The sequence below is a fragment of the Centroberyx gerrardi genome, chromosome 4 (genome assembly GCF_048128805.1).
Source record: "Centroberyx gerrardi isolate f3 chromosome 4, fCenGer3.hap1.cur.20231027, whole genome shotgun sequence".
NCBI lineage: Eukaryota > Metazoa > Chordata > Actinopteri > Beryciformes > Berycidae > Centroberyx > Centroberyx gerrardi.
The window spans coordinates 3,845,284-3,917,372 of record NC_136000.1 but is presented as its reverse complement, the minus strand read 5'-3'; the positions used below and the strand labels follow the sequence as shown (position 1 = coordinate 3,917,372).

The 72,089-nt window shown below is 42.4% G+C and overlaps 2 protein-coding genes across 3 annotated transcripts; both read left to right on the top strand.

Moving 5' to 3' along the window:
• Positions 1–31,516: 31,516 nt before the first annotated feature.
• Positions 31,517–52,703, top strand: rpgrip1l (RPGRIP1 like). Its single transcript, XM_071916296.2, has 25 exons — positions 31,517–31,611; positions 32,451–32,595; positions 32,827–33,140; positions 33,911–34,010; positions 34,491–34,634; positions 35,518–35,623; positions 37,110–37,256; positions 38,072–38,145; positions 38,489–38,628; positions 39,005–39,111; positions 39,428–39,478; positions 39,896–40,075; positions 40,261–40,378; positions 40,903–41,355; positions 42,584–42,726; positions 43,431–43,767; positions 45,161–45,468; positions 46,116–46,211; positions 46,764–46,838; positions 47,187–47,337; positions 48,155–48,255; positions 49,323–49,509; positions 51,010–51,094; positions 51,947–52,083; positions 52,388–52,703. Exons 1-25 carry the CDS (start codon positions 31,527–31,529, stop codon positions 52,522–52,524), a joined length of 3,921 nt encoding a protein of 1,306 aa, XP_071772397.2. The 5' UTR covers positions 31,517–31,526; the 3' UTR covers positions 52,525–52,703.
• Positions 52,704–59,327: 6,624 nt separating this feature from the next.
• nox5 (NADPH oxidase, EF-hand calcium binding domain 5) lies at positions 59,328–69,815 on the top strand. 2 transcript variants are annotated; one of them, XM_078283239.1, is made up of 15 exons: positions 59,328–59,447; positions 60,505–60,655; positions 61,048–61,258; positions 61,944–62,181; positions 62,789–62,942; positions 63,881–64,053; positions 65,014–65,196; positions 65,677–65,809; positions 66,375–66,517; positions 67,149–67,193; positions 67,382–67,506; positions 67,788–67,872; positions 68,168–68,267; positions 68,454–68,620; positions 69,684–69,815. In XM_078283239.1, exons 1-15 carry the CDS (start codon positions 59,328–59,330, stop codon positions 69,813–69,815), a joined length of 2,160 nt encoding a protein of 719 aa, XP_078139365.1. The 2 variants fall into 2 exon arrangements, with proteins under 2 accessions (XP_078139365.1, XP_078139364.1); XM_078283238.1 differs by having other exon boundaries at positions 60,505–60,704; positions 61,031–61,258.
• The last annotated feature ends 2,274 nt before the right edge of the window (positions 69,816–72,089 follow it).

Genomic DNA, 72,089 nt, shown 5'->3' with positions numbered 1-72,089 from the left:
TTTTGGGCTCATTCAATACTCCCACTAATTATTACATCGTGCAAAGTCTTAATCAAATAAAATAAGTGGCTTGAGAGCTAAGCACTTTTCATTTTCATCTGTGAATATAAATTTCATGCCAGCAAATATTTTGTCAGAGCAAGTGTCATGCTTTTGAAATGCTGGACATGTCATTGTGTTAGGAAACTCTTTGTGGATTGCTTATAGTTAAAATGTTTTCCCAGCAATTTTGATTCAGTGCCCAGAAAATAAAGCACCAAATGAAAGTTGAGTCCATAGTCGTCCACAGCTGCTGCCTGCATCGTTTGATGAAATCAGGACCTAAATATCTTTCTGATATCAGTACAAAACAGTTTCCAAAGCTGTTTTAAAGTTGTAATCTGCAACTTTTTCATATAGATAAATGTTAGTTTTGCTCCTCTCTATCTCTGATTGCTCTAACTCAACAGTGATCCAACCTATCTCCACTTCATAAATCTTCTCCTCTGTCTGTTCTGAACAGCCGGTGTCTGGTCGCTCTTTCCTGGGGAAAAAAATCCTCTGCCGGACAGGAAGTGATGCGTTTTACGTTTCCGGTTTGTTTGGAATCAACAGAAGAAGAAGAACTGGGTAGTTAGCATGAGCAGTGATAGCCACCATGGCTGAACAGAGAAAGAAAAGAGAAACTCAAACTGCAGCAACAGAACATCCAAGCTCCGCCCACACTGTTTGATTGACAGGTGATCTGTGGGAAGTGCAGTGCAGAAACACCACAGAGAGGCTGAGGGACAAAGATGGAGACTAAATTTAAAACATGAGAATCTCACAGATCGCCACTTTAATGTGAATTTGAGCAGTGCCATAATATTGAAGTTGCTCCCTCTGTTGAAACTCAGCGACGGTCCGCTCACTCACCATATGTTGGTCCTGCTGAGTACGGGACACAATATGTTTCGCTCATTGGAGTTCTATTCAAAGCATTTTTTTGGAAGTCACTTCTCAGCAGCCCGGCTCCTCTCGGCTGCAGACACGGGGCTTCTGTCCAGGCAGGAGGAGAAGAAAGTGTCCGTCGCTCCGGCCGCCTCAAAAAAGCTTTTTATAGCTGCTTGGATAAACTTTCCCTCCGCCAGGTTTCCCTCCATCACTCAGTCCGGACTTACAAAACTGGACTGCAACAATATGAGCAATGTGAGAAAATAAAAAGACTAATATACAGTAATATAATATACTCTATAATATAAAATAATCAAATTACTTTCCACCTTTCATAACCTGTTACAGTTTAGCTACTGTGTGTGTGTGTGTGTGTGTGTGAGACTGTGTATTTGCATATCTGCTTGTTTGTTTGTCTGTGTGTATGTATGTGTGTGTGTGTGTGTGTGAGAGAGAGAGAGACTACATGCATGTGTGGGTATATTATATTTGCGTGTATATGAGTGTGTATGTGTGTGTCAGACTGTGTACTGCGCATTCATGTCGGTGTATTCTATTTTTGCATGTGTGTGTGTGCATGCGAGATTTTGTGTGTGCATGTCTGTGTATTGTATGTTTGTCTGTGTGTGTGATATTGTGTCTGCTTAATGCATGTTTGTCTGTGTGTGTGTGTGTGTGTGTGTGTGTGTGTGCAGTCTATTACACTACAGTATATGAGCTGTCTCTCACAGCAGAGACAATAGATGAAATCCACCGTGCGATCCTGAAGAATTCCATATCTAATGCTGTTTTCAGGCAGACGCACGCTTCAATTGGAGTGTAATTACTGAAATTAAAAGGCGACTCCAACAAATTCTCTGCTCCTGCATGTTTGTAATTGGTAATCTGTGAGATTCATGTTTTTTTTTTATTTTGCTGTGGTGTTTTTTTTTTATTTTGTCCCCATCTTTGCTTCTGTGGTGTTTCTGCACTGTACTTCCCACAGATCACCTGTCAATCAAACAGTGTGGGGGCGGAGCTTGGATTTTTCTGTTGCTGCAGTTTGAGTTTCTCTTTTCTCTGTCTGTTCAGCCATGGTGGCTATCACTGCTCGTGCTAACTACCCAGTTCTTCTTCTTCTGTTGATTCCAAACAAACCGGAAACGTAAAACGCATCACTTCCTGTGCGGCAGAGGATTTTTCCCAGGAAAGAGCGACCAGACACCGGCTGTTTAGAACAGACAGAGGAGAAGATTTATGAAGTGGAGATAGGTTGGATCACTTTAGTGTTAGAGCAGGCAGAGACAGAAAGCAGCTATGTAGGATCCTGGTGTGATGTCAGAGGAAAGGGCAGACAGGCTGGGTGACAGTTGGTGCTATTTGGATTATCAAGCGGTTTCCTCTGGGTGATATTTCCCAAAGTTTCCCATCATCCACTGCTCTCTGAGAAAACCTCCCAACACAGTTTAAGGTCCTGAAGCACCAGCAGAGAAACACTGATCTGATCGGGATGCTTGGGACTGAAATGATGTGATGGAGATCTACGATGGTGAAGTTTAAAGGTTGGGGAGTAAACTTTTTATGGCTTTTTATTTATAGGAAAATGTCAAGGACTATTACTTTAACAAACTTCAAATTCCCAATAGACTCACAGAACCTTCAATTCGACACAATGTTTGTGTGAAGCGTGACAACAATCTGACACCAAATTAAATCAACATTTGAAATGATTAAATGCTTAATTAAGGATTTTGTTTCGCCGATTTCTGCATCTGTGGAAGCTCTCATGGGACCAAACAGCAAATTCACAGCTGAAAATACGTTTTTTTTCTTGAGGCACCTCTGTCATGCACATTAAGGAGCCTCTCGCTTCCTTAATGTGATGTATTTCCTGTTGAAACAGGATGTTGGGGCGGGACATAACGTATCATCATATAAGCATTCAAAAGTGTAAACCAATGGGAGATCAGTTAGGGGGAGAAAGGCAGTTTGATTTGATGGGAGGGTGGAGGGGCGGGACTGTTAAAAAATCAAAACGTGACGGTTTTACTGGTTGGAGTTTTTATGTCACCACTAAAATTTTTAATTTTATGTACAGTTTGTCGCCACTAGATTTTCTGTTCTCCAGGAAGTTAAAGTAATGAGATTTTGAGATACAAGAAATATATATATTTTTTTTTTTGGCAAATTGTCAGTTGTACCAAACAGGTGTATGGTATGATAGTTAGAATGAGCTAAAAAGGCAAAAGAGTAATTTTTCAATTCAGTGTGACTTTAAAGGATAAGGCTGGTGTTTTTTAATGCATGTCTTACTGTCAACAAATCCTATGAAAATAATAAAATCAGCAATGAATTTGTTTTGCCAACAAGTCTCGTCCATGTAGCCGGTGCCCAATGCAAAGACATAGTTTCAAGTTTTAAAATGTAAACTATGTCTTTGTGAGCTGTATTTAAAGGTTTTTATCTTACAATTGGAGCCAATGACTTCCGGGTTGAAGGCTAAAAACGGAACGTGGGAAGTCAGAAAGTAACGGGAGTAGAGCAAACGCATTGTTGATTTTGTTATTTTCATAGGATTTGTTGACGGTAAGCAATGCATTAAAAAACACCGGCCTTATCCCTTAAGAGACACTTTAACTTCATATTAATGGATTTTGATGGCAAAGAAAGTGGATTTGTTTTCTTTACATTGAGTATCTTGTGGACGAGGATTTCAGGCAGGTAATCATGGATTTAGGAAAGAATTCAAGAGTGTGTCTTGTCTTTTATCCCTCCAGTTGTTCCCTTCCGGGGGAAAAGACCGAATCATCACAGGACCTGTCGACCCAAAACTACGGACACTGAAGCCCGTGGAAGAAAACGATATGGATTCACCTGCGGAGGAAAACATGCTTCAAGACAGCCGGCCTCTCCTGTTGTCTTTCCTCATTTATTCATGTGGTTTGCGAGCAACAGTGTGAAAGTGCGGCGGGGCGGAGAGGAGGCGAGGGTCGTGCAACTGATGAAAAATTCACCCAAACAATAAAGACTCCCAGGACGGGAGCGGGCCGGGAGGAGGAGGAGGAGGAGGAGAACCGGGGGGGGGGGGGGGGGGGGGGTAGAAAGAATTAAAAAGGAGGTTCTGCTTTTTCAGGAAGTCTGAGAGAAAAACAAAAGAAGAAAGAGAAGTGTTTGTTAGTAAATTTTCACCTCAACTAAACCTGCTCACACACAGACAAGATGGACAGGACCAACGGAAAAACAAATTGCTGATAATAAAATATTTGAAGGCTTACATTTTAGATTTTACATGTAAGAGGTGATGCTCTTATCCAGAGTGTGAACAGGTTTTAGTGTCAAGTAGGAATGGGACAATATCGAAATTCAATATATCGCAATACAAAAATGTGACAATACGTATCGTGGGGCAGAAAAATGAATAGAGATATCAGCTCCATGTTATTCTGCTGTAGTAATCACTAATGAGACGCTTGACCATCACAGTTTCACAAGCTCTGCATCCAAATTATATTATTGTCACTTTGTAATGACATTTTTAAATTGTTGTTTACATTCTAGCAGCCAATGGCATCGCTAGAAAGATTTGTGCCTCAGAAATAAACAGAATTCTGCACAGTCAGACTTTGTTGTCATTGAACTTTTATTTATTACATCGTATCGTGGTTTTATCGAATCCTGAACCTCGGATCACGTATCGAATCGTATCGTGAGATCAGCATATCGTCCCATTCCTAGCGTCAAGGAAACTTTAACATGACACATTATTACACAACATTATTGCTATAATATTACATGTTAGCTGTTGTGGGACAGAGTCTGTGACCATTTGTAAACATGTCGTCCCTCATGAATGATGCAGGCGTCCCATGGGCCAATCAGCAACAAGATGCGTCCAATTTTCACTTCAAGTTTCATTAAAATCGCACCAGTGGTTTCTGAGATCTCATGTTTAAAGTCCCCATGAAATGAACTCCTATTACTTTTACTTTCTGGAAAACACAGTATCTTTAATGGTGACCTCATGCTGCACCAGCAGGCGTAAACAGACATTTCTAACCAATAAAACCATCAGATTATTGAATAATCCCGCCCCTCCTGACCCCTCCCATCAAATAAAACCGCCTTTCTCTCCCTGACTCATATTCCATTGGTTTAGACTTTTGAATGATCCCTCACTGCATTATGTCCCGCCCCCAACATCCTGTTTCAACGGGAAATGCATCAAATCAAGGAAGTAAATATGCTATTTCGTGGGGTCTTTAAATTTAAAATTTTGACGTTTTAATTACAGCACCCTCATCAGAACAATCAGTGTATTTTTTTTAACACAGAGCTAAAAGACATCTTCCCTCCAGGTTTTGTCAACATCAGATGTTTGACGGACAGACAGATGGACACAGATCCATAGTCCCGCCCCCTGCCGATTTCATCACATGGGCGACAAAAAGTGACACCTACTCTTATAAAATGATTGACAGAAAAAGATGGAAAAACTTGGTTGACAAAACACTTTACAGACCATCTTTAGTGCAGAGATATGCAAGGCTTAACATTAAGCGATCATTTATTTTTTCTAAATTGGATGAATAACATTTGGTACAAAAAACTCTTCATGTCTTCTAGCAATACGACCATTTGTCATTTTATCAGAATTAGAGATTGAAGCTATAGACTGATGATAAAGATGAAGTAAAACAATTGATCACTAAGAATATTTGTGAAGATCCACCTGATGAACTGGAATGTGTTTTTATGGAACGATGCTGATAGGAGTCTGATTAGCCTGCAGGTGCAGAGAAAGGAAAATATTTGCCTATCAAACCACTGATTGTATTAACCCACAGAGGCTGATGCTATTATCTGCCTGAAGAAAAAGCCACTGTGTTGATCTGAGGCCCATCAGCCGTGTTGGCTGGAGAGCTTGGAGGCTATTTGGTGTCTTTCTTATCAGGTTTCACGCCTTTCATTGGTGTTTTGTTCGTTTTATCGAATCAAGAATCTGACATGTACTCATACAAACCAACCTCTGTCATGCGAATTATGCCGGCGTTGGCAATCATGTCATTTTGATACTTGACAACGCTGCCTGTACTGAGTAACTGGAAGTCTTAATCACGAATACTCTGTCTGTACATCTCCCTGTAAATACGGCCTTGATTTGGCAGGCTGCTCTTTCAACAGCAGATTGACCTCCAGCCTCGTCAGCCGCACCGGTGCGAACACACCGGCCGATACGAGGCGGAAAACGCACCAATTTCCTCCTGATCAATCGCGGCTCGGCGGTCTTCAGATTCCGCTGACAGCCGAATGTGCTTACCAAGGGAATCAAAAAACCTGACATATGTTCCCTTCATTTCTATTCCCTTTGAGGAACTTGTCGAATGAAATTAGCATCTGATGAATAATTGTTGTCAGAGGGAAAACAAATGTTTATCCGACGACGCTGCTTTGAGGCGCGTATGTTCAGGCATTTCTTTGTGATTATACCACAGGCAAAGAATTCTGAACCACAATGTTATTTACAAGCTTAATATGCATCATGATGTTGGGCCGCATCACAGACAACATGAAAGATGCAAGTTAGTTCAGGCTTTGAAAACCTTTGGCACGTCTGTAGAAAAACTTGACAAAGTACTTTCTCAAAGAAAACTCAAGAACTTACTTGAAAATGGCAAAGAAAGTCGAAAACTGCTAAGACGGTCTCTGAACTTACGGGCGAGAGAGGAGCGAGGTTTCTTCACGGCAGGAAACAACATTGCACTGTTTTGCTCTCATCCACAGCGAGCAAGCAGGTCAGTGTATGAAGGGATGGAGGGATGGAGGGATGAAGGGATGGAGGAGAAGAGAGACAGGAAGATCGTCATTTCACACCGAGGAGGAAAACAAAGACGACTTCTCTGCATCTGACACACTTACTCTCTAATGAGGTGAGCGATTCCTCCCTTTGAATTTTCAATGAGTAAAGCAAGCTCAAAGAGACTGCTGGGATTTAATGCAAAAATAAAATGAGAAGAAAAATATGCATATCAGTTTGTAGGTGATGGGCTGACGAAAGAGCCTGCACACTTCTGCTCCAACACGACTTTAATAGATGGACAGCATGCAGACTAGACTAGATGCAACTCGTCACAGCGAGTAATAGCACTAGAGCTGCAACGATTAATCGATTAGTTGTCAACTATTAAATTATTAAGAAAAATAAGTCAAAATTCTCTGATTCCAGCTTCTTAAATGTGAATATTTTCTGGTTTCTTTACTCCTCTATGACAGTAAACTGAATATCTTTGGGTTGTGGACAAAACAAGACATTTGAGGACGTCATCTTGGGCTTTGGGAAACACTGATCGACATTTTTCACCATTTTCTGACATTTTATAGACCAAACAACTAATCGATTAATCGAGAAAATAATCGACAGATTAATCGACAATGAAAATAATCGTTAGTTGCAGCCCTAAATAGCACACAAACATACAAAAACATTGTCAATGGACATCGGAAATGTTGGGGTACAGGATTAGGAGATATTGTGGGATTTTGTGTCATCAGGAGATAATGTGTCCAGTTTGAATATGTTTCCCTTTAGTCTAAAGGTCTTTATTGTTCACTGCCTGTTTATCTCAGAGAGGCTACAGCATGCAGAGTCTCCTTAAGGTGCAGGGCCACTGGGCTTTCAGGGTCTGGATTTCTACTGGTGCTTCTGTGTTCTGCTAGATCCTTCCCAATAAAATTATACATCAGCTTTATGGGACTTTTTTTGTTGCCATAAGCATAGTTTCCATCTGACAGCTGCTGATGCTCTTATCCAGAGCAACTTTCACTAAGTGAGCAGGTAGCAGTTCAGTTTGGAAACTTCAGCAGGACATTCAGCTGCTGATGAACACGCTGGACAACCCAGTCTCACGGCAGTTCGTGAAATAGTCACGAGAATTTAATATATTGATTTGTATACATGGACATGATTTTCCCATTTTTTTCGTGACAATCAGAACGACTTAAAAACAACCTTTTTTTCGTGAAATGAACCTAAAAAACGTGCCTCTGCCACGACCTGAATTACGTTCCTCCACCACAAATTTGAAAACGTAAGTTTAGGCAAATAAAACAACTTGTGTTACGGTTATGGTTAGGCAACTAAAACAACTTGGTTAATGTTAGAGAAATAGTTTGGTCATGGTTAAATAAGAAAAACGTTCGTTAAAAATTTAAATGTGGCTTACGGTTGAAATGTACGTTGAACACACTGGGAATCGAACCCCGGTCGTCGGCATCGAAGGCAAATATACGCCCATCCACCACTGTTTTATTTCAATGTCACACTACTTCCTGAGCCCCGACTGACAGAAAAAAAAACATGCTGCAGGCACGAAAGATACTTCCAATTGAAATACATTAGTTTGAAAGTCGCTCTGAGTGTCACGGAAAAAAATGGGTACATCGTGTCCATGTACACGAATCAATAGATTTCGTGACTATTTCACGAACTGCCGTGGGACCGGGTTGCGCTGGATGTTTCAGGGATCAAACTGGCAGCTTTTGGATTATGGGATGTTTCATCTAACCAATGAGCCAAACTGCCACCCAGTAGTCGAGGTTACATCAACCTTTGTGTTTTGATCAAGTTTTATCCCCCTGCGGCCAGAAGGCATTGATCTTCCATACACCGAACCCCTTCCACCTCCTCTCTGTGTTCACACTGAGAGCAACACGATCAACAAGTCACCAGAGGTCCAGTCGTCTCCTCCAGAGCAGAGCGGCCAGGGAAACTCGGTTGATGTGCGGACGCTCAGAGGCTGAACTTCTCACCTGCCAATGAGTTTTCCGTGCTTCCTCGTTTCCCTCCTGATGTGATTTAGTTTCATAAACAACAGTTCTGCCTGGCCTGTGCAGAACGGAGAAGTTGATTCCAGCCATTCAAGGCGTCTCAGTTCTCTACAACTTTTATTTGAAAGACGACAGGAACACACGTCTCAAAAACCGATGCGACTGCATCCATTGTTTGGGTCGATGGGAAGCTCTGAAGTAAAATTACTGATTTTATTTTTGATTAATGCTGCCTAATAAGTGATTCCTAGCTATATTAACACATAAAAACAGAGAAAAAGACATGATTTTCCTGTTCAAATCTTAGCTTCAAACGTAGCTTCAGACGGCTACAGCGTGAGCTTCTGGCCCCGCCCACAATCAGTCAGAACAGAGCGACACATTAAGTCGCTCGCAGTGTGAATACATGGTGAGTCCCTGGGATAAGACCAAAACAGGACACTTTTGCCCTTTTTCTAAATCTCTCTAAAAGCATTAAATGAGTACAGTGAAACATCGTGCTATTCCTGTTGTCCTGATAACAGATCAGCCTGTGATTTATTCTTTGTCCAGTGGAACTGAATCAAGCAGAGCGCCAGAGGAAAAAACAGTACAAATAATAATAATTATTTTGCTACTGGGCCTTAGAGTGTATTTGCATATTATCTGGACTGGTATCTATGTGAGGGATGCACAGCAGCCTCAGGCTCCATCCTCTGACCCTGGTGAGGCCCAACATAATGTTACACTTTGTCACAGACAGAAGCATTAGAGTAAAACACGCCGCACCCTGCTCTTCCACTGCTGCATATTTTCATGATAATTAGTATGATTTCCCTAATCGCATTCCCTCAGTTTGTAGCGTAGAATGAACATAGCTCAGATTTACTAGTTAACCGCTCCAAAGTGACTCTGCCTCATTGCCCATGAAGTCGCCGGCTCGTGCGACATTATCGTTGCGATAAGAGTATAAATCATACGACGGCTAATTTACCTTGAGAGACACCCAGCGAGAGAATGAGGGGGGGGGGGGGGTGATGAGAGGAGAGGGGAGTCTATCTGGCTGACATGATAATAAGTGGAAAGCAGGGTTCGGACCGCCGTCATAACGTATATCTTTCAAATGTAAATAACACCCTTGCTCTCCGTCGTGCCATACGCTCCCTTCATGGAACATTAGCTGCTGCTCCCTCAGCTCAGCCCCAGTCAGGACTCACCATGGAGCCATTTAGATGTCAACAGACATCTGTGTGCGCTGATAACAAATGGCTATTAACACAGTGAGCATTAAATACGCTTCCCGTGAACCGAGTTGATAGGTCTGACGGATGTATGGGACCACAAACAATAACCCTGCCATATGTGGCGGCAGCCAAAACGCTCCGCCGCCGCTGTAATCGTATGTGATACCTTGGTGCAGGACACAGCTGAAATACAGACGCACTGTGACCACGACCAATGTGTGTGAGCAGCGGCCTGTCAAATGTCCGATCAGCTAATAAATTCATTTGACTGACAATTAGGAGGAAGGGATAAACAATGCAGACAGTATGAAACCAAGGCTGAAAGGCATACTGCAAACAGTGGAGAATGCCCGATCCCAGAGGTTTCAAACAACACAAATATCAAACATACAATAAGCAGCAAGCAGGCTTAAGGACTCAGCAGTGCTGAAAGAAGTCTCCGATGATAAGCCTGTCACCTCTTCCTTCTCTATCAAAGCCGAACCCCATCACGGGCCGTTTATTTCTTTATCTAATAGAAAATAATGACACAGGCTGCGTCTCCTGCCCTCTTTGGCAGGACGAAGAGGCCTCCGGGGGGAAAAACACACAAACACAATAAGCATAAACGCATAAACGCGAGCGCCAGTCTATTTGGCTGAATGATGGCTAGCTTGTTGCTTATCAAAGCGCTATAAATCTCCATGCCTCAGCCAAAGATGGGGAACGGTTATCACAGCGCGGCAGAAGCGATGCGACGGCTGCCTGACAAAGAGGGGCATCTCAGTCAATGATTTATAGATGGAAGTGGGTGAGAGGAGCTATTTAGGGAGACAAGACGTAAGGAAATGGGAAAATAAAAGAATTATAGGAACGGCGTGAATGGGAAAGAGGAGAGGAGGATGTTTTCAGCTCTGGCAGGAAACGTCCGCAGAGGTTTAGGGAAGCTTGAAATGGAAGATGCATGGCAAAGTTTAAAAATGAAGTGTCTATTATACGGCTTAAAAGCAGTTTGATAACCTGAAGAGCCTCACTGTCAGAGGTTAAGCGGCGCTCTGTTCCCGGGACACGTTTGAAAATAAACCAGATGCTATGTGAGGTTCAGGTTCAGGTTCGGGTTCAGCCTGAATGAAAGGAGCCTCATGCTGACACACACGTGCGTAATTACCCGTCTCAACTAAGACGATGTAATGACTGAACACTGAGCGGCGGCGGCGGCGTGAGTTCCTCAGGTCCTGACGCTGATGTTTGTCAGGTGGCTGCTGCTCCGTCGCATCCAGAGGCTCTGAAGCTCCGGCGCGCCGAGTCCAGGCGAGTCGGAGTCAGAGTTGTTAACACGCCGCGTCACGCCGCTCCGCCGCTGTCACCACCTCCGCCGTCTAATTACTCCGCCACCTCTCCCCGGCTCTCCCCCCGATGAGCAGGTAATATTTTGAGGCCTCCCCTGCTCTCATTACCACTCCGGTGACAGCGGCTGACAGCGGCGCCGAAGCCGGTGTAAATATAATCAGGATCGTCACACAGCGCTGTGTCTTCATGCCCCATTGATCATTATCCGGCTTCAAATCGACTCGGGCGTTTTCTTCCTGGTGAGAGGTGGCTGCACCGAGCCATTACACCGATAAATTATTAATGCGTGTGTCGTTACATTCAGAGGCGAGTGTGATTTTATTTGTATTGGCATTAATAAGTGGAGGGAGTAAAGATTGCGCGGCAGCCTCTGCAGAAAGAAGAGAAAGCGAGTTAGTGAGCGAAGTTCATTACAGCCTCAAAACAAACAATGCGGCCCAGCAGCTCGGCGAAGGCAGAAAGGGAACCTGTCACAATCGACTAATGAAATGCTTGATTTGTTTGTTTTCTCTCTCGACACACCTCAAATGTCACATCCGGCCAAACACCGGCTTCCCATTAGCGGGGCTAATTAACTTTGCAACTGTCAAGCTAGCCGCGGCTAACGAAAGTGACAGCGAGAAGCGGCGGAGCTGAAGGCTGCTAATAACTCAAGAGGCTAACAATGGCTGACACCGGGCCGCTTGGAAGCCGGGGAGAAAAAAGGGACGCTGTCGACATCAAATCGAGTTATCTCTCGGCGGGGAAAAAAAAAAAAAAAGTAGCCGGGGAAGACAGAGGAAGGAGAGAGAAAGCAGGCAATCTCATCTTTAATGCTGTGTTATTGGCAGTGGCGAGGAGGGCTTTGTTCCCGCTGTTTGCGCTGGCTTTGAGCCGCCGCCTCCTCCGGCTCCACTGTCACCGCCGGTAAAGAGGCAGTGAGTGACTCTCCATCTAATGATGAATAGTGGCCTGGCCAGGCAGGGGGAGATTACTCCCCAGAGAGCCCCGGGAGCCCGTCACTGTGATTTATGACATATTTATCTGTCTGCTGTATCTGAGGTGCTGTCACTCGGCCCCGCCGCACTGAAGGAGGAGAGGGGGGGGGGGGAATTATGCAGCTATAATTGTCAATCATGGCTGAGATTGAGCGGCGAGCGAGGGCCGCTTTCATAACGGAGGTGCTTAGAGCCATCAGGAGGGCAGGGGGCGGCTCCTAAATGAGAATGATACCCACCTTATATATATATATGCTTAGATATCCACTGCTCAAATGACAATATTATTCACATTATGTGACAGCAGGGATCTGCCGGACCCAGAGCGATCCGGGACCTCACCCTGCACCGCTACTGTATGTGCAAATCACATTCAGACGCCCATCATTCATGCTGGTGTTAAGTGTTCAGGGCATCAACATTAGACTGAAGATGTAGTGAAGCTGGAAATCACTGAGTTAAACACACAGGAGCCGCAGCATCTGATTTCTATTCATATTTACATTTCTCTGCTCTGATCCAGTGCAGAGTGCAGGCAGGAGTTCAGCATCTTGCTCAGAGGCACTTGGGCAGGAACACACGGCTGTTAATGGACGCACGTTAGGGATCAAACTCTCTGCAACGGCTACGCCAGTGGTACTCAAAGTGGGTCCTGGGACCTCCAGGGGTCTTTGAAGGACTTCCAGCAGGTCCTCAGCAAAATGAGAAATAGTTTAATTTCACTATAATTTAATACACTAGAAATGATCCATGTTAGAGAACGTATAAGGATGACTGTTGTGATGACAGGTTTTCACTCTCTCCTATATTATCTGACAGTTATACAGTTCAGTACAAAATCAACAAGAAAATATGAATATCTCCTATATGAAAATCTTCCTATACACTATATCAAATGGGGTCTGTGGTCTAATGTGTGTCTATCTGGGTCTTTGTGATGATGTTTGAACGCCAGCACCAGGCCACCCTGCCTTCACCACATGCAGTTACAGTAATAATGGCTGGCAATTAGACAAATTTAGTTCCAAAGCAGAAAAGTAAATAAATAATAAGACAAACAAATGGCAAAGCTTGGCACAATGATCTAATCTCCGCTCATAAACGATGCAATCAAAAGTTCACAGAACGAGGACATAAATCTTTTTAAACTCCACATTGAAAAGTGAATCGCTCCATTGATTTCTCCAGCCTCCTCAATATCTGAGCGTTTGTGTGGCAGAGTCTGAGAGAGAGAGAGAGAGAGAGAGGAGAGGGAGAAGGAGAGGGATCCCAGAACCTGGCAATATGCCTGATTAGAAGGAGCGCACTGGAGTGGAAAACTCATTAAACAATGTATAAGCCTCTTAATCAAATCAATAGCCAAAGTAACTCCAAACTGATAGCTCTTATCAAAGCTAGAGTAAAGCTCCAGTCTTTTCTCATTTAATTACAAGTAGAAAGCCGGGCCTGGGATTTGGGCCGGGTGAAAAAAAAAAAAAAAAAAAAAATGAAGATGTTTGTCTCTGCAGTTAAGGAGTTTAGGAGAGAGGGAGCAGCGGAGGAGAAGAAGGGAATCCGGGGGGAAGACGAGTACCAGTGTAGAAATGAATAGTTTTATTCCAGAATGAGACATCCAACTGAACAAATGATGTCTGCTCGGACAAAACGATCGCTGGCGTGAAACTTAAGCACATTAGAGATGACTGTTGAAAGTAAAGAGGAATTTTAAGACTGCTTATAAAATAGTTTTTGAAGACAGAATCGTCTGTTTTTGAAATATTGGCTCCACCAAAATGGATACAGAACGATTTGGAAAGAAATTCTTCAAATGTTGAGCGCCTTGTTAAAAATGTGCGACTCAGTTGTTATTTTCATTGATTGTTGTTTCAGAGATTTTTTCATTGACGGATGCTTGTGTGTGTGTGTGTGTGTGTGTGTGTGTGAGAGAGAGAGAGAGAGAGTGAATTGGTGTTGATGGACTGGGGAACTGGCGCAGGTAATTAACTCACTGAATGTGCAGATGTTTTCTGAGGACTCATGGTGTTGCGGCACACACACACACACACACACTCTCTCTCACACACACACACACACACACACACACACACACTCTAAAACGGTAAACACACACACACAGCAGCCACAGCATCTGCCTGCCTCAGCTAAGCACCTTCCTCAGCACGTAGGAGCTCAATCTTTTCCACTTGACAGCAGGGCGAGTGAAGCCATTTAGCGGCAGCTGGTTGAGCCTGGCCGGCAGTAGATGGGCTGGAAAACCCTGTGTGCTTTAATTAATTGAGGGGAGATTACATGGTCTTCCAACCATGTAGTTTGTCATCAGAACCCATTACAGATTGATATTAGACGCTTCTCCACGGTGTCAACAGCAATTTGGAGGACAGCTAAAGTTGAAAGGGTGTGAAAGTTTTGTGCTGAGATGCACTGGGGCAATTACAGTCCACATGCAAACGGGCTGATTGGTATTACCGGTGGGCTTATTTATAGCTGCGGTACATGGAAGTGGCGGCATGAATGACTTCAAAATATTCTAATTCAAAATATGTTGTTGCCATAAGAATAGTCTGAATCTGACACTAACGACATTTAGCTGATGCTCTTTTCCAGATTGACTTACAGCGACTTTGTTTTCCACACACAGAGGATTCAACTGTTAACCCGCTGACACAGTAACGTGGTCGACGCATGTCAAGGTCAGAGCTGGGTTGGAATAACCTGCTTAAACTCACTCTCCAATTATGAGAAACCCAATTAAAGTCACAGAGAAATGAAAAATGACTTTTTCCATCTTGTTAGCTAATTCTCCACATCATATTTTTTTAAAAGTTATTTTTCCCTTTATTTGATACTGTATAATGAAGGGAGACAGGAAAGATAGTTGAGAGATGAAGGGGGGTGACATGAGACAAACTCAGGATGTCATGTTTACTTGGTATGTGCCACTGAGCCAGCACGATGACCCAATGTACACCTACTTAATAATACATTTTATTTTCTCATGTTTTGATATTAAAATCCCATCACTTTTACTTCCTGGAAAACGGCGTATCGTTAGTGGTTACTTCATGGCGTACCAGTTGGCGAACATAACAATTCCAACCAATAAAACCATCAAAGATTTTTGATCAACTGGCAATATGTCGGATGACAGAAGTAAGACACCAATGAAATGCCGTTTCCTTGTTTCCTTGTTTCCTTGTTTCCTACTTTAAGATGTCTGGCTTCCTCCCATATTAAACTAGTTACTGTGGCATGGAAACATCTGACTGGCTTTCACTTCTGGTTTTCACCGTCTGTCAAACTCAAACCCGCACAGCATTATGGGTAAATTATGGGTTTGACGTAATGAAAATTGCTCAAGGACACTTCAGCATGACACATTGGCTGTTTCAGGGATCAAAACTGCAACTTTTCATTTAATGACAGTTTCATTTTAAGGACAGTTTCTCTAACACCAAGTGACTCTGAATGAATGAGTGAATAAACGAATGAATGACTGAATGAATGAATGAAAACCAGGGATTTTGAAGAACAATGCACAAACAACACTGTATACAATAAAGGGAGAAGAATAATTCACCTATTTGCACATCATTACAGAATGTTTGCGATGCCTCTGAAGTGTTCCTGACTTCATCATGAGAGCGCGATATCCATCTAAATAATTAGTCACAGCTGAAGAAGCCCTCAGATACGGAGGAACTATCGCCGGTGGCAATTTGGCAAACTGCATTGAATAAATGAACGATGTTTATCTAAATGTAATGCTGCACGCTGTATTATCCACGTGGAGCTGAAACACTGTGACAACACTGGAACAAAAGCGGTGAAATGACAAAAGGGGCCGAGGCAAAGGAAGACAATGGCAGGTAAAAGACAAAAGGATGAAGGGATGGAGGAGAAGAGAGACAGGAAGATCGTCATTTCACACCGAGGAGGAAAACAAAGACGACTTCTCTGCTTCTGACACGTTCACTCTCTAATGAGGTGAGTGATTCCTCCCTTTGAATTTTCAATGAGTAAAGCAAGCTCAAACAGACTGCTGGGATTTCATGTAAAAATACAGTTATACATCAGTTTTGTGGGAATATTTTGTTGCCATAAGCATAGTTTACATTTGACACTTTAGGCATTTAGCTGACGCTCTTACCCAGAGTGATGTGCGGTTACTGGACACACTGGATGTTTCAGGGATCAAACCTGTGACTTTACAGTTACAAGACAGTTTCTCTAACCGACCCATACTGAAGGTTACATTGATGTTTGTGTGTTGAATAGTTTTTATAACCCTGGGACAAGGAATCCCATTCAAAATTGACTTCAATGAATTCAATGAATTTCAAAAATTCATGGCCTTCAATCAGGGAAGGTTTTTCTTTATTCCTGATTAAAATTACTTTTTAAAGTTTAAAAGAGTTTTTATCTGACAGCAGCGACATTCTGAATGAAGGGTTTCATTCCAAACTGTTAAATATCCATTTTGGAAAAAATATTTTCCTTGTGTTTATTGCTCAATAGTTTCAACAGCATAGATCGTCACATCCTCAGCATAGATGTCATGATTTTGTATGTTAAGATAGCCAATTACTTCATTACTGTTCTATAATGTGTTCTACTTTCATGCCAGAAATCATCTACTAAGAATAGGTGTCAAACTTTCCAAATGGTGAATATCTCATTTTAGATGTGATGAAACTTTATTGATCCCTGGGGGGAAATGAGGTCGCAGCAGCAAAAGTACAGCAGAGAGAAAGAAAACTATAATACAGACATACAATAGAATACATAGTAGGCATAAAACCCATTAAAACAATAAGAATAGTAAAAATAAAACAAAAAAGAATTGAAATAGAATATAAACAAGTGCAGGGTTATGTAAACGTATGCTGCCAAAAATGTATTGGTCACATCTAATTTTGCCCAACTAATTATCTTCACTCTTTGTGCCAAAAATAGATGTGATGTCATGTATGACAGAGCGGGCTATCAAGCATGCTAGTTAGTCGCTATATTGTCATCGTTAGTAGCGAATAGCTAGCTAGCTACCATTCAGTGCCAAAAACAACATCCCGTCTAGTTCTGCCTCAGACTGACTGAAGCCACTCTGCAGCTCTTCTTTGCTTGTTTTTGTCCTCTGTATAAAACTGGATGATGTGACACGGACACAGAGATTCCTCCATGTTGGATTTTCTTTCAGAAGTCAACACGCCCAAAGCAGCATTTCTATTGACTGGCCATGTGAACAGAAATATGCTAAATTGCTTCCAGAAATTATGTTTTTTATTCCCACTTGAGGCGGTTTCCAATGGAAGTGAATGAGAGGCGAAGCTAATTTTTGCGCACTTTGTTGCGCAGTCCGACCGCAGGAGAATGTGAAGAAACATGCAGAACTGTGTGCAGATGGGGAAAAACAGTTCAGCAAAAGACATTAAATTTGTGTAGTACAGTATAAGTAAATATAACTAGATATGAGTAGATATATAAAAGATATTTCATAGCCTATTATATATATTAGACATGTATAGATATAGAGATATATACATGGATATTGAAAGATATATAAGGTATATCTATTTGAAACGAAATCACATTTTTGAGGGAATATTTGAGGGAAATATCAAAGTAAGACATTAGAGGAAATGAATCGTAAAACTTTTCCAAATGTTTTTGATGGCAGATAAAATCCACTCTCTGTAACTCCCATTCTCACCGGGGTTGAGCATTCAATTCATCCAGCAGCGCTCCCTCAGGCCCAATTTAACGGCAGCATCGTTCCCCTGTTTGTGCTCAGTCGTCTCTCAGGGCGATCCTGTGGGTTATTATCTCTCTTTCAATAACACTGCTTTTAAATTGCTCAAGTATACAACTTGCTGCTGATAATTGAGGTCTGCTGTACAGCTCCAAACACACGCAGTCACTGGGTTGACTGTAAATGAAACATCAATTAGAAATCAGCCCATTAAAATCCAGTGTAGGGGAGATGTTTGGTTCAACAACAACTGGGAACAAGTTTTTAACCCGCTGGAGTTGAGGAGATAATTGCAAGTGTGTGCGTTTGTCTGTCTGTCTTATACTCTCTTTCTCTCTCTGTCTTTCAATCTTCTTCCTTAAAGTTCTTCTCATACCACTGCCATCCTGTCTTTGGATAGCGTATTTGACATCTCATACCCAGTCTTGAAAACAGCTCTCTGACAGGACTGAGGCGGAGAGTCGACAGGAACATTCAGGCGGCGGCGTGTTGACAGCTAAAGCGCGGTAAATAAATACCACTTGTCTTTCCTCTTTGCGCGATTCAGAATACGCTGTGCACTTTGGCAACCTTTTCCGCGGCGAAGACAATTCAGCGGGGAGCATTTTAAAGATTTCAAAGTTTAATCGCCTCCATTTTGAAGTTTTTCTTCTTAATTGACACCCTCGTCTTCTTAAAACACTCCTCCATGATCCCCAAGAGGCCAAGATTAAACATTGTTTTAGCTGTGACATTTCTTTGAGGAGTTTGACTGCTGCTGCGCTTAAAAGAAGATAATAGTTTAGAAGTGAGAAAGCAAAAAAAATAAAATAACCCGCTGACTTCCTCTCCAAACTTGAAAAGCGGAATAGTTTTCCCGATAACTTATGGAAATGACAAAACGTCTATCGTCTTTTTGGGAGGAATTAGAACGCGCTCCCTCGCCGTGATCTCAGACGATTTATCTTTCATGATCCAAGCAGTTTTTCTTCCAAGACATCGACTGCCACAACCCATTTATGTCAAACTGCTCCGTCTGTGACATTTTTAGACGTTGAAGTATTATATTGTATTTCACTGTACTTGCATTTGCCGGGCCAGACGGTCGCACCTTTGCACCCCTAAAGATACACATGGACACACTGGGACGTCCGATCAGACAGTGATCCTCAGACAAATGGAGCGGTGCTGGTCAGATTAACACCATGGCACTGGCATTTTTCTAAAGCAGGACAACAATAGCAATAAGACTACACTTGACCATACTGACATTCTCTGGAGTAAAATGATATGAGTTTCCCATTATAAGCAGAGTGACAATCTAATTTTAAGGGCACAATAGACATTAGAGCACTAATCCTGTTAGCAGGGAAACGATAAGGGACGAGCTTTACTAGCTAAACCTGTTCTGACCACACAGATGGTTTCCCAAAACTGACTGCAGTAAATCACACACACACACACACACACACACACACACACACACATACACGGGCATCCGTCAATGCAAAAATCTCTTAAACAACAATCAGTGAAAATAACAACTGAGCCAGAAACACAAAAAGTGGTCACACATTTTAACAGGGATCTCAACATTTGAAGAATTTCTTTCCAAAATGTTCTGTATCCATTTTGGTGGAGCCAATATTTAAAAAATAGAAAATCTTAGAAAAAAAAAAAAAATAGAAACTATTTTATAAGCAGAGGTCTTAAAATTCCTCTTTACTTTCAACAGTAAACTCTAATGTGCTTAAGTTTCACGCCAGCGATCATTTTGATAATGTTATAGTGTATAGATAATGTAATAATAAAATGTCAAAAAGTACTAAAATGCCCTTCTAAATTGGTAGGAAAGAAAAGGTTTCTTTATGTTTATTAAACCTTTCAGTTTTATTCAAGTGGAACACCGAAATCCAGTCGGAAGATTTTCAGTGTTACTCTTGTTCAAACTGAAAGGTTTAATAAACATAAAGAAAGCGATTCACTTAAAAACAATTCAGTAGCATGACTAGTTTGTTTTTTTTAATATATATTGTCAGAATTTGCTTTGTTTGTGTTCGTTTATGTGCTAGAAGTGTGATTTTCAGACCTGTTTCTTCAGTGAATGGAGAGAGAAAAAAACCCACAATTCTCCAGTCTCCTCTACTGGAGCAACAGATCACAGAGAATCACCGATTTTGGGGTTTTATCATGTTACTGACAATTGTTTAGTAACAGCAGGCATTATTTTTTTCAGTGGGTTTACATCTCATTTCAGAATGAAAGTCTTCATGCTCAACCCACAGGTCAACCAGCTCTCCAGGCCTTGAGGCCGGTGAATCCCCCTGTGTGGTCCGGGGGTTTGGGTCCAGGCTGTGACACGTTCTGCACTGTGATCCCCCATGATGCTCTGCTTCCCCCCTCGGCTAAATAAAGAGAAAACACACCGGCGGGGCGGACGGCGCTCTGTGCTTCAGAAACAGGAGAGGTCGGTCACACGCTTGACGAGAGCTTTCTTGCGGGGAAGTCGTGACAGTCGATGCTGCATCTCATCAAAGTCTCGCCATTAGTTAAATCTCTGCTGATTAAATGTTGTTAGCAGAGGCCAACTGAGTCCCAGCATCATAATTAAAGAAAAACAGCGTGCGTCATTCTGCGCCGACAATTGGTGTCATGTGTTCCTCCGGAGCAGCTGGCGGTGTGACTGACACTTAACTTAGTAGGATTTACTGATCCGGGTCTGGGAATCCACAGATAACTGCCTCGTAATACCAGGCTTCTCCCACATTAGACTCAGCCGGGGCAATTTGTGAATCCTGACTCAGTCCGGTGTGTTCTGCAGGGTTTCAATGGATTTACAGTTTGGATCTGTCAGTGAGTGTCAGGGAATCGATTTACAGGCAGCGATACACACAGAACACAGCTTTAGACTGTGGAGTACATGCAGGGTCGGGTAGGTTACTTTATAAATGTATTCCATTACAGTTACTACAGTAGTCCTCATCAACACTGTAATCAGTAATATAATCCAAGGGATTACCCAAACTCAGTAATGGATTCTCATCACTTTCAGTTACTTTAAGATTACTTTGCCATATTTTTTTTTATTTACGTTGCCATATTTTATTTACTTTGCCATATTTGAGGTAGAAACGAAGTGAAGTTCAGGACTTTTTTTTTTCCAGTTTGGATACAAACACAAATTTTCTTCTGTCACATTTTCTAAAGACGAAGAACAGCTGGCACTATTTAAATGGCCCTCTGAGTTTCTCGCTTTCACTTTAAAAGTATTCCCAGAAGTAATCCTCAAATTCAATTTCAACTAGTATCTGTAATCAGAATACTCCGCCCAGGGGGTAAAAACATCGTGACTCACTCTGAAGTTTCTCTCAGCTTCTCTGAAGGACTCAACAGCAACATCAGCACCCGGCAGCCATCGCTCCTTAAATTTCCCTCAGTCATAGTGAAGGAGTCACTGTTGCAGCTTCACAGCAGCTGCAAACTTTGCATAGACAGTTGCTGCAAAAATGACCGATCGTTGTTTCCTAACAACCCGTTCCTCCTCAAATGAAAAGTAAATCCAGGCTGTACAGTATCATGTCTAATGACCCTAAACCCGCCATGTTTGTTTGTTTGTGTTGACAGTGCCTCCTCCCCACCTACTGCCTGCTTTGCATAGTACGTGCGAAAATTGAGCGCATATAAATACCAGGTGTAAATGGGATCCTAGTCCGGCTGGAGAGATCTGGGCCTGGAAAGTGAACAAACAACACATTCCCTCCCTCAGCCCTTCAGCATGGCTCTTACCTGCGTTCACACTGTGAGCAACACCATCAACCGTCACCGTCAGTCCAGTCCTTTCCTCCAGAGCTGATCGAGCGAACAGGGAAACTCGACGCTCAACAACCTTCTGGACCAATCAGATTTCCGTGCTTGTTTGTTTCCCTGCCAATGGGATTTCATTTCATGTTAGAAGTTGATTCCAGCTATTCAAAGCTTCGCAGTTCTCTACAACTTTTATTTGAAAAACTACAGGTATAAACGCTTCAAAACGATGCTCAGAGAACAGTTGCATCCATCGTTGGGGTCTGAAGTCATTTTATTTTATTTTTTTTGTTATTTTCAATTAATGCTGCCTAATTAGCGCTTGCTAGCTAGCTTTGTTAACTCATCAAAATATTGTAACATCATCAAAGTCAGTACCAGAGCAACGAAAATTACATGATTTGCCTGTTCAAAACTTTGTAACTGCAGACCGCTACATAGATGCAATCAGAGCCTCAGGCCCCGCCCACAATCTATTAGAATAGCGTGACACATCGACCAGTCGCTCGCAGTGTGAAGGCACAGTAAACCCCCAACCGCCTCAGCCGTGTCCACCAGCAGCAGCCTGGCCGTCCTGGGCAGCTCCCAGGTGTGAGTTCTCTAACTGTGTGAATGTGAATGTGCTGCTGAAAAGGAGCGTGCCTGCTCAGTCGACCTTCCCCGGGTAAATAAAGTAAAAAAAATAAAAAAAGCAGACCCTCACCCCAGCTCGCTGAGACTAATTATCATAAAGTAAACCTCTTCCTCACGTCCTCGCTAGCCATCTCATTACCGCACATCAAACCAACACGGGCCAAAGCCAGTTCTGAGGCGGCGAACACCTCCAGCCGGCCGTGTTCCCGCCTCCGATTAATGATGTTCGGAGGCCTCGGCCTAGCAGGTGAAAACGTGCTGCTACAATTATTCCGGCGTCGAAATAACAGCCCACCAAATGGCGCTGTCAGCCCTCGGGTTTAATTGCCTTGGCACCGGTGCCAACTATAATCACCTGTCACAGCAAACAACGGCTGCATCTGTTTACACGTCTGTCAGAGAGACGTCTTCAGGAGGGGAGGCGGCGGCGGCGGAGAGCGCGACCCCGGACACAAAAGGTCACATGTCCCCCTGCTTTGGAAGTCACTCGCTCTGCGGGGGGGGGCGGGGACCAAATGGGACTAGAGGGAGAGGAAGGGGGTTGGGGAGAGTATCTTCAGCTTTCTACTGTTCTGCTCTGTTGTTTACACACAGGACATGAGTAGAAGAGAATGAGTTTGGGTAGAATATTGTAATACAGACAAAAACGAACGTGAAGACTTTTGCCCTTTTTCAAATTGGTTTAGTAGTTCATTAACCATAAGATCAGACATACTAGTGATGTCACATGCCTTCATCACCCTCCTGCTGGCCAACGCATCACAACATATAGCCACATAACCCAGCGTCTGCAAGTTATATGAAGTTATATTATTTGACTTAACACAACATGACCAACTGAAAATGACATTGAACCCGAAAAATTAAGTTTTACCCCAATTTACACGCTTTCTTTTTTTTTTTTTTTTAAACCAACAGATACAAACAGTATTTTTTTCCCTCAGCCATCACCTTGACTAGAGAAATCCTGCTATTATCGCACACTACTGCCATTCTACTGTGGAATTGCAACTTTATTAATAGTATTTTATTTTTTTAACTGTATTGTATGTCTGTGTGTTACTCGTCATTGCCTACTTTCTCTCATTGTTTTTTTTTTTTTTGTATGATGTGTTGTATGTTTCTATACCTGCCTGCAAATGAATTGCCCTCTGGGATTAAAATAAAGAACTGAACTGAACTTTTATACAATTACCCAGCATGCCACCACAGCAACCAATCGCATAACCCCGCCCCATATTATCCAGAACACTGCAGAATTAGCATCAACAGAGGCCAATCTAATTCCTCCTGGCCGGTGTTACACAAATCAAGTAGTGTGTGTTTTCATCGGGGCATTTTAGTGAACTTCTAGATCAATTTGGACGATCAGTTTCTCTGAATATCAACATGAGTGAGAGGCACAGCACTTTCTATATCACATCTCACATGTTGGAGATAGGTGTTTCTCTCTGGAGCTTTATGCCTCTGTGTTCCCTCTGTTGTTGTTTGTGTTGTTTGTGTTTGTGTTGTTTGTGTTGCGTCCCGATGCTTCCAGGAGCTAAAAGACCAGACCCAGCCTCTCTACTGTACTGCGAGTAACAGATCCCAGCCACGCCCAGCATCCCCCCCCACACACACACACACACACACACACGTCCCCTCTTCCCCACCTCAGCCCCCCCCCCCCCCCCCCTCCTCCTCCAGACCTGACCCCCTGCTCGTCCACCAGAAGTGGCCTCTGACAGGAGCAGCTGGGCTCCCCCCCACCTCACCAGATTGATGAAATTTTCATAACCGCCTATCCCCAAGTCATAGTTCACCTTCAACATAATTAATGACCAGCCTGAGAGATCCTTGAACAGACAATATGCTCGCTATGGGGCGAACTGGAACAACTTAACAATGGAGCAAAGAGGCTCATGGAGGCGTTTACAGTGGAACCTCTCGCTGTTAAAGCGCATAACGCTGCTGTTTCTCTTTTACAGTCCGTAATAATGAGCTATGAAAAAGAGAAATTGAGATAATGGAAGGATGTCATGGTCCTTCATGTGTTTAGTGAGTTTCATGACCATCGGGCTCTTGGAAGCTGATAAAAACCCAGTTGTGTAATTTCAAAAATAGTCAGCCATCAAGAGAAAATAAGTGTTCAATTCTTCATTCCTGATAAACTTCTTGTATTTGTACTTCTTGTGGATGAATTTCATCTAACAACAGCAATAAATAATATTGATGAATGGAATTTAGCACATAACATGTCACGGCTGTGGGGTGAAAACCTTGTATCTCCAAAATGTCAACTTTTCAGGTAGGAATTACAGCTTTGTGTTTATCCTGATCAGTCACGCAGTTTTGAGTTTATTCTGTGGGTTTCCAAAAGGTTTCATAAGTCAAGAATTAGGAGATTTTCACTTGACAGCAGCGATATACTGACATACATTGTTACTGCATGTCACATGATGCAGAGTTAGTTATTTACTGGCAATACCCAAAGACTCAGTCGTTAGATACCCAGACCTGTACTGCAATATTGGGGGTTGGGAGCTTTGTACAGTGGACAAAAATGTCATTAAAGGATAATATTTGTGTTTTTTAAGTCAGTAGCAGCGGTCCAGCAGGTTCCTCACTGTTTCTGCACACAGTCAGCATAGTTACAGATATCAGCGCTCGTTTTCCTCCTTCAGAAGAAGCCATTTGCTGCCGTTCATTCTTGTCCAGTATGAAAAACAACTTCCACAGAGCGAGAGAATCCATCACAGGAAACATGAAGCCAAACTTTCTGTTTTCTCCTCATTTCGTTGAGCTGAGTCGAGTGTTTTCATCTCAGCGCTGCGTTACGTTCCGCTCTGCTTCCTGTCAGTCAGCTGACACCACAGGAAGAAATGAAGTCTCCTCCAGGAAATAAGCCCTAAAAAACACTTTACTGTCACATGCATGGCGTCTTTGTTAGCCGGGACAGCAGCTCATTTCAAGCTAGGTGTGACACTGTAAAGTTTGTATTTTAAAAACGACAAAAACTAGTAATTGTTACAAATCAAATTACATACAGCATGCTTTGCAAACTGATTGGGGGAAACTAGACGTAGACAGAAATTGGCTACAGCTCTAAATGACACTTTAATGAAATGCTCTGCTACAGACGAGTCACTGACTGTCGTGTCTGTGGCATTACTTCCTGCAGCAGATGTCAAAACTCTGACAACTGTAGACAACATGTAGTTAACCTCTGTCCGCCGGCAGACAACTGCTCCAGCATCAGCATCCACACTGACACTGACCTTAACACTCCCCTCACTTAAAGAGGCGGGTCAATAACCATCAGTAATTAGCGCTGGGTCTGCCTCAGCTGCCCATTGTGGTCAAGTGTCTGGGGAGACGCCGAGATAACGACCCCCCCCACCCCACCCCCACCCCCACCACCCCCACATTAACATCAGACGTCAGCTCAAGCTGTGTGTATATGGTTAGTTTTCAGGAAATTGATTATGGAGTGGCTCATTGTCACTGCCAGGTGACAGGGTGTGTGTGTGTGTGTGTGAGTGTGTGTTCGTTTGCAGGCAAGCATGTACGCTGCATGTAGAAAATAGCAAAAGATTGAGAAGAAAAGATTGATGAACTGAGAAATGAAACCACTTAAAGTCACATCAGCAGCAGCAAATCACACTTTATCTACCATTAACCAGAACTGAAACTGTATCTGTGATTGCATGATACAACAGATATCACAGGAGTCACTGCCATGGTCAAAACTCATGGATCTACTGTTTCTATTTTAGCGGAAAAACTCTTTACCTGAAGCTCATCATCCAAAATCTCTCAAACATCGAGGATCCAGGCAGTAAACATGTTATTTTGTCAACCAAGGACTTTCATCACTTCACATCATTTAAAAAGTACCATCATTTCTGTCAATCATTTTGTAAGAGCATGTATAGTATTTTTTGTTGGCAGAAATCTCATTTTGGAACAAAATTGCTGGCTCAGTCGGCAAAATTGTCTAAAAAATGTTTTGGAAATGTCATGGAGATTGGTTAAAAACCTTTTTTCAACCCATCCAGTGTTTAATGTCAAGTGCGGCTGCTGGTACATGTAATTGCTTCTGATGGAAGAGTAACCCAGTAATGCATTTTCTAAATATATAAAGCACAGGTAACAGCTTTATCTCACCAAAAAGAAAAAAATTACAGCTATTAAACAATTTGGACATAGATGCTGGTAAATACTGGTCTTGGAAATTACATGTATTGAACATAATAATTAGAGAGACATTAGATAAGTCATAGAATTTGATCAGAAGGAACATGCTCGTGCTTGAAGAAGACTGGTTCGAAGAAGGGATGCAGGTTAAAGACGAGTTATCCTCTTTCTCTTTATGTGATTATTGACAAATTTCTAAATTTCCACAGTCGGTCACTTTAGACCCAGTTACTATTCCTGGGTGTGAGGTCCAGACTTTAGTTTTGTATTGTAACAGCTCAGTCAGCCATGTCCATAAATCATATAACTCCCTTTGGCGGTCCACCTACACACTCACACACACATACACACACACAGGGAGGTTTGGCAAACACACTCCTACATAAGCAAAGCAGCCGCTCAATCACTCTGGCGTTTACAGTGTAAAAGTGGGGTGAAAAATGAGCGTGCCAGCCCAAATCGTCTGCTCCTCACAGTGAAGCCCAACACAGGAGTCTTCTAATTGTTCCTGCAGTCTGGGGGGAAGTGTTATTCATCGCCCTAAACAGCGGTGTTTCAGCACAGCGGCTGAGGTGAAATCACCGCGATGAAGACGGATCTCTCCATCATTCTGAACGCTGTGGCCTAGATTCAGGAGGGAAATTTTAGATGTGCTTTCTTAGAAGTCCCATATACCGTCGAGGCAAAAATAAAACCACGCCACCAAAAGCCACTTGACAGAAGGGTTTGACCGGTTTGGGTTTAAGAAAGCCGATACAATACTTCTGTTGTGAAGCTGCTGATAGCTGATATTTTGTGCCAATATTCAACATCTTTAAATTTTCCATTTTCATGCCAAATATTACAAGTATTCAGTGTTTCCCCCAGAGAATTTTCTTCTTGTCAGGGTGGAAAAGCCTCTGAATCAGCATTTAGAGCATCATGGGACACTAAAACTCTCCACTGAAACCAGGACTGATGAAATTATTTTAGTATCAATAGCTATTTAAGGCAGAGTGACCCACCACACCTATTGAATGGTAGAGAAACTCTGGGAGACATTACTGCCTATAAAAGAAGAATTACTTTGCAAAAAACATTATTGAACAATTAAATGAATAAATAAAACCTGCAAAGAAAGTAACATTTCATTGCAGGTTTTACAGACTGTTCATATCCATCATATCAGGGGGACTGACTGATATCTGATATTTGGTAAAAGGCTAATATTCCCTATACTTAACAGTGAAATATGTGTATGTTTTAAATGTGAGAACAATTAATTTTCCTGCTTCAGTTTCTTAAGCTTTATTAATAATAAACTGGGACACTTTCTGGCTCATGACCTTTGTTGCATGTCATTTTTTTTATTTAGTCTCCATCTTTGTCCCTCAGCCTCACTGCTGTGGTGTTTCTGCACTGCTCTTCCCACAGATCACCTGTCAATCAAACAGTGTGGGCGGAGCTTGGATTTTTCTGTTGATGCAGTTTGAGTTTCTCTTTTCTTTGTCTGTTCAGCCATGGTGGCTATCACTGCTCGTGCTAACTACCCAGTTCTTCTTCTTCTGTTTATTCCAAACAAACAAGAAATGTAAAACGCATCACTTCCTGTGCAGCAGAGGATTTTTCCCAGGAAAGAGCGACCAGACACCGGCTGTTTAGAACAGACAGAGGAGAAGATTTATGAACTGGAGATAGGCTGGATCACTGCTGAGTTAGAGACATCAGATAGAGAGGAGCAAAACAGACATTTATTTATATGAAAATGTCACAGATTATCACTTTAAACCTATAATGCTTTAAAAAAAATAACATTCAAAAAATCTGTGCATTTACAACCATAGTGACAGTAAAATTTGAGGTATAAAACATGTTGAGGTGATTTAGTGCAGACAAACTTGACTCTAACACTAAACTTTGGAACTAAAGTGAATATTATTGTAGGCCAAAATATTTCCCATATTTAGCTCAACCTCCAATTCTCACTATATTATCGTCTGAACTTTGTGCAGTCAAACATCTAGCCATGATTACACACATAAATACATACTAATGGCTCGGACATTTGCTGCTAATTAAGTTGTTAATGCTAAACTTTTCCCTCAGCATTATGTACGTACATGGTACATTTTTACATGTTCATGGACTCGACTTTTGTGGAGGCCGAGCAGAGCAGAGCAGCCGCCAACACGGCTGCTTATTTTCACATCTCTATCACCAGATTAGCGGAGTGGTTAATGCTTTTCTGTGAAATGCTTTTCTTCCCATCTTGACGATGAAACCATCAAGTGCCGTCATTACTCCATAATCGACTGAAGAGCAGTTTTCCCAGCAGTCCTGGAGAGGAGTGAGGGGGGAGGATGGGCTTCAGCTCCTCACACAGTGTTAACCAGCTGCCACCTAGTGTCACGTCTGCGCCGCTTCTGGGATTCATTGGTTTGGATAGTGGACTACTGATATAATTCTTATACTCCTAATCAAAAATACACTGATAATCCTGCTAAACTCTGTGCTGCAAATGAAAAGATTTGTGTATAATCTGTCTGGAAGCTCTGCCAAGAACTGTAAACTGACCTCCAAAAAAGCCCATGGGGATGGTGGCTCTCCAAAAAGGCAAGGCTTGACCTCAATTAAACTCTGTTTTTACTAATGACACACAAGATCTGCTTCTGTGTTGGGAAAAAAAAACAAGACATGTGGTCTGCTGTGTTACTTTGGCAGATGACTCCCTCCCAATAAATGGATTATTGTCGGCCTGGAGAATAATGTGATGGAGCAAGTTTGATATTCAAAATGTGTGTGTCTAAAATGTATTCAGATGGTATAGCATCTTAAATGGTAACACTCTCCCCAGCTCCCTGTTCTGATTTTTGCCCGGCAACAAGATTTGACCCGCTGCCCCCAGTGACACTCATCTGAATACACTGAATAAAAGCCAAGACAGGAGATGTTTGAGGGGGAAATCTCCCTATATTACAATGGGGGGGATGAGATGAAGGTAAAAAAAGGGCCTCCATGCTCGTCTGATCATGTGCTTGACAGTTGTGCATGGAGGTGGGCACGGCCTGTTGAACAAAAGGTCGGCAGGCATCATAGAATTCAACGACAGGCCGGCTCTCTGACAGTCCGCCGCTGACAGACACGCATTTCGCTCCATTGCCGGCCGGCCGCCAGCGTGCCGAACCGTCCTGACTCTCCTCAGCCCCGCTGCCTGCGAAAGAGTGGGGGAGGGGGTCAAAGGTTAGGGCTTGAAGAAGCAGCCGTGATAGGAGACTGTCACGGCCCAGTGATCGCTGCGTAGCGAGCCGGGAGCCTGACATGTAGAGTGAACTCATTCTGTCCAGCGAGCCCACTCATCTCAGGCTACTAAATTAGATCCATTGCCAATTCATGAAAGGCAGACATCTGACAGCATGCCTGTCAAATTCCCCAGGATGTATACCAGTGAGCCATCTCACCACCTCGCTCCTCATAAATAGGCCTACATGTAAAGTTAGGTCAGACAAAGTCCTGAAATCCCAGCATCCCTACAGAAAGATGGTCACGGGTAAAAAATAATGGAAAGCAGTTGAGATAGAGCTGATAGGTATACACTGGAGAAAATGGGAATATACATTAAACATCAAAAGGAACATGCAGTCATTGCTAAGAGCAGAGTAGGCTAGAGTTGCACATTTAGGACCGCTTTAACAGACACACAGCCAGAGCGGATAGCTTTCTCTGTTGTTATGCACACTATAATCTATAATCTATATAGCCTATTTAACAATGGTAATGTCTGCAATATGAAAATACAGGCTAAATGTATTTGGAATGTATAAATAGAAGCAGAAGCATACAAAGACAGTAGCGACTAGCTTCAATTCAAAGAGAACTACATATCCCACAATCCATACACACACAACGCATGCGTAGCTGCGTCGTGAAGATGTTTTCAATAGCAACCGTCGCTGTGGACTGAAGAGCTCATCCTAAAAGGTAGGGAATGCTAAAAACCTAAACATATAAAGCCATGGACAATTTCCCTGTTAGATACGCAGATGTGTGAAGTTGTTACTATTCAATTACGGTGTATAAACTATTGAGCTAGCCCTTTATAGCTAAAGAGTGCAGAAGTGAGCTAGGTTACTGCTACAGCTAACGTTACCGCTAACGGAAATGTTGGCTAATGTTACAGTTTTGGGATTTGATTCCGAACTACAACAGACCAAATATCTCAATATTTATCGTGCAATACCACACAACATTTGCTAATGGTCATTGACACATTTACCATAGCCTAGATATGTGATTTTTGTTTCTCGTGTGGAGAGGAAGCATAACCAAACCTTATTAAAAAATGTGGAAGATTAACGTTGCCTTGCAAATCTGTTAATGGTACATAACTACTCAATCAGATAAGGACGTTATCTAAAGACCATTACGAATTATTAGGAGCCATTCTTCGATTCGGCATACATGAAATACACCAAGCAGCGATTATTGCAATCAAATTTTGACTTCGCATCTCATTCCTACAAGTATCTTCCACCAAAGTAACGTTACACCGTGGTAACAAGCAAGGAGAATCCGTTTCTCAATAAAAGTTGAGATTATTCTGAAATGAAGTCATCTTGGTGGATCACTTGTATGCCGAATTCACCATAAAACACTAACGATTAGTAACATTTCTTGTCTTGTTCTACCACGTATGTACATATGCCGATAAGAAAGGAAGTATTAAACTGGTAGATTTTTGAATGGCGTTTGGCGTAACGTAAGACAGAACGGCAGGTATCCTGGCTACACTTATCCTTAATTGAACCTCAACCTGATTCTCAGTGACTGTTGCAAGGTGGCTGATAACGTTATAATGTTACATGTAATCCTGTTAAATTTCACTATAGATTGTAGGTAATGGGAGTATATGTTCCAAACATGAAAATGTTTAATTTAAGTCTTCTGAACTACTTTTCAGGTTGAAATATGTCCACATTCCACGATGAGACAGCAGACGAAGTGCCAGTCAGAGACATCACGCTGAACCTGTCCCAGGCTGCACCTGGACCAGGTGTGTGATGCTGCCTGCCATAAAGAGCAGCAGAGCTCTGTTGGTTATTATTACCATTCAGTTTTAGCATATGACATGATATGTGGATTTCTGTCCAAATCCATGATTGTATTTCTTCGTCCTGTTCCACCAAAAGACACTGTGGGAGGCCTTAAAGAGGGTTCAAGCCAGTTTTAAAAGATTTTTTTTTTTAAAAATATTTGCTGCATTGTGGATTGGATGTATGTGAAGAAGAGGCATAATGATTTTTTTTTTTAAAAAAAAAAAAAAAAAAAAAGGTCTTACATAATTTTCTAGGAGGTTTGTTTGCCACTGAGCAAGGAAACATTCATTTGTAACTGGCATAAATTGATACTTTAAGCCTAAATTAATATTAGAATTTTGGCAACAAACAAACAAGAACTTTAAGCATATGTTAATAATTTATGCAGCATGCAGTTTGACATGACGTTCTGTTCCTTACAAAGAGAAAGAGAAGACAGCATGAACTGGGATAGATTAGGCTGGGGCTTCTGAGGACGATCATAGTTTTGCACAAGCAGCCTTGCAGTCCCACATCTTCCTCCTGCACTTATATTTAATTTGTTCCCATCAAAAAATCCCTTCTGCTTTTCCTCATACCTCTCATTCAATTTTCTATCCAAGCTCTTCTCCCTTACTTGATCATTTGGTCACAGGAATGTTGTCAAGGCACTGTGACTCCTCACTGTTGGTTGCTTGTAATGTTGGTGATCTAGAAATTGCGGTTTATTCATCATCAGCTACATGCCTTAAAATATAAAAAAGTAAATGAGTATGTGAGAAAATGAGTGTGTTTACTGAATTCCCTCTGCTGACAGACTTGTCGGTGGCTCAAAATGCCCGGGCACGTCAGGACATCTCGCGGGTGTCCAGGGAGGAGCTGGAGGACAGGTTCCTGCGCCTCCATGAGGAGACCCTGCTCCTCAAACAGCACATCCACAAACAGGACGACAAAATCAAGAAGTGAGATGCCACACTAGAGCTGGACAAAAAAAATCATATTGTGACAACTTGATCTACCTAGTTTCTTTTCCAATGCTTAGAAAATGTTCAGAAAAACTCCCCAGTATAATTTACTGTCCAATTCCCTTTTCTTACTGAACTTTGAACACAACCACCAAAGGGTGACATGATGATTTTCTTTACCCATAATCCTTCAATTTTATTACCCATCTCCTCCTGCTAATCCCCCAGGCTGGGCACTAAGCTGATGAGGCTGGTGAAGGACCGGGGTCGCATGGAGCAGCTGGCGGCGGGCAGGGGCCAAGCGGTCCACAGGGTGCGGGACGTGGAGATGGAGGAGATGATGGAGGAGCTCCAGGAGAAGGTCCGGGGGCTGCAGGCCGAGAACGAGGGGCTGAAACAGCGCCTCCTGTTGGCCAAGCAGCAGGTGCTCCAGGTGCAGAGCAGGAGGCCGACGCCGTACGGACACGTCCAATCACGCATCAACTCAGGGCTGAAGAGGCTGCGGGACGACACGCCCTCTCCGTCCCAGCTGCGTCCCAAAAGTGTGTTACACATCGTAATCAGAGAAGCATACAGCAGAAACTTACATGCAGTACAATACAAATAGTTCAGTGATCACAGGACTATTGTAAGGGGAATAAGATTCTGACCTATGGACTCCTTACTATTGGATGCTTGTAATGTTGGTGATCTAGCAGGGATTTAAGCTTTGTCAGCTCAGTGCCTATAATGTTTGAGGAATACTTCACCCCAAAATGAAAATCATTATCTACTCAACACGTCAGCCGAAACTCACATTTGTAGGACACCAAACCCACAGTGAGTTCGCCCCCGTAGTTCCATCTCAGCCTTCTCCCAAACTATTGAAGTTAGTGGGGCCATCTTTTTACAGCTCCTAAAAAAGCATAAAATGTCCATCAAATTTCACCAAACAGCTCGTCCAGCATAATGCTTTGTAGCCAAGCAATTGCACTGTTGGTCCAAAAGTCCAATATTTACCTCATTATCTCCTCTGTTTTCCTCACTGACAATGCTCAGGTGGAAGACTCTGCTTGCAGCTGTAGTGTGGACTTGCAACCAGAGCAGACCTCTTGTGAAAACCTTATTTGTCATTATATTAGTGTTTGTTTGCCTCATGATGATCACCGGCTGGAGGTCATATTTTACCCACCGTATTACTTACCACTAAATTATTGGTTAATAACCATCAGTGCTGCTGAGTCATACTAAGAGGGTGGAGCAGGTTAAATGTAGTTGTGTTCGTACCAAATCCTCACCACACTGAGCAAACAGCCTGATCTGTCCTGCACAGGTACCAGGAGTGTGGAGGGAGGAGGCAGACCCCCGACCGGCCTGTTGCCTCGATACGGGCACAGCCTGCTGGAGGACGCCCGGGCCGAGATCCGCAACCTGTAAGTACCGCACATATCTCAGGTGATATCTCAGACACGCTGGGCTGATTTTGACGAAACTTGGAGGGATGATGCGTCTTTGCAGTGTGTTCTCAGACTTTTCTTTCTCACTTTCATTCTTTCTATCGCTGTGTGTCTAAAATCAGTATAATGCTGTTGTCGCATAAAAACCTTGCAATCCCGATGTTGTCTGTTTTCATCTTTTACCTTCAATTAAAGGATTACATGCTCCTGCATTGGGTTTAGAAACATTTACCTATTAGACCTCTAAAAAGAGAGATGGTCACCAAGCTCAAAACAAGGCTGTTTTTCTTAGTTTGTGGAAAAGTGGATGTTTTGGAGATGCAGCGTTTTCATCTGACAACATATACCATGTCATATACCACTCCTTTACCAGAGACCATATCACACACACACACCATGTCTTAGATAAGATAACTAAGAATAAAGCTAACTTGTGTGTATTTCTTTGTGCAACAGAGAGAATGTGATTGAGTCCCAGCGAGGCCACATAGAGGAGATGGACCGAGCCGCTGAGCTCCTCCGGGACCAACTGAGGAAGAAGGAGACGGAATATGAGGAAAACCTTCTGCAGATCCGGCAGCAGCAGACCTCCAAACTCAGGTAAAACCGCATGGTGCTAGTTCTAACTTAAAGCCGTTTTGTGGTCACTGCTTCACTTGCTCCCAGTAATTCTACCCAAACTCTCCACACCCAGGGTGCAGGACTCCACACATTTGACAGAAACCAGATGGGGTCTTGTCCTATAGCGCCCCCTTCCTATGGAACTAGATTCCTGCCCTTATCAGGGAATCAGACAGTGTCTCAGTTTTTAAGTCCAGACTCAGGACTAATGGTGCATACACACTTAAACTTTGTTTTCTTTGGTCTGAACCATAGTTTAAAATTTTACTTTGTTGTATTTTTGTATTTGGTTCCTTTAGGTTCAAACTGTCCAATTACAAGCAAACCAGGGCTTGTAAACAAAAGTAGCTGTAGAGTTTTGGTAGCCTGTCAACCCACCAGGTTAGAGATTTTGGTGTTATTGTTATTGCTGTAATGTTATTGCTGCAATAACATTATATAAAAACAGGTAACGGGATCCTCTAGGAGGATCTTTTTTTAGGAGTTGATTGGTGAGGAGGCGGGGTTTATATAAGTTTGGATCCAATAGCCTGAACATAACCAGCTAGTTGTGCAGCCTAAGTTACCATGGTGATGTACCCGCTATATAGTGAGGCACCGTCGGGAGACTGAAAAGCCAGGGTTAGGCCTGAAGTTAGCTCGCTAAACCTTTAATCTCGGTTTGTGAGACAGGCCCCTGAATGTAAGAACTATTGATTGTTTTTGGTGAGATCTCTTTAGGATTGCAAATACAGGATACAGGTTGTGAACATTGCACATGTATCTGGTCAATAACAGCGCTGTAAACAACATCCCAGAGATACACACACACAAATAGAAAACATGGAGCATCTATCAGCTATTGTGTTGTGTTCTCTCCCAGGTCCTCCGTCAACAACAACGTGACGATGATCAAACTGCAGAAGCAGCTGGCTGAGAGGGCCAACGCCATAACAGTGCTGGAGGGCAGATTTCTCCAGCTACAGGAGGTGAGATCCAACAACATGCTTTTATAGCCTCTTCCTCACTGAGTAACGAAGACTCACCAGGTGAATATCAAATCCGAGATTGCCAAGTCGAAACTTGTGTCCTTGTGGAGAACGATCTTCCCAAGCTGTCTTGGAGAGAATGAACTCCTGAAGATAAGATGAGATGGTCTTGATGTCGCGTGATCAAGAAGACACGCAGGCGTCCATTTTCCCATCTGCTGGCTGTATTACAGACTATAGAGCTGTATTGACGTGATGCGTGGGGCTTCTCGTCAGTCAAATCAACATCTGCTGTGTCCTTGGTTGGCAAGTAAATTTCCGGGATCTCCGCCCTCCATACTTGCTTTCTTTTGTCTGAATTGTACTCCGGCTGTTAGATGTTACATCAGACATGCCATGGAGGACAGGTTCGCAAATCGAAAAAGAGTCCCTGTGTTGACCCAGCGTACTCACGATGCTGCAAACACACTCACTTATATGGCAAATAAAAAATATATTTGATTTCAGTTCATCTGTAATTGTTATACATATGTCAAGTTCAACTTCCTCCTTTTTAGTAAAAACATACGACCAGACAGCCATGCTCTCTTCCTCAGTACAATATAACAAAGTAATAATGTGGTGATTTTCCCCCAATATGAAACTGAAAACGAAAGCTATCACCTAGTAAAAGGCTATTGAGTATGCAGATTGGTTTCAAAACATCCCAAACTTGTTAATTATTTCGAAGAAAAAAAAAGCGATTCTGATGCTTTGTTACTGATGACTTTTAGATTTATTAACTGAAACAAACTGAAATGAAAATGCCAAATTTGACAGTAAGTTCCCCAGGACGGCTCTGACCATGTGGTGGGACAGCTGGTACTCCAAACGCAGGGAGTGAGGTGTAGTTTTTGAATATTTTCTTAAAAATTATTGGCCCAAATCCCATTAATCAAACTATTTCTGGTGTCTAGGCGAATCTATTAGGAAGAACAACCATAACCCTAAAGACTGCAGCAGGAAACAAAAACCAGTGCATGAAGCAGGGTACTTCCCGTATTCTGTTCATTGGATGTTCTGTATGTAACGTTGTTTGGATAGTATCAGGAATTCTGTCAGTGATGAAAAATGGCAGTTGTAAAATATAGGGTCTAAACTATACTTTCTGACATTTTGAGGGCAACAAGAAAAGTTTGTGATTCCAAGCCATGCAGATTCCCCAAAACATCTGAAACACAGTGGTAGCGATGGTAAAACCCGCCCATGAGCTGTAGTTAAATCTCCGGAACAAAATTATTACACTGCACTGAAAAATTCTTTTTTGTGCCTTCTCACCGCTGAAAATTGAGCAAAACTGGAAAAAAAAAATTCCCAACAATTGCTTTTGCAGTCGGAGACACATCAGCAACAGAGCAGTGGGCATTCAGGAAAACGTAGGACTTGTACATATTAAGAATTAAATGAGGTGATGTGAGTTGTTGGAACATCCGTTTTGGGGTTTCAGAGTCAGAGGACGATGAAGGCCAGTCATGACGTGGCGACGGCGAAGGTGGACGAGCTCACAGGTCAGCTGAAGGACGAGAGGCAGAGGAGCCTGGACCTGGAGAGGCAGCTGCAGAACATGACCTTCTCTAACATCAGGACCAAGGAGGTGAGCGCTAATGACCTGAACGCAAAAAACACTCCATCAGTGATCAAACTAGGGCTGTACAATGAATCTAAAAAATAACAGTCGCAATATTGGCTGCGATTTGCCTGGGAGACGAGTTTCAGACCAAGGTATTCTGATGCTGTACAGAATCCAGGTCCACAAATCAAATTGCATGTCAAGGAAAATCTTAAACTTTATTCAGAATTATTAAATCCTATGTATTGTCACCACTCCCCGACTCATAACCCCCCCCCCACACACACACACACACACACACACACACTTTTAAGTGCTGAAAAAGTTATTATATGTAAATAGCTGTGTCTACATTTATGATGCATAATTTGCAATTTAAATATTTGGCTTGCAGCACATCATGCAGCACTAACTTCACCATAAAACTATTCAACTCCAGCCCATTCTGTTTGTGATTTAAAGATACAATCCAGACTTTGTTTGACAAATCTAAATGTATATTAAATTCAAATATGTTCTTAGAGAATTTGACTTGTAGATTGGAAATTCAACTTTTTGGAACTTTCTTAACCCATCAGAATTTAAAATACAAAAGTTTTACTCCAGTGTTTACAAGTGTAAACAAAGCTTTTATGGACTCAAAATCCATGTTAAGTTTGTGCCAATCTGACAGACTGTGTAAAACTATGACAATAAAATTCCTAGTGAAAAAATGTCTTCAGTCCACTGAATCACGTAAACGGAGCCAGTAGAAGGGCAACAGTGTTTGAACAGCACATGTCGTCCACCACTCACACAGAACATGCTCATCTGTTCTTCACATCTCTTGTGTTGCACAGTTGCAAGAGCAGATTCGTGATGCGGAGAAGGAGAGGGACCTGCTGAAGGAGAATTATGATAAACTGGTAAACAGGTGAGCAGCCTAAATTCTGGTAAATTATTAAGTGTTCAGTTGTTTTACTTAAGTTAGATTGTCAGCTTTCTTTGTCAGTTGTCTGCTGCAGACTTGTTTTAACACAGGACAAAAATGATTGTTTTTTTGGGAAGTTTCTGGAACCTAAGGACCACTGACATACAGTATTTTGAGGCAAAAGGACATGAAGTATGTTTTTAGTCAGTAGCGCATAACTGTTGAGATGTATGGAGAACTTCAAGGTTATTTTGGTCTTCATTGATTATACCAACATCTTAACTATATCAACATCTATATACAGTATATCTATATAATTATTATTCTATTTTTTGTTTGTTTCCAGTACCTTGGATGTGTCTCAGCAACAGAAATGGCGTATTCAGGAGCAGCAGCTGAAGGTACAGATCGCCCAGCTGGAGATGGCGCTGAAGGCAGATCTCACTGACAAGAATGAAATCCTGGACAAAATCAAGGCTGAGAGGGGTACTGGTGCAGTTTTGGTTTCACATCCTGCCTGCGCTGTATTTTGATCACAGGATTGATTTACTTGGTTCCTACACAGGTCTGGAAAGTCCAGAAGAGTATACAAAATGAATTTGTCCATGATAATGAATAATGCTGGTGAAATATTTTGGAATTGGACAAAAAGTCAGGGAAAAGTATGACAGCTCATTTTATGCATTTGTAGAGCTACTGTCAGTTCCTATATTGGGATATTGTCAAGAATAATGTTCTGCTAGAGAGTGGAGCATACACCATATTGAACACTGACCAAAATCTTCAGTCCAAAATTATTGAATTTCAAAATGTAAAATGTGATTGAACTCCCTGATTTCATCAGTGTGATTTGTTTTTTCAGATACAAATGAGAAGTTGACAGAAGAAAACAAGCGGCTTCAGATCCAGTTCCTGGAGCAGAAGCAGCAGCTGGATGAACTAAATGATCGTATGAAGTTCTACACTGAGGTAAACCACAGGGCAGGAAACTAACTTCTACTGGCCGCAGTGGCTGTTTCATTTCAAAAGTGAAGCTGTTTTTGCTATTGTACCAGTAAAATTCCTTATAGAATAGAAGATAACTTTTTTGGTTACCTGCGAAAATGACTGGTAGAGAGCTCAAAATGTAGCATCATACGGCTGGTGGCTGGCATCACAGCCCACCCAGGTCAGGTCTAGTGTGGATGGTAGCTGCATTTGAAAACCTCTGCATGTCCGACACATGTCCGGTCCATCCTTATTATTCACACCAATCCCTGTCTGTCATCATGATCTGTTCTTTAAGGAGAGCGAGCTCGATGTGGCAGAGCTCACCGAGGCACTGATGCTAATTAAGGTAAATGGAAGTCAGCAGTTGGTGACTTCAGAATATATATGCATGTTTACACTGCTTTGCTCAGTGTGTGTGCATGTGCATGTATGTGTATAGTGAAGTGTGCTTTAGCGCACACTCTTCACTCAATGTTCTCTTGCGGTGTCATGGGTTGAAATCTGTTTGATGACTTTTGTTGCATGCCATCGCCTCTTTCTCTCTCTTGTCAATGTCCAAAAAATAAAATCCACTGGACTTAAAATTGGACTTAAAATAGAAGAGTTTTGTTGTTATTTTTTGGACATCTTACTACCTGGATGACTGAAATGAATCCACACAAACGCTCTCTTGTCAATCTTTCTCATCTCTCTCCATTGTTCAGTGTCTGAATGAAGCAGAAATATTAATATTAATATTATAAATATTCTATTCTATTCACAGGCACGTAAATCGAAGAAGAGCGGTGAGCTGGGCTTCCTGGAGGAGCTGGAGGAGGAGGTGCAGAGCGATGCAGAGAGCTCCGTGAAGAAGCTGCGAGCTGCACATACTGAGACCATCCAGGAGCTGGAGAAGACCAGGAACATGATCAGCATCGAGCACAAGATCAACAAAGGCTACAAGGTAGAGGAAGTCACACGCAGGGCAAGGAACTAACCTTTTCCCTTTTCCAAGTCACTCTCACAAGCCAAATTTGATCCCCACAACAGTTGGGATCTAACATTATATCAGCTCTGGATAAGAGTGCCTGCTAAATGCCTAAAATGTAAAATCCTAAATGGAATCCGTTCTCTACTCTTGGTCCTGAGGCGGAGCTTGACGCTGTGTCACAGAAGATGGACAGTGATAAAACCGAGTATGAGCAGAAGTTGGAACGCCAGGCTCAGCTGCTTGACATGAGAGCAGCCAAGATCAAGAAGCTGGAAGGTATTTGTCCAAGCTTCCCTCAAGGCTTCTTCTGTCAAAACTTCCAAAAGACCCTGTAGTTTGTTCACTATGATTCCCACGGCTTTAATGCTGGCCTCCAAAGCCTAGAAAAGTATGCAAAATTAATGTGACGATTTCCAGGTCTTGAAAAGTTTGGAAATTTCAAAAATGTCCGGAAAAGTATTGAAAAAATGTTGTTCAGTCCTCATAAGCATATGACTACACATTTATGTCACAATCTATAAAGTGATATTGCTTAGATGTCATTTTGCCTTCTACTTTCTTCATTTTGACCAAAATCTTCAAATCTAGTTAATTAATGTCTGGAAAAAATGTAATTTTAAAATGGAAAACTGTGCAGGAACCCTGGATTCCTTGGAGCTAATACGCTTCGGTTCATTACTGTGTAGAGAGTGGTCGTTTTGTCCGGTCTTCATTATCTTTGATAATTTTTTTGTCTGATCTCCATCAGCTTTGATTTTCTTTTGACTGAAACAGTCTTTTTTCATGTTGCTCCCCCCTAGCCCAGCTCAGAGACATTGCCTACGGCACCAAAGCCTACGTCTTCAAACCAGACATCACAGACGAGGACGAGGCCGACGAGTTTGATGAAACGGTTCACCTGGAACGTGGAGAGAATCTTCTGGAGCTCCAGATAGTAAACGCCTCACTGTCTCCATCCGCCCTGGAGGCGGTCGGAGAATGCGAACCCGCCACGTTCTGTACGTACGGCTTCTATGACTTTGAGCTGCACTCCACTCCGGTGGTGACGGGCCAGAAGCCCGAGTATGGGTTCACCTCTCAGTACGTGGTGCGTATGGACGACTGGTTCCTGGAGTATCTCCATACTTACTCAGTCACTTTAGAGCTGCATCAAGCCATGGGACTGGACTTTCAGATGCTGGCGACCGGACAGCTTCGGCTGCGGCAGCTGCTAGAGCAAGACGGCAAAGTTCATGGGACCGTGCCGCTGGTCGGTGAGTAAGATGAGATGAGATGAAACTTCAACAATCCACATGGGGAAATTGGGTTGTTGGCAAGTAGTAATAGAATATGGCAAAAAATATATAGCAAATAGGGCTTGTATAAACATAAGCAACAGACAATTTCAGCACTACATTTTAAGTAGAAAGTATGAATGAAACGTATGGGGGGGAAAGTATGCATTATTAGGGTGTGACTGCAGCCAAGTGCTGCAATAACTGCAGCACTTGTCTTTAGAACTGAGACAAAGAAAGAATGAATGCAGAATAATTATGATATGAAAATATACCAAAAATGTGATGTATGCTGTACAAAATAGGTTGAAACATTATAAAAATATCAATAACAAACAGAAGGATATGGTAATATAATTTTTTTTTTTACAGCAAATATACATGATGTACAAAATGTGCATCTTATTCACATAAGCCGGTCTACAGAAGGCTATATACTGTATATATATATATATATATATATATATATATATATATATATATATATATATATATGTAGGTCTGTAGTGTTTAGGTCTGTAGACTTGCATTGAAAAACATTATACACCTTGTCAATAGATTTACTACAGATATAGCCTAGATAACTTGCATAATGTGGAGAGAGTGGACAGTAATTCTGCTTAATTTCAATCTCAAGACTCAAGTCCCTAATGGAAAATTTGGCTTGCAGCAACACATGCAAAATACAAACCCAAAATACCCAGGGACATTCGCGACAAATGGAATGAATGAATGATTTGGACTGTTAGATAGCCTGAAGGTTAGAGACTGGGGCTTTTGACCAGATGCTGCAGGCCCAAATCCCCCCACTGGCTGCAGAACGGCTGCGAAAGTCTAGTTGGGGAAAGTGAAAAACTAACGGTAATCCTTCCCTCAACACTTTCTACTGTGGCCTTGAGTTGAAGACTGTGGTTGTACTCATGCAGGCTCAGCAAACCTTCCCCTGGATAAACAAAATGAGTTCCATGGAAAAGTCTCAACTAAATGTAACCCTCACTGTAAGATTTAGTCTGAAAACAATAGATTTTATACGCATCTGAGTACTGTTGCTGACAGGTGCAAGCTCAGGTAGCTTTGCAATTAAAACATTTTAAAAGAGACAAAAAGCATGTTTCTAGTATGTGAATTTCGTCCCAGAACTTCAGCAGATAAAAGGAGGTCCTCTCCTCACAGCAGACAGTGTCTAAGGTTTGCAGCTCTTTCTCAGGTGTGTCAGGTGAGGCTCAGTCCTTTGGCTCTGTGGACTACTGGATGAGGCTCAGGGTTCCCATGAAAGAGACCATCCGTCTGTATAAGGAGAGGGTGAAGGCCGTGGGCTACATCAACACTGCACTGAATGAGGATGGACAGGTACCTGCACATTAGTGAGATACCTTACTATACATTTGTACGATACATTTTACATTTTAGGTATTTAGCTGAAACTCTTATCTACAGCAACAATAAGTAATACAGTAAGTGTGACAGTAGAATCAGTTTAAATTCCCAGATTGCTGTCAGAGCCACAGCAACCTGAAAATAGATGTAATAAATATTCCTGTGGCCATAGAAGGATCATGTGTGTGAGAAATTCTAGTTGAAGAAATAAGGAATAGGGAGAAAAGGTTTAAAGTTTTTTTTTTTTTTTAGAATAAACATGCTAAACTTGATGTATGCAAATGTACAAATAGATATGGTAAACCTAACAAGACTACATTTTACACTGGATGCCATTCTCACATAAACACATACTGTATATAAACATATTTACAGGTAAAATAGGTCATTTACATTTTAGGAATTTAGTTAACACTCTTACCCAGAGGAACTCACAATGAATAAAACAGTAGAATAAATAACATTCCTAATTGCAGTCATTACAAACAGTCAGTGCTAAGGAATGCAAATGTCAAAACAACAGTGTTTTTGTTTTTAGAAAGGTTTTTTTTTTAAATAAATATACTAAACTTGATGTATGCTAATGTACAAATAGATATGATAAACCTAGCCTTGTATGCAGAGTGATGCAAACTCTATATTAAACCGTTAATTTTTTGTCCATCTCCACACCTCAGCTGCCGCCACCCAACAGCGGTTCGAACGTCCTGTACGTCACTGTGCAGCGCTGCCGCAGCCTTCGGTCCCGCAGCTCCGAGCAGCCGAGTCCCTTCGTCGTCTACAAGTTCTCCGACTTCCCCGACCACGACACCGCCACCGTCCAGGACTGCTGCGACCCCCGCTTCGCTGACCTCAAGGCCTACTCCGTCCTGATGGACTCCGACCTGGACCGCTACCTGAAGTCTGAGGCCCTGCAGTTCTACGTGTTCGACTACAAGGAAGAGCAGATGGACGCGTACCTGGGCAAGGCCCGGGTGCCGCTGCTGTCGCTGGCCCACGACAAGGGGATCACCGGTGAGTAAAACTGGGGTTTGTGTTACCAGGGACTCGATGACAGGGTTGCGATACTCGAGATCAGTCACAAGTCCAGACTTCTGTGGTCTCAGGGTGCAATCACTCCTACAGTTTGTTTTCTTTGGTCTGACTGAGAAAGCCCATATGCTGGGTAAGAAAATATACATAAAATAAGGCTTCTCTGGTGCATTGTTTTCAAAAAGGCAATTCAAGATTTTAAAAAAAGGGAAATGCGCACTCCAAAAAACATGCCTTGATTGATTTATTTTACGTTTCAAATAAAAAATATGCAGCTTGGCAAACTGACAAGAAAAGACAACCGTTCTTTTCTTGTCATCCATCCATCCATCCATCCATTCATCCATCCATCCATCCACTCACCCACCCACCCACTCACTCACTCACTGAGGAATTAATTGATTGCATAAAATCACGTTTTTTTTATTAAGAGACACTTGAGCTGCCTAATGTCCCACCATAATCACCATGATATATTAAACAAACCTCGTTATGCTAAGTAGGTCATTAATTAAGCGAATTAATGCATGAATTAGCAATTATTTCTATGTCAATATACTGTACTTGTCTTCACATAACACATGGGCGGTATTAGTGTGAAGTTTCTATCATGTAGGCTATTATTGTTGAGTTATTGTGTTCGCAACAATGTGTCAACACACAGACAGACACACACACAGACACCATGATGACATAATGTCCTGCATACCATGTACCATGATGGCAGGACATAAACACAGTTGCTTGGCCATATTTCGTCCAGCCAATGTAGGTTACACTTATAATTAGGGCTGCAACTAACGATTATTTTCATTGTTGATTAATCTGTCGATTATTTTCTCGATTAATCGATTAGTTGTTTGGTCTATAAAATGTCAGAAAATGGTGAAAAATGTCGATCAGTGTTTCCCAAAGCCCAAGATAACGTCCTCAAATGTCTTGTTTTGTCCACAACCCAAAGATATTCAGTTTACTGTCATAGAGGAGTAAAGAAACCAGAAAATATTCACATTTAAGAAGCTGGAATCAGAGAATTTTGACTTATTTTTCTTAAAAAATTACTCAAACTGATTAATCGATTATCAAAATAGTTGGCGATTAATTTAATAGTTGACAACTAATCGATTAATCGATTTATCGTTGCAGCTCTACTTATAATTGGATTGCAATCCTGTAATATTTGGTATATCCTGCCACAATGAATTAGAGAAAAACTCTGGTTACTCTGGTTTATCTCTTGACTTGTTCTCGCCCAGACAAATCCTTTGTCTTGACTTCGGCCTCGACTAAAGCGGTCTCGACTCCTGTCCTCCTTCATGGTTTATTGTATGGCGTTTTGTACCAAATTGAATCGGTTTTCTCTTTTGTTCCTCAGGTGTGTTTGAGCTGGCCGACTCCTCTGGACTCTCCACCGGTCATATTGAAGTCACGCTGAAGTGGAAGTTCACTTACCTCCCTCCGCCAGGCTCGACCATGACTGTTGAACAGGCCAAGTTTGTCCCCAAAGAGAAGCCAGTCGAGGAAACTCCTGAGCACCAGCAGGAGCAGTACAATGTGGAAGAAGAGAAGAAGAAAGACAAAGAATTGCAAAACAAAGATGTTGACGAGACGCTGAAGGAAGAGAAGGAAGCCAAAGAACCTCCTCATCACTCCACCTCTCTCCCGGTGGTTGCTGCTTCTAACGTAAGGAGCTCAGTTAATGCTGAACAATGCATCTGTAAGGGTAACATTACTGCAACAGCACAGAGAAGAGAGAAAACGTCCACATACCTAGAGCCATGCAATTTTCTGTTCCCTGCTCACCATGTTAAGCATGTTGATTAAAAAAACCTTTACCTTTTCTCCCTGGCTCTTCCGTGCTCTTAAATCAATTCAATGTCTTATGACCATTGCATGGTTTTAAGTGTGCACAAGTCTCTCTTCTCTGTGGACTTTATTGTACCTCTAGGATCCAAGAACATTTTGTCCAGGAGAGAGGTGAATCTGAATCTGTAATGCTGCGTTGAAATGATTAAAAAAGCATATTAATGTCTACCAATCAGGGTAGGAAATTACCATTAGCTAACTGGCCAACTGCTGGTAAATTTTGGCTGTGGCTTTTCGTCTACTCTGCCAGCCACTTTGGCATCATTCGGAGATCCTATTCTTTTCTAAAAATGCTGAGTGCTTCTAAAATCGTGAAAGTAGTTGGCTGAGTGGCTCGTGAACCAGCCACTGTGGCCCCTGGACAAAACAAATCGTTTCCTGCTCTGCTACCAACAGTTTAATAGTGATACTGTTCTGCACAGATGTTCTCTACATGCCTTGTCTGAATGTGTTCTGACCATCAGGCACCGTTGCCAAAGCCCAGGCAGAAGCCACAGATAAAGGACAGACTGGGTGCCAAAAAAGTCAAATTTCTGGATGTCACAGCTACAGACGAGCAGGTGAGATTTCTCGGTTGGGGTTAGGTGATGTCCTGGTGCTCAGCAGGTATGCCGAGGTGACGGTCTGGAAACCTGAGGCGGAGCTGAACAGGGTGCTCCAATAGGAATGCGCTCAACCTTTCAGCCTTAAGATTTATTGGCTGACAGATAAGTCAGTCAAACAAGAGTAGGCAGCGTCATTAAGTTGCTAAGCACCCACAATTTACCTGATGAGGACGAGGCAAGAAGAGTCCTTGATCAAAACACTGGATCCCTACCAGCTGCAGGGGTGCTGTTCTGTAGCTGACCTCTGACTTCTGACCTCCCACACTATTTTCACATTATTACATTAAGAGACTGCATGTTTTTCTCGTGCTTCAGATAGCTTTCTAATCAAGGAATTCTAGTGGTGTGCAGAATTCCTAGCCAACACATCATTAGAAAATATTTCCTTTTCATGTAAGTTGTCTAACAAATAAACATTGTTGCTTTTAATGAGAGAGTGTAGCACCTATATAGTTTTTGGTTTTCAGCAACAAATACATATATACATACAATATTTTCTTCTGGTAGGTTGAGGATGGGAGTTCGCCAAGTGCCAGTGTGCTTCCAGAGAAGAGAGAGACAAAGCTGTCGCCTATAATAAAGGTAAGCTCAGAGGCTCGCTGATTTATAAATGAGGATTGCAATTTGACCATATACCCATTTTGGAAAAACCTGATGTTCATTACGAGAACATTTAAAAACAATACAAATGTCACTGTTTTTTAAGCAAGGATAGATTGCTGATAACATGAACAAATTTTCCTTCAATTTCATGGTACAATTTAACAAAGAACCTGTAAATATAAAGTTACCCAAAGAGAAACCAAATGTTCTGTACTATTTCTACTGGAGATGATGTACAGTCCAATTTAGTACCCTGCAATGCAACATCATAAAATACCTCTGTAAGACAAATATTGCCTTTTCTAAAATGATGTTGTGAATTCACAGGTTGTCTCTGAAGCAACCCCGGCACCTCCAAGCACCACCGAGGAAGAGGATGAGGAAGACGAGTCTCATTTCTCTGAAGGGCAGCTGATTCCAGCGAGCTCTCAGTCCGGCTCTGACGACTCTGAAATTTCTGAGGAAATTATTGAAGAAGGTAGGAAAAGATTAATGATTGAAAATACTGACATAATGATCAGAACTTGTCAATGTTTTTATAAACATTTGGGACAAAAACACTGAAAATATTGAAGAAGGAAGAAAATAATAAATGTGACTGAAACTTTTCAGTGTTTTTCAAGAAGTGGCTACTTCACTGAAGTTTTCTTATCAATTCTCGCTTTATTTTTTTCCCATTCTCTGTTTACAAACCACTACTGTACCGCTCCTATGTCTCGATTTACACTGTAGCAAGTAAGAACCAATTCACTTTCAAGATCAAGGGTCAAGTCCAGCATCATCTCCCAAATCCCTAACAGCTTGGTTGGGAAACAAATCCTGTTTTTAAGCTTGTACGCTTCCTTAAAGTGCAAATGGACAATGTTTTTGTTTTCTCGCAATGCTTCCTCACCAGAACAGACATAAATATTGAATGCTGCTGCCAATAATCTTAAGACCGGTCTGGCCGGCTTCATAAATGTTAATGACGGCCTTGGGAGAGAGGGCTTACATCTTACTCACCGGTTGCGTGATGCTCGATATCAACAGCCATCCCAATGCCAGTTGCTATTGAGGAGATGATCCATTCAAACCTCTTCATCATTCACTCTTCTTTCCCCCTCACAAAGCATGCTTATTGTACAGACACTCGCTCAAAGCAGAGTTCATTGCCAATTCCAGTTCTATCACGCTGCGTTGACTACTTCTACAGAAAGCAGTCTTCTCTTTTTAGTGCCCATGATTTATCTCTTTCTCGTGCCTTTTTTCCTCCTCCTCCTCCTCCTCCTCTCCTGCTCCCTGTCGGATCCTTCCAGATGTTGCGGAGGTCCCAGCAGCCGAGGAGGATCAGAGCGAATCGACCCAGTCGGACAGCGATGACTGCATTGTTCCTGGGCAGGCCTCGGCAGGGAGGAAGGTTGGTGAATCGAGAGCACGGAGAATCCACTCCTCTGTTTACCTCTTCCAACACTGGCAAGAACCTTGGAAAGAGGATGTAGTTGTTGCACAAGGATGGAATAGATGGAGTGTATCAAGGTTATTGGGATTGTTGCGTTGTTATGATGTCCACAGCCTGGGCCTCGCTGCTGGGGAGTACACAGCGGCTGGGGGGAGGGAAGGAGTTGATCTTCAGCTCTGGAAAACAAAATTGAACTTAAGTTTTGATTGTGGTGTGTTTTGTGCAGGTGTTATGTTTTTGTCGAGGTTTAGATCGATTCTATGCTGCACACAAGCAGGAGATTGTTTTTGAATAGCAGCCCCCTGTTTGTGTTGGCTTGGTCCACTCCCTCTAAGTTAGCACCGTACATCTCCAAATTAAGTGTGGTACAAGGTCAGTCCTAATATCTTAGAATATAGAATATGGCATCAAATCAATTCAAACAAAGAGAGATGTAGCAACTGATAATGTAATAAATGATCAAAAAAAGTAATAAAATATAATAGTTTGGGGGCCATATCTAAAAAAAATAGTATCAGGAGAGTAGCAGTGTCCCCACTAAGCTGCTAGTTTGGTGATCTACGTCTTATAATCAATCAAACCACAGGCCAAATAATAATATCTTGTTATTCGTCAGTCATTGCACCACTTTTGCCGTAGTTTAGGGCTTAGTGAATTGACGTCCCTGTGCCAGAGACTGGGAAATTAGCCACTACACCAAAACTGAACATACAGTTGATTAGTTTTGTCTCTTTCTGTAGCTTATGTGCAAATAAATTAAACTTGAAACTCCATAAATCAATCACCAATATTGTTGTGTTGTTAAGATGTCCACAATGCTGTATTTATTTTGAGAATCATTAGCACTAACAATACCACTGGTGTGAGATAGAGGCTACCGATCGTCTCCACCATGGTCTCACTTGTGTACAGTATACCAAATTATCACAATTAATATAAAAATGATAGATTGATGTTTAAAAATGGTACAAGTCTCACCTTTAACTAAACCTTGTAAACCTGGATCTAACTCGCCCCCCCCCCAGCCCTCGGAGCGTGTGCGTGTGGAGATCGTGTCTCTGAGCCTGAGGCCGGAGTCGCGGGCGGCCCGGGACGGCAGCGTGGTGCGTCTGTTTGTGGAGTATTCCCTCCTGGACCTGCCCTCCGAGGAAACCCCCCTGTCCCTGCCCAAACCCCCACCAGGCAAGAGCATCCACTACAACTACAGCAACGGTAAGGAACCGTAAGAGCGTCTCAGGGGGGTTAGAGAGAGACCGTCCTGTAACCGGGAGGTCGCAGGTTCACTCAGATGTGTCCATCAACAACCACGTGTTCTGTTGAATTGTTCTCAGACAAGACGCTGAATCCATACCTGCTCTTACTCTGGGTGAGAGAGAAGGTAAAATGCAAAGGATCAAAAAAGCTGGTGCAACTGTTGGTGTGATCTTAAGTCATCGAATGGACTGTCCAAAAGCAGAGTCTAAGGTCTAAGGTTCATAATATAAAATACCAGCCTGAACAACATTGCTCACCCAATTCTCACTGATGCAACACAGCATTTTCCCACTGATTGATTTCCCCTCTCTGTCTACTTCCTCTTGAAAAATAAATCCCTTCCAGCTCTTATTCTGCCGGCGTTCACTTTTCACATGATCATTCTGTGGTCGCAGGAATGTTGTAAAGGCACAAAGAATAGAGGAAAGGAAAGTAAAACCAACATGTTTTGGCATGTGGCCTTCATCAGGGTTTGTGTCCACGTTGTGAAACACTTTCACTAATGAGTCTTTGTTCTCAGTACTGCAAGTGTTGCTGGAATTTCCTCTTTCCCAGTGTTAAATGTAAATTCCATGCACCTTGTTAGTGGGTGAAGTTGTGCCAGGATACCATTTCAACCTCATATAGTCCGGGACCTTGCACTTTTGCTTGTGATTGTTGGTGATATAAGAATTGAAGCTTATTGCGCTGTTGCATTCATTGCAAGTTGCTCTGGATAAGAGAGTGAGCAATATACACTAAAATAAGTGTTTCTTTTAATCTGCGAGGGGTACCACATGGGTGGGGTTTACTGTATCAGGACAATCCAAATAGTGTCAGTTAAGTTGTCAATCACAGAAAAGAAGACTAAATCTACCTTCAAATACGATACAGTGCTTTTCTAAACTTTCTGGCACTTGTTTTGCCCTTTGGTTTGAGGCAAACTTCACGCATCCGTCTCAACATTAAAAACAAACCATATACATTTTAAATTTTAATTTTAAATCCTATTTGTCTGTGCATCGGCCAGTTAATGCTCCACAATATTGACAAAAAAAAGACTGTAGTGTGATTCTTTTGATGAATACTGTAACTGAAATATGACTCGACATGTGGACATAATGTTTTCTAATGTTTAAATGCAAGTTTTTTTTACTGCTTGAAGGTGAAATATTAAATGTTAATGTTTGCTCTGCTTGGTTTGAATATTCTCTCCAGCTTTCAACTTGATTTGTAAGCCAGGGATTCTGCACAGCATCAGCGAATATTGTTTAGGAGGCCAGCTGAAACCCTGAGAATAAGAAAAGAAACTGCAGCCTCTTGGGATTTGGAAATCAAAGCACTCAGTATCGCCATTTCAATGTGTTTTCAATTAATTGCGCAGCCTTTGTGTCAGTGTGCCCATATCTGAAAGCCTTCTGTATGTGTACTGAATGTGAGATTTGACCCAGCGGCCCGTGCTTTGTTCTGTCTTCCCAGTGATTCACGTGGATGTGGAGAACAACGGGCCGAGGCGGGAGCTGCTGAGGGGAGTCCTGCAGGGGCGCAACCCTCAGATGGAAAGGTAGGACAGGAAAAGTCCACTCCGCTTAGTGTTTTCTCTTTGCTGAGACGGGGAAGACTAAGAGGGAGACAGAGGCCCAGGAGGAAAGTTTCTGGTGGGATTCAGACCCAGACCAGCAGCAGTAAATATGTGGATCAAAAACAGACACAGCTGACATGTAACAGCTATCTTCAGGCCAAGTGTTGACATGCAGCGATGTGATCTCATAAAATCTCATCTTTAGAATTGGATCTCAAAAATCAAGTTGAAATGACAAGCGTGACTGTAAACACACATGCACAAGCTCTGGTTTCATCTTAAAATTTGCGATATATGTAATTTGTCCCCTGCTTTCTGTGTAGCGCTTTGTGACGAAGCGGTTTGTTGAGAGTGCCGTATGCCTCCCTGTTCGGGGTTATGGAGATGTAATATGCAGACATGTAGCTGTCTCCGACCTTAAGCCCTTTGACGCCGTCTACCTGTCTAGATTCATAACTGGAGATAACTATTGGTGTTTGTTTATTTATGAAGCCCTTCTCCACAAACTGCCTTCATACATCACATCACTTTCTTTTAGCATGAGCAGCAATAGCCACTATGGCTGAACAGACAAAGACAAAGAAAAGAGCGCCACCTACAGAAACTCAAACTGCAGCAACAGACAATCCAAGCTCCGCCCACACTGTTTGATTGACAGGTGATCTCTGGGAAGTGCAGTGCAGAAACACCACAGCGATGACCACATTAGTACCAAAGATTGAGACAAAAAAAAAAAAATGAGGAACTCATAGATTACCACTTTAAATAAAGGTTAGAGTAATGATGATAATAATGAATCTGACTTGAACGGACTTGACTGTTGTGACTGGACAGCATCCGGTTCACGGTGGTGAGCGAGCCGCCGGAGGAGGAGGAGCAGGAGAGGGAGTGTGAGGACGTGGGCGTGGCCTATCTGAGGATCCCCGACATCCTGGACAAGCAGCAGGACCTGACCGAGACCAGTCTGAACGGTTAGAACACACACACACACACACACACATAAACACACACAAGTGGCATGATTTTATTCAACTCCATGACAGACAGCAGATGCATGTGCAGCTCGCTCTTTTCCTCTCTCTCTCTCTCCCTCTTTCTCTATGTCTCTCTCTCACACACCCTCATACATAAATGCACACTTTTCCATGTTTTCTATTCTTGCACACGCATTTGGACCTCAAATTAAGGCAAAATCATGATACACACAGATACACCCCCGTGCCAAATTGTCTCATGTTGATAGTCGGCGCCTTGCTGTGTCTCTGTGTCCTGCAGTGGTGGATGTAGAGGACAGCAGCCTGGTGGTGGGCAGTCTGACTGTGTCTGTAGAGGGACTGGAGGCTCTGCAGTCCATCATGGAGGACCCGGACCAAGACTGCACCCCCATCTCCCCTCTGCAGCCAATGGCTTAAGGCCAGCACAGAATCACAATCGCTTATTCAGTAAGGCTTTGCAGTTGTGTCACAAATCTCCCAGCAACCTCGTCTGGAGCCATCATGGAGGTCCAGTGGAGAACTGGCTGTGCAACATAATGTCTAAATAAATAACAACCAGGCTAGAAACAGAGAGCGAGCTGAAAAAGCTTGTTGTGGTGTGGCTGTAGATCCATTCAGTAACGTTCTCAGTAAAAGTGAATAGTGTGATAAGGTGGATTTGGTTACTGTGACACAGTAAACTGTCTTGTCTTTAGCCCTAGTCTCTACTCCAAAACACTCTGAGTTGTAGCTTGAGAAGAGTCAGCTCAGTTAACCTGAACAAACAAGCTAGCTAACCATAGTATCTGGTCAGCTAACCATCACTGTCTTGTTGTTAACACATCTGATTAGCACACTAGCTAATGTATCTAGTAGCAGCTAGCGTTAGCATGTTCACATTAACATCAGTGTCTTTGCTGCTAGTTTGCTAGCTAACAAGCTGACATTATCTAAACACTAAATCAATCAGATGGATCAGTGATGAAATGATCAGTTCAGTCAAACACAGCACAACAATGAACCGTGCCTGGCAGCCAAGTTGTACATTTAAAAGTGCATTCAGCTGTTCACAGCCACTGTTGCGCAAGAGCTGAGAGCCTCCAACATGGCCGCCAGAGAGTGCATTATGTTACCTGAAAGCCCCGAGCAATAAATGTGCAGCGATTTGTGTTGGTGACCTTGGTGCAGACATGTTGACACCTTGCATAGCAACACAACAGCATACTAACATACTAACACACATGGTACAAGGACAACAGGACCTACATACAGTACAAAGGGACAGACAGTCGACTATCCATATCACTACATATATACAGTATATATTCAGGATTCACTGTGTGTCCAGGCAGGATGGCACACGGTGCTGGAATAGTGAACAGGGTTTGAAATCACCACCAGCCTCCAGACAAATGCTGCTAAATGTTTGGCTGCTGCTGTTAGGTTTGTCTCTCCATCAGCCTGTTTGGCAGGAAACCTTCATTTGGAAGTCCTGCTCTGATTTCTAATTTTGCACTGTGTGGACTGTCTGTCAGTTCTGTTCACATTTTCAGGCACAAGGGAATTGTGCGTGTGTGTGTGTGTACAACTGTTCATGTAATATCTACTGAGGTCGATTGCTGGTCACTTTTGGCTTGAAAGTTGATCAACACTATCAGCCAATCAGGTGTCTTTCTATTCTAAAAACCTATTTGGCTTAACATTAGGACTTGCCAGCTGTGGCCTGTACACGAAAAGTTGAAAAAGATGCCTTGCCTGGTAGAGAATTCTGTACTGTATCCTCATTTATTTATTAAGGTCATTTTGGAAGACAACTTGAAAAGTAATAGATCTTGTTTAATGAATACTGAACCGTTATTTTGAGAATGTATTTTAAAGACATGTAGCCAGAATCTGTAATAATCAGTTTGTTGATATACTGTATACTCCTAGGTGATACATTGATATATTTTTACACTTGAAAGAGTTTATTAAATAATTGTGCACTGTGTTGGTATACTGCAGATTTTAACTGTAATATGGAATACATGTCGATTCTGTTCACCTGTTTTCAGGCACCAGTGAATTGTGAGTGTGTGTGCAGCTGCTCATGTTATATTTACTGTACCTGAGCTTCAGGTTCGGACTGAACTTAACCACCAGCCAGTTGCAGGTCAATGTTGGCTGTAGCTGGGAAGTTGGTCTACTCTGTCAGCCATTTTGACAGGAAGCAGCCACATTTTGAGGTTCTTCTCTCTCCTAAAAATTACATTTGTCTGGTAAAATAAAAGTGTAGGGTGGATTTTTGAATCCAGCAGGCATGGTGGCAGGTAGGAAAACTAATGCTACAGAATCTCTGCCTGCAGGTATGATGGAATGATATTTCACCTCATCATGATTCTATTTTTATGTCTGCATTTTGAGATAAAGCTTACATTTGGTCACAAAATAGATTATACCCTGATTGATTTTATCTGAGGCATTGAGCAAGAACTTTTACAGGCGTGCCTTGAGTTTGATGTTTGATGTTTTGTATTTTACTATAATAAAGAGTTTAGTTTTTTCTGTATGTGTGCGGGGCTGAATATACTACACAAGATTAACTTAATAAGTGAACTTATGAAGTTGATAATGAAAATTGGTATTACGAAATATTCTCAAGTCACAAAGAACATCCAGAAAATAAAGAAATTACAAGAAAACTTATTTTTAGTAAAACTCTAGAATGGTTTTTGGTAGAGAGAGGAAGGTAGGTAGTAAGCTGAGTTGATTGGTAGGTAGTTTATTCAATATAATTATTTTAATAATATAATGATTTAATAAATATGATTGTTGTAAAAAGTTATTGGGTACTTCCATACTGAGTTAAAACAGCTTACAACAGAGAGCTACAGTAATTAAAAAATACTATATGGATGCAAATATCACAGCAAAAAGTAATAAGTGCCTTTAGGAATTTTATAGTTTTACTTTCAAATTATTAGATAAAAACAATACCATGAAGCACCCCAGTCAAAAACACTGAAGTTGACCAAACACACAGCAAAAAGCCGTATTTTTAAAGCTCCAAAAAAACACAAAATAGATTTCAGATTTCTCCAAACAGCTCATGCAGCATAACTCAAGTGTTTTGTAGCCAAACAATCGCACTGTGGGTCCAAAAGTCCAATATTTGCCTCATTATGGTATGTATTTTCCTCACTGACGATGCTCTGGTCGCGCTCAGTAGTTTGGGAGTCGCTGTGTCTGGTGGTCCGACCAACTTCAGTGAGTTTTGACTGACAAGGGGCGAGGAGATCATGAATTTTCATTTTGGGGTGAACTAATCCTTTAAGTTGGTTGCACCACTTCAAATGTTGAAGTCTGAAATGTTGAAGAATTATGAACAGAGTAAAGTAACAGCAGTTCTGTTGCTGTGATGATGTTCAGACAGTTTCCCCACCTGACAGCTTTGGACTTTGGAACATCACAACTCACCACAACAAACTGCATTTCAATAAAATGAAAGTGTTTTTTACTTTTTTTTTTGGTTTTTTTTGTATGTTTTGGAAAATAATGGATTTGGACATGGGATTTGGCATGTCATGTCATTGATCCATGTGCAAATATACTACACAAAAATCATTTTAGTTGGGCTTTGAACTTTTGAATCCACAAGCTCCAGTGGTCGTTTGACTAAAAAGTAGCCTGTCTGCCCTGTGTGTGTTGATGTAATGATCCTGTGTGCAGCTCTTCTGGTGTGTTCCCAGTGCTCCCAGTGCTCCCAGTGCCTCCTGTCCCAGCAGCCCCAGCTTCAGTCACCTATGCGGACGCTGACACCTGCCTCTTTTGAACTATTCTATCTCATCCTCGGTGTTTATGCGGATGACCTGTGTGTATTTCTGCACATCTCTCTGCATGTGAGCCGGTACATATGTCTGGACATGTTGCGTCCATCTGTAAATCTAATAATGTGGATACTAAACGATGCACATTTGCACAGCCTGTGTTTGCTCTTGCACTGGACTGTAGATCTGTCAACTGCAAACATCTTTTAACCTGTACATCTGTCAGTAGTCAACAGTGAGAATTATTTCAAGATGAGAGGAGCTCCATATTAGCATGAAGACGCTGTATCTTAAATCTTTGATACAACGTATTTTTAGTATTGTCTTTAATATCAAAGGATTGGTGCAAAAGGGGTGTTAAGTGATATTTTGTCCAAAAATGAGTATTATTGTGTTGTAAGCTGTCGTTGAACTCCATCTGATGGTCAAAGGAACATATTTGTAACCATAAACAAAATTAAAATACAGGGGAAAATCCAAAAGACTCAAGTGAAAACCTGAAATTAGATATGGTGCAGAAAGGGCGTAGCTGCGCTTAATAGCTTATTACAGAATATCAGTTTAATGAATCTTTCACAGTATAAATGGTTCCTATGTATGTTTTGAATAAAGAAGATGCAATCATTTCAAGTTTTGCTCTAAAGATTTTGCTATAAAATTAAGAAAAAGTCACCTGCACCCCCTTCTGCTCTAAACCTTCAATATGTACTTTTTTGTTGTATTAGGTTGTGTTACTGTTGTTTATGTTGTCTTCTCATCTATATGCTGCTGCAGCGTCTCCATGTCCCCACAGGAATCATTGAAGGTTCCTCTTGTCTTGTGGGTGTGTGGGTGTGTGGGTGGGTGGGGGGCGGGCAGCTGGATGTCAGGTCCAGCTGACACAGGCAGCACCACTGAAGAAGAGAACTAGATCAAAAACAACATCGCACAGGATCTAACAAACTTCAGCTGCAAACAACCGGCTGACACAGAACTGCAGACTGATCCAGTTCCACTGCTACAGGTAGGGCTTCAGTGTGCCAGGGTGAGTCAGCTGCTGTAGGTAAGACTTCTGATTGATTTGATTATGGATCGAGAAAATCCATTTTCTTAGTAACATGGTCAGTGACATTTGATCAGGTTTTAAAATAGTAGTATGATCAGTAACAAGTTGTAATATGGTGTGTGACTTTGGATCAGGTTGTAATTTAGTAATTTAGTAATAAATGGAAATGAGTTCACTTTAAGATCTGATAACCCTCATGCTAGAAATAAAAAATACCTGAACTATTAACACAGGTCACCTTTGACAAACACACAGCACAGTGTTTGTTAGAAAAAAGTTTCAGAAAGAAAAAATAATCAAATTAAAAGAAAAACTAAGTATTGTAAAAACATCACATTTCATCTGCTCTTTAGGCAACAGACTACTGTGTTATTGTTATTTTTTTATTTTTCTAAAACCGATGGGAGGATCTATTATGTAGAGTATATTTTTGGTAATAGATTATTTGTATTTCATTCAGTTTTTATTTTGGTCCCTTTGAACAATTTTTAGCTGCAAGGTATTGTTTTTTTTCTTTCTCTGTAGCTGACATCTCCATGGCAACATCCTAAATGTTGCTGGAGTCTATCAATAGTCCTTCCTCTGGAGGGATACAGCAGGACGCCCGCAGCATTTCAGCTGTTTGTGAAGGCTGGCCGCTCTAACAAAGCTGCCGCAGCAACCTCAAATATAAACTTAATAAATGTACTGATGTGAGCCTCAAGATTCTGCAATGACATGGAAGAGGAAGCACAGTACGCCCCTTGAGAAAGTTTCTTTTTTGAAAAAAGGTCATATGGATATTTAATCTTCCTTTCAACACCATTGAGGTAATCTAATATCACTGAAAAATTATACATTGCAACCATTTATGCAACAAAAATCAACAAATATAATTTCTGTGCAGCCTTAATTTTAATAGCCGGTTTTTCCCTTTTTGGCAGAAATAGCTTCATGTAGGATTTTCATGTAATCGTCTGGATTTTTTTTTGCCCTCAGACAGAACTCCTTCACCTGTGTGATGGTTCAGGGATTTTATTTACAGTATGTACGACCCGCTTCAAGTCGTCCCACAGCTTTTCTATAGGATGAAGATCTGGGCTTTGACTTGGCCGTTCCATAACTTCCCATTTCTTCTTTCTCAGCCACTTTGTTGGTGATTTGTTTGAGTGTTTTGGAATCTTTGTCCTGTTGGGAAATCCAGTTTAGGTTCAGCTTCAGCTTTTTTGACAGATTGCCTCCTGTTCTCCTCCAGTATTCTCACAATGGTACAATGTGGATTTCCTGCTTGACTCAAGAAGGCGAGCCGGGCCCAAACCATAACGCCCCCGCCGCCATGCTGTACGGTGGGAGGAGGTTCTTCTGTTCAAAGGCAGTTTGGATTTCACCAAACGTGATGTCTTGTTTTGTGGCCAAACAACTCGACCTTTGACTCGTCTGTCCACAGCACATGCTTCCAGTAGTCTTGTTCTTCACCCAGGTGTGATGCAGTCTCTCTGACAGGTAGAGCCACGATGTCAGGGGCTCTTAGACACTTCTTTCAGCATCTTTTGGTCAGTTCTTGAGTGATTGACCTCAAATTGCTTGGAAATGCCTTTACAACCCTCCCTGACAGCAGTAACAGTGTTTCTTCTTCCTCAGAGAGATTTTTTTGACCTTGGCAGGATGTACCACATACCTGTATGGTTAAAACCAAACCAGACAAAAGGTGATGATCAAATCCATGACTTCCAAGTTGACACTTGTGACTAAGTGGAGAACGTCCCAAGTTAACTTAAACAGAACAAACTTTTAAAGAACACGAGCACAAATCTTTACAGTTTGAGATGTTGAGGTTGTGGCATCAATCAAAACAGACAGGTGTTTTATTTCAACCGTCAGTAGATTGCTGGCTCTGTACTATAGACTATAGACTACAATTACAATACTATAGGCTGTACTATAGATTATAGCACTGTTTGTTTGTGACAGTCAGTTTGGATGTGATGAGTCGTCATCTCAGTGAATCTTGGAGCTTCTCATTCGTTCTTGTCGGCCAAGTTACTGATGCATCCTCCATATGTTGTGGTTGGCAAGTAAACTTCCAGAGTTTTTATCAGTTTTCTTTCTTTGATCTATTGCTGTATTTGTTCTATTGCTTTGGAATTGTACTTTGGCTGTTAGATATCATAATAGATATAATAATAAATATTAATGTCAAATTACCCTGGTAATCCACTCCTAATCAAGATTTACAAGAAATGTGAAATAAATACCAATGAGATTGTGATCTCCTAAACTTCCCATCCAGTAATATGAGATAGCTCAGACTATACAGGAGTCTGTTGGAGAGAGACAGCTGAATTGACTGTCACTGTGAATAAATAGACTACAAAGTGTCTGTTGTCCCAGCAGCAGCGGTGCTGGTCACCATGAGCCTGGATGAGGACGCCCGCTGGCTGGAGTGGGTCACCAAGCAGTTTGAGAGCATCGCAGGAGACGACAAAGAGATCGACCTGGAAGAGTTTAAAACCGCTCTCAAAGTCAAAGAGGTGAGTCGGGGGTCACGGCTCCTGGTGACTTACCCATCGAAGAAGACCTGGACATTTTAGATTGATATGGGACGTCTCATACATGCTTACATGTTGCATAAAAGAATGGCATTCTGGGAAGATTTGATGTTACTGTGAGAATTAGCCTGAAGTTCATACTGTGCAACCATATCTGCTGTAAGTTAGCTGAGAGAGATAAACCAGCCATAACATCAGCTCTCTACCAGCCAAGCCCCAGAAAAACTGCGCTTTATTATAATACTGTATGGATTTACACTGGTGCCTATGTATTAGCAACATCATCAGTGGTAAAAAATCAACACTATGCCAGTGTTTCTGTCAGTCAACACACATCCTTATCTTAACCAGAGATGACACTAAGTCAACTTTGCTCAAGTCCCAAGTCAGTCTCAAGTCTTACAAGTCAAGTCCCAAGTCTAAATAGATTAAGTACATTACCAAGTCAAGTCCATGTCATTAATGTCAAGTCTCAAGTCTAAATGTAGAACAGCAAGTCAAGTCAGAACAAATCAAGAGTCCAGTATCAATTTAATATCTTAAAGAAAACTAAATATCTAGGACTTTTCAATGCAATATGGTTTTAATAGGATAAAAACTTGGTAAGAGCATCATGAGTTTGATTTCTATAATCAGTTCCAATAAATTCAATCATTCCATACAAATTTGGCTGTTTATTTTGAACAGCCGCCCAGAGCCACATCAGCTCTATGAGTGGACTAACAACACTCCAGCCAACATTTGTCAATTCAAAATAATTTGCTGTGTACATGACTTTTAAGGTGATTACAGCCATGATTTGGCATCATCATCAAGTTGATAAGCGCTGATTTTTCAGTGACAATTCTTTGGAGTTGACAAGTATTGATTAGTGTTAGTCCACTCATGTAGCTCTGGGTCAGCTGTTCAAAACTATCTAAAGTGTTACATTAACTCTGCTGGGTGTGGACTTGTAGAAACACTGCCATAGTGTAGTGACTGTTTTGCTGTGTTATCTATCTGTCATGATGAGATGTTCTGTGGTGTGTGTGCTGTGCAGTCTTTCTTTGCTGAGCGCTTCTTTGCGCTGTTCGACTCGGACGGCAGCAGCTCCATCAGTCTGGACGAGCTGCTGAAGGCTCTGGACCTGCTGATCCACGGCAGCGAGACCGACAAGCTCAAGTTCCTCTTCCAGGTCTACGATGTGGACGGTCAGTGCTCCAGAGAAACACACACACACACACACACACACACACACTGCAGGACTTTGACATGTAAAGGGAAGTTTCACAATTATTTACACCTATATATTAAAGGAAAATACAGGTACTTACATCATTATATATCATCAATCTGTGATGTTTAAAGCATTCCAGGAGTTATTTTGTCATGAAGTGTTGTAATTTACTTTTTTGTAGTACCTACTTTCAGAATATAGCTCAATACTTATTACTATTTTCTACAGCCTTCTAATCTCTTGTTTACCAAGGATGCCAGTAATTCTGGAAGGTGCTGGATCATTAATTCATCTCTTAAAAAAAGAGATTGACCACTTTTAAATCTCCATGGTGGATTGGACAGATTGTGTTGTCTTGTCCTGCAGGCAGCGGTTCTATAGATCCAGATGAGCTGCGCACGGTGCTGAAGTCCTGCCTGCGAGAGAGCGCCATCTCCCTGCCGGAGGAGAAGCTGGACGACCTGACGCTGGCTCTGTTCGAGTCGGCCGATAAGGACAACAGCGGCTCCATCACCTTCGAGGAGCTCAAAGCCGAGCTGGAGAACTTCCCAGAAGTCATGGAGAACCTCACCATCAGGTCCCGCGACACACACCCTGACTCTGACCCGAACCTTGACCCCTGCACATTTTTTGTGCTACTTTTTGCACATTTTCAGAGATCTACAGTGAGGACAAATTTCAAGGAAGGTGCACATTATCTTATCTTCACGTACAGTAGTGGGCAGGTGATCCACTGACATGTAGCGAAGGGATCTGACATCAAATTAAGTAGAAAGGCTTAATAGGGTGAATTTTAAATGCCATAAGCACAAGATAAAATCTGATTTTGACATGAAATCTTTTTACCACGAATGTAGCTTATCTCAAATGAAAAACTGTTTCTGTGTTTAGTATTTCATACATTCACCTACTTTCATGGATTTTTCTTTTCACTTTTATAGAGTACAGTGTTTTGTGTAGATGTAAGACAAAAAAAATACCAAATAATAGCATTTTCATATTTTCGGTATAACAAAATGTGCAAAAAATAACATAATAAATGGTACAATGAGCCATATGGTGCACAATGTTTTGAGCATGAGTGTGTATAAAGTACAATCTCACAGTCATAGAAAAGAAAAATACACCAAACAACTAAATGGACCCTGGTGGATGTTTCCTTTAATCACTCCTCATGGGTATCCTCACTGCTGCTCTCTCTCTCTCTCTCTCTCTCTCTCTCTCTCTCTCTCTCTCTCTCTCCCTCTCTTGCCCGTCCTCAGCGCTGCCAACTGGTTGAAGCCTCCTGACTTGGAGCAGAAGCGCAGGCAGACGCCGCGCTACCTGACCCCGGCCTACTGGCAGAACAACAGCCGCAAGCTGCTGTTCCTGTGTGCGTACGCCTGCCTCAGCCTGCTGCTGTTCACCGGCGCCGTGCTGCAGCACAGCCACGGCGGGGTCTGGTACATGCTGGCCAAGGGCTGCGGACAGTGCCTCAACTTCAACTGCACCTTCGTCATGGTAACCGCTCAGTCAGTGTGGAGGAAACTAGGGATGGGACGACCTGCTTCTCTCGCAATACGATTCAATACGCGATGTGGGGGCTTCACGATTCGATACGACCACAATACGATGTAATAAAGTGCAGAATTATGTTTATTTCTGATACACAAATCTTTATAGTAATGGCATTGGCTGCTAGAATGTAAACAACAATTTAAAAATGTCATTACAAAGTGACAATAATAGCTACTATAGTGCTATTGGTTGTTGGTAGATGGTAGACAACGTGTCATTTTATCAAACATCACTCATGAGAAATGACGAACCAAGTAGCCCTTTTATAAGCATTTATTACACGGATTTGTTGAATACTCAATTCTGATTGGCCAATGAAGGCATTCTGAGGTCAATTGTTTCTGAATAACAGTCCGCTGTTTCACATCTATTCATATCTCTCCACAATCAATAAGTCTGGGCGATTTTGTTGATTTCTAACTTTTGATTTTACAATGACCGGCTTGCTGTACATTATCCTTTTCTTAAAACATATTCAGCAGTTTTATCCAGGCCAATGACATAACATCAGTGTGTGTGTGTGTGTGTGTGTGTGTGTGTGTGTGTGCAGGTCCTGATGCTGCGTCGCTGTTTAACATGGCTGAGGGCGACGTGGGTAGTGAGGGTGTTTCCTCTGGACCAGAACATCTTACTGCATCAGATCGTGGGCTACGCCATCCTCTGCTGCACCATGCTGCACACCACCGCTCACATCATCAACTTTGGTACAAACACACACACACACACACACACACACACACACACACACACACACATATATACACACACACACACATATACACACATACAGCCGACAACTCATGCCCAAACACTGGCACCACACAATTTGACAAACAAGAGATATGCCAACATGTGAAATTGGCGTTTTATGTCTCTTACTCTCTCCGTCTCTCTCTCCTGGTCTCTCTCTCTCTCTCTCTCGGTCTCTCTCTCCTGGTCTCTCTCTCTCTCTTGGTCACTCTCTCCTGGTCTCTCTCTCTCTCTTGGTCTCTCTCTCCTGGTCTCTCTCTCTCTCTTGGTCACTCTCCATCTCTCTCTCCTGGTCTCTCTCTCTTTCTCTCTCTTCTGGTCTCTCTCTCTCTTGGTCTCTCTCTCTCTCTCTCTCTTTCTTTCTCTCTCTCTCTCTCTCTCTCTCTCTCTCCTGGTCTCTCTCTCTCTCTCTGTCTCCCTCTCTCTCTCTCTCTCTCTCTCTCTCTCCTGGTCTCTCTCTCTCTCTCTCTCTCTCTCTCTCTCTCTCTCTCCCCCTCTCTCTCTCTCTCTCTCTCTCCTGGTCTCCCTCTCTCTCTCTCTCTCTCTCTCTCTCTCTCTCTCTGTCTCCCTCTCTCTGTCTGTCTCCCTCTCTCTGCGTGTCTCCCTGTCTCCCTCTCTCTGTCTGTCTCCCTGTCTCTCTCTCTCTCTCTCCGTCTCTCTCTCTCTCTCTCTCTCTCTCTCTCTCCTGGTCTCTCTCTCTCCTGGTCTCTCTCTCTCCCTGTCTCTCTCTGCCTCTCTCCTGGTCTCTCTCTCTCCTGGTCTCCCTCTCTCTCTCTCTCTCTCTCTCTCTCTCTCTCTCTCTCTCTCTCTCTCTCCCCCCCCCCCCCCTCCCCGTCTCTCTCTCTCCTGGTCTCTCTCTCTCCCTCTCTCTCTCTCCTGGTCTCTCTCTCAGTCCAGCTGTCGGAGCGGACAGACTTCAGCCTGTGGGAGTACCTCCTGACCACGCGGCCCGGCATCGGCTGGGTGAAGGGAACGGCCTCGGTGACCGGAGTGGTTCTGCAGGTCATGATCTGCCTCATGGTGCTCTGCTCCAGCACCTTCGTACGCCGCAGCGGCCACTTTGAAGTAGGGGCCAAGGAAAATATACGTGTGTGTGAGTGTGTGTGTGTGTGTGTGTGTGTGTGTTTGTGTGTGTATGAGGGTTGTAGACATACAAAGCAAGCTGCATCTGTATTTGGATAGTGACACACTGTCTGATGTTTTGCCTCTGTACTCTTATTTATTTAGATGTGAAATAATACACTGATTATGAGGTTAAAGGACAGATTGTCAGCTTTAATTTGAGGCGGTTCTCTCAGGCAGCGTGGAGCACCTTGTCGGCTGAAGGTGTGTCAGTAAACACTGGTCTGACTTATTAAAACCAGTCACAGTCATACCACAGAGGTTTCAGATAGTATGAAAGAAGAAAGGAGAAACAACCTTCAAAGCTATGAGGCAGAGCATTGGAGGTTGGTTAATTAATTTCAAAGCTTGTGCTACTTTTACCCATTAAAGGTGCAGTAATGCAGGTTTTTCCTGCCCCATATCACAGTATGACCATAATATGACTGTGGGGGGTTGATAGGGTTGTTGATCATTACCAGTGACTCAACAGTTACTTCACCAACTGCTGAGATTTCTGGTTTTCCAAACTCACTTTCCAGCCTGCACTGTTTTACAACAACAAAACAAAAACTCCCCACCCATTGGAGTTTCAAGACACTCCCAGTAACTCCCCGAGGTCGATTACGGTCCCAGATTACTTAATGCCACTTTAAGCCAACTAAATGCTCCATGCTGCCTCAGGTTCATCTAAAGCTAGGTATCGTATACAGCTGGATCCTCATAGAGTGAAATGTAAAAAGTTTTAGAAAGAAAAAATGAAAAACATTGAGTTTGCAATCTTAAAGAAATCATTATACATCAAGAATTTTTGACCACATTCTAAAAATTAGATTAAAAGTCAGTCATGCATATACTTGCGTGCACCATGAGACGAACGTCCACACCTGGACAGAGCCGACTGCGACTGTTGTGTCCCTCCAGGTGTTCTACTGGTCCCACCTGTCCTACGTGTGGGTGTGGTCTCTGCTGGTGGTGCACTGTGCCAACTTCTGGAAGTGGTTCGTGGTGCCGGGACTCCTCTTCCTCCTGGAGAAGATCGTGGGAATCGCCGTCTCTCACATGGGCGGCCTCTACATCGTGGAAGTCAACCTGCTGCCCTCCAAGGTGCCTGAACCTGAACCCACTGACTCCTCTGGGTTTATGGAGGATTTGGAGCATTCAGCACACAGTCTGAAGTGTATCGATTTTCTATTTCTGTCCCCCACATGATGAAATTGATATCTCAGACACCTACTGGTCTGATTTTGCTGAAACTTGGAGGGATGATGCATCTTGTTACTGATTGGCCCAATGGATGCCTGGATCATTCATGGGGGACAACATGTTTACTTACTTTAATTTCTACTCGAAATGGATTAAATCACTTAAGAGAATCAGATAGTCTAGAACATGAACTGCATTGTGGTTTGAATTCAAGTTGAAGTAATTCATACTCTCACACCATGGAAATGCCAGCTTTTCTGCAGCAAATTAGTAACAGCATGAATTTATTTCCCTTCTAAAGTATTTGTTGTCAGCGCCTGAGGTCTGAATATCTGGTTTGCTGGGTTTGATATCGCCTTTGGCTGTTTTGCCTGTTTGCAGGTGACTCATCTGGTGATCAAGCGCCCCCAGTTCTTCCATTTCAAACCTGGAGACTACGTCTATATCAACATCCCAGATATAGCCAAGTATGAGTGGCATCCCTTCACTATCAGCAGCGCTCCGGAGCAGTCAGGTACATCTCACCTCTCTGCAGGTCAGCTACTAATCACCCAAAGCTGAGTTAAGCGTTCAACTGAGAGTAAGGAGGAAGAAAAGATTCACAATGAAGTAAATCCCTTGTGTCTCCTTCCTGCCTCATTACTGTAACACCATCACTGTCGTCGTGTTGTCAGCGGGACCAGGAATAAACATACAGGAATAAAACCTTTCAAACTAGTTTCTAGAGTTCAGCCGATATGGATTTTTGAAGGCCAGTGACGTATTGAAGCTACCGATAGACAATACTGTATATTGTGCTGATATTTAATGTCTTTCATTTTTTCCATTATCATGCCAAAAAATGACAAGGATGCAGTTGTCTCCCCCAGAACTTTATTCTTGTCAGGGTGGAAAAGCCTCTGCAGCAGCATTTCGACTATCATGGGACACTAAAACTCTCCATTTGCAGACTGTTTTTCTGTAGCTGTGGTCAGAGGAACCTCCATATCGACCCATATCTGATATTTAATAAAAGGCTATTTTCAAACCAGCCCAGTATGGGACCAATGAGCCACGCTGTTGTGACCTTTGCCCTCCAGATACTCTGTGGCTGCACATCCGCTCCATGGGCCAGTGGACCAACCGCCTGTTTGAGTACTTCAGACAGCCGGAGAGCCAGGCGGTCAGCCCCAAGAGACTGGCCACCAGCCTCAGGAACCGACGGCAGCTCATGAAGGCCCAGGTTCAAACACACACACACACACACACACACACACTTTTCTGTCAGCCTTGTTTACAGTGTCATAACTGTATTATATCCAATGATATTACTGTGTTTTATTATCGTATTGCATAATGTTACTTCCCTTTGTGTCATTCCTCCAGTTAAAATGCTCTCTGCTGTCTGATTTGTGTTTTTCCGGCAGGACGAGTTGTTCAGGTCAACAAACTGTAACGGGACAGTGGCGTCCAATGAAGATGATGCCATTGAGCTGACCATGTACCGTCAGAACGGCTCCCGACCCGCTGCAGTCTCAGTCCCAGTCCCAGTCCCAGTCCCAGGGCCTCAGGGGCCACCGGAGCCCCTCCCAGACCAGCTGGGACAAGCAGAGAGAGGAGAGGGTCCCCCGCTCAGAGAGGTAAGCTCTAGGCTAAACAAGTCTGGAGATTCTGTGAATAAGAAGTAAATATTACCATTTGAGCTTACTTCTCCCAGCTATCTCACCCCCCACCTCCACATTATCAGCTGTAGTTACCACAACTCTTATCAAATGGATCAAATCAAACCTTGTAGGAAGATGGACTGGAATCTCAACTGTCTTTTAAAATCAAACTTCTGAAAGTTACCAACTGGTTCCCTTCTTAAACTGCAGATTTCTGCCAAGTTGGGTGAGAACCACAGGTTCTGCAACATTAAGGTGAGAAATACAACGTTTACCTGCACATTTACCAACACACTGGATCTGACTGAAGTATCCCAGCAAATTCATATGAATGCTATAAATTTAATGGTTAAAATCTAGCAGCATGGGATTAGATTGTATACTTGGGTATGTTTTTGAAGGGACAGTAATAAGGAAGTGTCTGTGTGTATTCTGTGTGTCAGTGTTATGTAGATGGACCGTATGGGACTCCGACCAGACAGATCTTTGCCTCTGAGCACGCCGTCCTGATCGGGGCGGGCATCGGCATAACGCCTTTCGCTTCGATCCTGCAAAGCATCATGTACCGGTAAGATGCCAGCTATAAAATACAGACATTTGCATTTTATCCATCCATCCATCTGTCCATTATCATTCCATTTATCCTGGTTAATGGTCACATCTCCCAGCATGCCTGGGAGGAGGAGCTGGATGAAGGAGGTCTGTGTCAGGATAGAGGACCAGTCAGGCAGAGGAAGACACCTGTACTTTAAAAGAGGCAAAAGAATGAATGAATTATTTAAATAAAGGTGTAAGACTAACTTTCCATTTGACATATTACCAACTCTCTGTTGTGTTTCTCTTGTCCAGGTACCGCAGGAGGAAGCAGAACTGTCCCAACTGCAACTACTCCTGGTGTGAAAACATTAAAGACAGTGAAATGAAATTGCGGAAAGTAAGGAAATACACTTTATGTTACCAATTGATTAGGAATGAGAAGAGAAGTGAATTAGGTGCGTCCTGGTGGTTCAGTTGGCTAATGTGCATACCACGAAACTGCAATGTCCTGGGACCTTTGTCGCATGTCATCTCCCTCTCTCCCAATCTTGTCTCTCCACTGTGAACTGTCAAATGAAAAGGCAAAAATGCCCACAAATATCTTTAAAAAACGAATTAAAATAAATGAATTATGACATTCCTATATCATTTAGGGGAAATGATGTGGACACTAGTCTGTTTTGGACCTGCAGGTCGACTTCATCTGGATCAACAGAGACCAGAAGTCCTTCGAATGGTTCGTCAGTTTACTGACCAAACTGGAGATGGACCAGGCTGATGAGGAGCCGGAGGGTGAGAGAGAGACACTGAAAAAGACATAGAGAGAGAGAGAAGGAGAGAGACAGAGAGACTAGAGGCAGAGATGTGGATATAGAGAGACAGAGAGAGACAAGGCAGAGAATGAGAGACATTTAGACAGACAGGCAGAAACTATATTGAGTCTCTGTAGTGTCCTTACATCAGGCTGATGTTTCTCAGGCCGGTTCCTAGAGATGCACATGTACATGACATCAGCGCTCAGTAAGAACGACATGAAGGCCATCGGCCTGCAGATGGCGCTGGACCTTCTGGCCAAGAAGGAGAAGAGAGACTCCATCACTGGCCTGAGGACCCGAACCCAGCCTGGACGGCCTGAGTGGGGCAAGGTGAGGAAACCCCACAGCACTCAGATGGGCGCACAATCCTTTTATATCGTATTATTGTCCGCACGATCAAATCGAAACTTACGCCTTGTACACAATTCACGTACGCAAGTTTCATTGACTCCGCCGGAAATCATTCAAGTCAATGAAGGACCTCCACAATGGAGTGTAAACACAACGCCCCCTTGTGGACAGCGGCTCCGTTCACAACAGAGTTGCAGATGCGTTGAAAAATTACAAAACTTTGCGTTGGCAGCGGACCGTCAGAATCAGTCGTTTTCAACCAGAAGTGATCAAACCACTGAAGAAGAACTAGAGAACTGTATATTTTTAATAAATTAATCTTGTTTAATACATATTTTATTATTTGACTTTTCATTCAAGACGTTTGTAGTGATGATGTGTAAATGTTTTAGCCTGCGTCAAAGTGGCACATGAATTGTGTACGAGGCGTTGGACAGATGAAGCATCTTGGGAGCGTTGCAGCATTTAAAAAAAACTCCACTGATTGGCCTGATGGGGGCGCTATAATTAATGGTCAAAATTTCAAACTTTGAAAGGCCATAACTCCAACACTGTTAGTCCAACTGACACAAAACTTGCCACACAAATTTCGAACTTTGAAAGGTCATAACTGCTACACCATCAGTCTGATTTTGTTGAAACCTGGTGGGATGATGCATCTTGTTACTGATTGGCCCATGGCGTACCTGCATCATTTGAGGGGGACGACATGTTTACTTGTTAATGATCACATCTTGTCATGGACACTAATGTGAGAAAAACAATGTTTCTTAGATTGTTTTTGTATTAAGGTCTGGGTCTTTATAAATTACTCTGGCAATGAACAGAAGTAAGAAAATCTCAATAAAGGTGAAAAGGCTGTACTGTTTTGCCTTTGCACTCTAGAAGTGAAGGTAAATGAATGTTAACAAGAAATAATCACTTGTTGACTAGCTGATCTCAGCACACAGGGACTTGCCTGTCCAGTGCAGTTATGGGCGAGAGATATTTAGTACACACTCAGAGTGTATTTGTGTGGTGAAACGTCTTCTCTCCCTGTCAGGTGTTCCAGAAAGTGTCGGAGGAGAAGAAAGGGAAGGTCCATGTGTTTTACTGCGGCTCTCCGGCTCTGGCTAAACTCATCAAAGCCCAGTGTGAACACTTCGGCTTCAACTTCTACAAGGAGAACTTCTGAAGAGGTTCCCTGCTGCTCCGACACACAGCTCCTGCCGCTCCGTCCCGTGTGTGTGTGTGTGTGTGTGTGTGTGTGTGTGTGTGTGTGTGTGTGTGTGTGTGTGTGAAGAAGGACTGCCTTTGCTTTGTACACTGGTTTTTCTCCCTGCTGCTCCATACACTCTGCCTTGTTTCCTCGCCTTGGTTTGCTGGACAGTAGCTGATGTTTGTTCCATGGTGATAGATGTTACAATATATGCATTGGTGTGATGTGATGGTTATTGGTGGTAGATCCTTTGCAATGTGCCGGTGTAGATCCTCTGATGATTAATTTATGGATTATTGTAGCAGATATATCAGGTAATACATTTCTTATAGCATGATACAGGCATTAGAATCTTTTCTTCTTTTCTCATTAAAGGAAAACTCCCTGCTCAGATCCTCTTCCACTGTTATATATCATCAATATGTGATGTTCAATACTTTCAAGGGGATTTCAAATTACTAAAAAGCTGTTGAAGATAGCGTTGTATTAAACATGCTACCGCCGACAGATCCACAAAGATGCAAACTGTGTCTGCGTTGCATTCTGGTCTCTCTCCTGCTCCTGTGGTGGAGAAACTGGTCTCTCTCCTCTTCTACGATGGATTTCTCCCTGTATGATTGTTGAACGTCTCTCTGTGCAAAATGGCGGCTCTAGAAAGAAGCCCTCGCTCTTTGATTCTGAGGGACTGACACCAAAACCTGACGTTTACCGCTGATGTTTTACGTGTCATCGTCTACTTTTGGCCACTTATCCACGGGAATGAGACAAATACCAAATCACCAAACAACAGAATGTGCTTATAAATGCTTAAAGTCTGTTTTTTTTTTTTAGAAGTGTAAAATGATTTTGTATTTTTCCTTTCACACTCAAAGTTTGTGCTCTTTACCTTTGACATTTTGAATTTCACTCTGCTCTGGTTCCTCACCTGACTCTGTGGGTTATGCAGGTTCTATATGAAGTGTCTGATGAAGAACCTTCTCCCTGTTATATCATACTGTGGTTCTGACTAATGCTGAATACTGAAAATGTCACCAGGTAAACTGTTCTCATGTTCTATACAGTCTGTTGTTCACTAAAGCAAAATACAAATGTGAATATGATTCATCTGCTGACACTAGACAGTAATAACATGTTGGTGTTTGGTGTGTGTGTGTGTGTGTGTGTGTGTGTGTGTGTCTGTCTATCCATCCGTCCAACTTGATATCTCAGACACCACTGGTCTGATTTTGACAAAACCTGGAGGGATGAAGCATCTTCGCTCTGTGTTCTAGTGTTTAAAAAATTCCACTCATTGGCCTGATGGGGGCGCTATAAATAAAGGTCAAAATTTCTAACTTTGAAAGACCATAACGGCTACATCAGCGGTCCAATTTTGATCAAACTTTGAGGGATGATATATCTTGCTCCTGATTGGCCCAAGGTGTATTAAGCTGTGTGTAATTGTGAAATTGTGAAAGTGGTTGGAAGGGCAGGACTCGTAAATGTGTGTGTGTGTGTGTGTGTGTGTGTGTGTGTGTGAAGGCCGTCATACCTGCTGTACACAGGAGATCTATCAGCATCACTGTAGGAAAACCTCAGCGCTCTGCAGGAAAGACGACCTGCTGATCTGAACCTCTTCACAAAGTCTTCAACCCCCTTCAGTTTTTCTGTTTTTGTGATGTTACACCCTTTTCTACAGCAATTTACACAAAACACCCCATAATGACAAAGTAGACAAGATGTTTTTAGAAATATTTGCAAATTTATTGAACATGAAATACAGAAATATTAAAATAAGAATCTTCTTGGATACATCTGTTATCAGCTTGGCACATCTGGATTTTGGAGATTTTCTAAAACTCCAACTCCAAGGAATTGAATTGGAATTGACCATGCATACTGAAAGGCCTGATCCTCCTGAAGAAGAGCAGTCTGCTGGTCTTCAGTCCAGCTGGTTGATGACCTGCAGCTTCTCCTCCTCCCCCTCACCCTGCATGGTGACGGTCAGCTGAAACCCACTGAGCTGCTTCACCTGACTGACATGCAGCTGCAGATGCTTCTCCTCCACACTCCAGCTGTTTAGGCTTTTGCAGAAAAAAAAAAAAGATCCAATAAAGATCGGATCAACATTGCCAGATCTGTATTTTGGCATAAATATCAAAATAAAATGATACCAAATGATGAATCAATCATGTGACAAAAGCATAGAGGACAATTTGGATTATTATATTAAAATATGAACCTTCTCTCATCCCTCAACAACTAATCCAT

Coding starts and splice junctions, on each gene's coding strand:
- rpgrip1l (XM_071916296.2), top strand. CDS start 31,527: ATGTCCACATTCCACGATGAGACAGCAGACGAAGTGCCAGTCAGAGAC. Junction 37,257..38,071: donor CTAACATCAGGACCAAGGAG/GTGAGCGCTAAT, acceptor TGTGTTGCACAG/TTGCAAGAGCAGATTCGTGA. Junction 49,510..51,009: donor CCACTACAACTACAGCAACG/GTAAGGAACCGT, acceptor CTGTCTTCCCAG/TGATTCACGTGGATGTGGAG.
- nox5 (XM_078283238.1), top strand. CDS start 59,328: ATGAGCCTGGATGAGGACGCCCGCTGGCTGGAGTGGGTCACCAAGCAG. Junction 61,259..61,943: donor ATGGAGAACCTCACCATCAG/GTCCCGCGACAC, acceptor GCCCGTCCTCAG/CGCTGCCAACTGGTTGAAGC. Junction 67,507..67,787: donor CTGCAAAGCATCATGTACCG/GTAAGATGCCAG, acceptor TCTCTTGTCCAG/GTACCGCAGGAGGAAGCAGA.